This window comes from Megalops cyprinoides, chromosome 18 (genome assembly GCF_013368585.1).
Source record: "Megalops cyprinoides isolate fMegCyp1 chromosome 18, fMegCyp1.pri, whole genome shotgun sequence".
NCBI classification, from domain to species: domain Eukaryota; kingdom Metazoa; phylum Chordata; class Actinopteri; order Elopiformes; family Megalopidae; genus Megalops; species Megalops cyprinoides.
Genome location: NC_050600.1, coordinates 3195723 through 3267811, shown reverse-complemented (window position 1 = coordinate 3267811; position 72089 = coordinate 3195723). Strand labels below are relative to the sequence as shown.

The 72089-nt window shown below is 43.0% G+C and overlaps 1 protein-coding gene and 1 long non-coding RNA gene across 3 annotated transcripts in view; both read right to left on the bottom strand.

Annotated features, from left to right (window-relative positions):
* Nucleotides 1–2242, bottom strand: part of LOC118792942 — a 3695-nt gene extending 1453 nt beyond the window's left edge. Inside the window, exon 1 of the long non-coding RNA XR_005005643.1 lies at nt 2159–2242. This is a non-coding gene — a long non-coding RNA (uncharacterized LOC118792942). The remainder of the gene's footprint in view (nt 1–2158) is intronic.
* A 43415-nt stretch (nt 2243–45657) lies between these two features.
* hs3st1 (heparan sulfate (glucosamine) 3-O-sulfotransferase 1) lies at nt 45658–49120 on the bottom strand. Of its 2 annotated transcripts, none has more exons than XM_036551301.1 (2): nt 48880–49120; nt 45658–46909 (listed from the first exon to the last, which is right to left on the bottom strand). In XM_036551301.1, exon 2 carries the CDS (start codon nt 46737–46739, stop codon nt 45813–45815), a length of 927 nt encoding a protein of 308 aa, XP_036407194.1. In that variant the 5' UTR covers nt 46740–46909; nt 48880–49120; the 3' UTR covers nt 45658–45812. The 2 variants fall into 2 exon arrangements, with proteins under 2 accessions (XP_036407194.1, XP_036407195.1); XM_036551302.1 differs by lacking the exon at nt 48880–49120 and adding an exon at nt 47175–47562.
* Between the last annotated feature and the right edge of the window lie 22969 nt (nt 49121–72089).

Sequence of the window (72089 nt, the reverse complement as noted above, 5' to 3'; positions counted from 1 at the left end):
AGGCCAACTCATTGACTCCTGCTTCCTGTATTGTCTCAACCATAATGAACTCTAATCATGTCTGACATGTAATTAATTAAGTGCTGAAAAGAGGACAACACTAGCTGTTTTTTTTCTACCTTTAATCGTTAGCCTACAGGGGCCGATAAACAATCTCAAGAGAGGCGAGTCACCGGGGACTGGACATGTGATGTCCAAGTTTAAGGCCAAAAGGGACACCTCTGGATACAGTCCAAAATACTCTCACATGCTTTTATTCTGACGTTGTGCAAAAATCAAAGGTTGGTCCAAAAGTTTACTCAATCAGATAATCAAAAAATCAAATAAAAATCAAACAATTGATCAATCAAAATTCCATGTTTTCACCACGGTGCTTGTAAACCGTGGTGAATACACCAACCCTTTAATCCATGTATTCAACATAAATGTTAACAGACGAGAATATTTAGGTTCTAGTTCTTGGGTAGTTTAGCAGCAACCTCATTATCCTCTCTCCCTGTGGTTCATCTTTCACCAGGTTGGCTGCAGTATTATATTGTGCACTTTCATTGCAGGGTGCCTTTGATGTTGTAGCAACCCCACAGCATGCAGACACGGCTCATATTAATGCAGTCCACTACCAGAGCCAATCCACCTGTGGTGAACAAGGTCAATAAATACTTTGGCATAAGTATATAAGCCATGCTTTCAGGTTTGTGAAGGCAGGGTATTGCCATCTTATTCTGCAGCATCCTGCTTACTACCCAGCATAGTTCATTAACATCTAAATGCTTGGCCTTTGCACCCGTATCCATGTAACTACAGTGCAAAAATGCATGCTTTGCATCTTGGTGGAGCAAAACGCTACTCCACAGAGCAGCTAAATAAAGTCGTAGGAAGCTGTACTCGGTGCAGCTATTGAATGGCTGAATTGTGTGAAAGGTGGTGTGCCGCCGCTTCATTGTTGTGTGCGATTTTGTCTGAACACTGCTGCGTTTTCCACTTCAGCCAAAACAGCGTTTGGCGAGAGGCCTTGTCCTTCACCCCTCCGTGCAGTTACCCCCTCGCTTCCTCTGTGTCAAGGGCCTCGCGCTTTAAAAAGAGTGCACCTGGCTAAATTTAGCAGCTGGGGCCTGACTTCCTGTGGTTTTGCGAACGCCGCCTCGCCAGTGGACGACGGCTGGTGCACGCTCTCCCTGCACAGGCTGGAGATGTGAAGCCACAGCCTCCCTGGAGCGGCGTGAGCTCCGCCAACTGCGCGCCGGGTTCCCACAGTGCACACGAAGTGATTTTTGGGTGTGCGTGAGAGCACGGTTCGTTTGAAATGGGGGCGAAATGACCACTAAGCAAAAAAACACAGCAGAGCCATGGGCCGTGTGCTTTTTAAGTCCCGCGTGGTGGGTCTGGACACTGCGCTGCCTCATTAGAGGTTGATTGCATTCACCGCTCGGAGGGAAAGAAAAGTTATGTCATGAAACTGCATGACCAAACATGAAAGAAAACATTTTGTATCGTTCTTAGATTATCTGATTAACAAGGAGTTCCTGTACAGATGAGCTGGTAGTTCGAAGTTGCAAAATTTATGACCTCCACCAAAAACTAGTATGTGTAAACAAAACTATTTTTCTTAAATCTACCCAATCTTTTGCTTAGTGTTGGTATTACATGTGCGCAACAAAGAAATGATCTAAGTACGTCACCCCTTTACCCAATGGGCATTGGCCAACTGGACCACAGGTCATAGCATCTGACGCTGTAAAGCTTTGTGGCATGATGAGTTTTCTATTTAGACACTTTGTCCAACAAACAGACACAGTAATGGATTTTTGGAGTGAACAAACACATTCATGACATGAAAACGTGCAAAAAAAAAACACAATTTGAGTGGTGACATAATGGTCGAAGGTAACTTCTGTACTTGAGCTTTTCATACGCTTCAAATATCTGAAGGTTTTAGCTTATAGTACACAAGACACACACACACATACACGTATTACATAGGTGTGTTGAGAAATAGATATTTCTCAGTGGCGGAACCAAGTTGATGAATGAAGCGTTCGAAAAAAAAGCCTCCCTTAAAGTTTCCATTTCGCAAAAATGTGCTGCGCGCCCAAAAAGGCAGACAGGTCATTCATCGCCGAGGCAAAAACACAGCGTCTGGCTGCAGCGAAGGTCTTACCTTGCTGGAACACTCAGGCCATCTCGTCAGCGATATCGAGCCAGGGCTAGGTTTGGGCAGGAGCACAGAGAGGAAAGTTGGAGGTCTTTGGGCCGAGTTTCGCTATCAGCAGAATATGAAACGAACGTGGCGGAGGTCTGAGCGCGGGGCGGAGGCACAAGGTCAGACACTCCCCTGTGGTTTTCCTTGTTATGATACAGCCTCACTTCCTCTGTCAGACTGTCATCTGTCTCCTCTCAAATGAGCTCAGAGGCCCTCTGTGTCATCTGGCACCTCGTCGCCTTCCCTCCTTATCAGCCGAGCATCACCCCGCCCCTCCCAAATCTGTCCCTGAGATAAGGTCTGATTTCAAGATCTGAAGCGATCCGGTCACACTGCGCGGGGGTGGGGGGGGGGGTTGCGAGGGGGGCTGAATGGAAATGAGCGTTGAGTCCTGTGAGCGTGTTAACAAAGTGATGCTTCTGCAGCGCTCACCTTCTCACGAGCCTTTAACGCACTCCGCGCTAGCGCCCTGATGTTTAAGCCATACAGATTCATTCAGCGAACACACACACACACACACACACACACACACACACACACACACACACACACACACACATAAACAAATGAACACACAAATGTGCACACACACACAAATGCACATGTACACAAACACACACTCGTGCGTGAGTGCACACACTCATATGAGAGCTGAGGGGAGAGAGAGCTGAAGTGTTTGATGAGCCTTCATAGTGTTTCTTTCAGGCAACACACCATAAAGACAAAAGTAAGGAAAGAGGGCTGGATGATAAAATGCCTTCCTACAAACTGACCTTGGCAGGAAACAAAAACAAAACAAAACGAAAAAATCATCGTGCTATGAAAGAGAAAAGCGCCATTCTGCCAGATCAATCTCAGCTAGCTGCTGTGGACATGTAGAAAGTAGAATAGCTGGTCTTAACTGAACTCTGGAAGAGTTCAAATAAACTTAAGCAAGTTACTGTGAACTCTTTAAAGCATGAAGAATGGCAGCCATTTTGGATGTACTGTCTTTATGTAAAAGCAGACTATGAGGCAGTTGAGAAGGATGTTACATTTTACAGTGATAAAAACATCCTGTGTCATGGCGCACAATATAATAATAATAATAATAATAATAATAATAATAATAATAAAAAGATTGATAGATAAGGCCCAAACGTCCTAACTTCTGAAGGTGTTGCGTGGTTTGGGGGCAGGATGGCGACGTGAGGAAGCAGCGATAAGAGTTTGTGATTCAGCATGTGAATAATTAAAACCGACAGATAAAGATCTGTAGATGCCCGGCTCGGATTCTGCCTGGGGGTGTCCGTTACCCCCCCCCCCCCAGCAGGTCGGTTGACAGGTCAACACACAGCCAGTTATCTAGGACTGCTCATATTATTTCCTGTGAGGAAATACAAATCTAGCCAAGAAAAAACTTGCACAAATGTGCAAACACACACACATGCACAGAAACAGGCTGATACACACACGCACACACATGTACATGCATGCATCTGGATGAGCCTTTTTTGTGTACAAGTGTGCAACTTTGTTTTTCATGCGTGTGTCTGTGGGCTGTTTTTGTGTGTGAACAAGTACATGGGTGCATGCGTGCACACACACACACACACACACACACACACACACACACACACACACACACACACACACACACACACACACACGTAATTAGAATTAAAATGGCTGACCTTGATGATTGAATTGTATTGTGTCTGTTCGCTTGGCACATGAGGCTAACCGCCCAAACTAAAATAGTTCTGCCCCATGGCCTGGAGAGAAGGCCAGGATCCAGTCTAGTAAATGTTCAGAAACATGTAGGTATTGATATTCATCAGCAGTAAACCCAAACAGATGACCCAGGCAGCGACCTTGGCTTTGATTTTGTGTATAGGCTCTATGCTTATGATGTGGCATGCAGCACAGGCTATCTGATGGGAATTCAGAAGGCACCCCCTCTTTGTGGTAGCCAGAGTTGGGTGATATGTCACCACGTGATACAGTGACCTTGCTGTGGTCAAGCAAAACTGAGATCAGTAGCTAATGTAGGCCAGGCCAGGGTGAGATTGAAACTGTGGCCAGCTTGTTCAGGCATGATTGCTTTGCAAAGCAGAGCTCTCTCCAGAATATAAACTACCTTCTTCCACAGCGGCCATGGTGAAAACTCACAAACATCTTTTCAGTGACTGCTTACATATTTATCAGTCTATCAGCAAGCAGAAAAGCAGTTGTCACTAAGTTTGATAGACAGATTCTCTGAACCTGTGGACTGGTGATATGTCAAGGAGTCCACCTGTTTGATCTAAAATTAAGCCCTGCTGTACCTACAAATTTCACTGCATCGAGCCATCAGATTTACAGTAATACTGTGTATACAGTCTAAAACATTACATCGTTTCTGCTTTCATCAGTTAAGGACTAGTGATTTCTCACAGACTGGCAGTTTAGCTATCCCGTAAGGGAACTTAAAATGTGACCAGAATTTTGTAAGCTTTACATGACATTACATTACATAGGCTCAAATACAAGGCTGAGAACTTCTTCTGTACCCCTGAAACGGATGCTTAACTCAGTCGCTACAGTGAACATCAAGAGCTTCAAATGGACAACATGTCCAATATAACCTGCATAAGCTGGCCTGGGTAAACATGCCTTTCAGATGGACCATAAATAAATGGATAATTCATGTCAAAACTGTAACTTCTGTTTGGATGCCTCTTCACTACTTATCAGTTGACAAAAATAATATGACATTTGATGAATTCAAATGACATGTAAACCACACAACCAATCCAATCCAAACTACTGAACAAAATGTCAGAGAGAGAGAGAGAGAGAGAGAGAAACAGAGAGGAATGGTGCGGAATCAGTACAAAGAAAGAACACATTGAAGAACAGATCACTCAAAAGTAAGTCAAGGAATAACCACACTTTCTCAAGTAAAGCCAGACTATTTTCCCTTCCAGTCAATTGAGGTAGATCATGATATTGTCGCAATCATGACTAAATGCTTGATTTTTCACTACCAGCACATTTGTACAATGAAGACAGATCTTATTTTACCTTATCTTAAGGATGGACTGATGTGTTTGAGGAATCATTACTGCCGTACCTGTGTACCGGTCTCTCCCGGCGATGGACGATTTTGGCACAAAGTCCCTGTCTGTCCATTTTGAGCAGCCTTGGATCCATAAGACTGTAAAGGTAAGAGCTTTTTCTGTTCCTCCAGGCTAGAGAGAAGTGGAGACTAAGTGACAGTGGTTCATTGTTGCAGATATTAGTCTAGCTCCTCCTCATTCTAGTGAATGGCAGGTCATAAACAACCAGAAAGTGTTTTCTTCCTAATAAAAATAGAAATCATCAAAAAAAGCCAATCAAGCTAAGAGGGCTTGATACATTGGCCTGGGTATAAATAGACCCATGGAAACTTGTGACAATACTTATTGAGGCAAAGCTGGGTCATGCTAAGATGTTGAGGTAAAACTGATAATAGCAAAACTGACTGACCGCATGTGCACCCCCCCCCCCCCCCACCCCGGACTGCTTTTCTCGCTGAATGTCTCTCACATTTTTCGCACCCTTCTGAACCTCTCACATGACCTGTTCTCTCCCCTCTGAACCCCTCCCACACAAACTGTTGTCTTCCCCTGAACCTCGATCACACAACCTGTTCTCTCCCCCCTGAACCTCTTCCACACGACCTGTTCTCTCCCCCCTGAACCTCTTCCACATGAACTTTTCTCTCCCCCTGAACCTCTATCACACGACCTGTTCTCTCCCCCTGAACCTCCCTCACACGACCTGTTCTCTCCCCCCTGAACCTCTTCCACATGAACTTTTCTCTCCCCCTGAACCTCTATCACACGACCTGTTCTCTCCCCCTGAACCTCCCTCACACGACCTGTTCTCTCCCCCCTGAACCTCTTCCACATGAACTTTTCTCTCCCCCTGAACCTCTATCACACGACCTGTTCTCTCCCCCTGAACCTCCCTCACACGACCTGTTCTCTCCCCCCTGAACCTCTTCCACATGAACTTTTCTCTCCCCCTGAACCTCTATCACACGAACTGCTCTTTCCCCCTGAACCTCAATCAAACGACCTGTTCTCTCCCCCCTGAATGACTCTCACATAAACATTGCTGTTTGCTGTTCGCTGTTGCTAAGAACCAGTGTCACTGCATCACAATGTTTACTGCTGATACTCAAGGTCAGACTGTGGTTTGCGCACACTCTACACAGTGATGTGACTTTGCCTCACCATGGCCTTTGTGCTTCATACCTGGGGAAAATACAGGGTGCAGGGGACCACAACTACTATGTCAAGTATGTTCAACGTGTTTAATTGTGCCAAAATAAGTTTAAAGAGCACTATCTGTGATCTGTGATGTGCTCTGAGACCAGTGAGAGTCTGTCACTCTGGTATGATGCTGCTGAGCTAGGAAAGATCTGATTCGGTGCTCATGTAGCAGAGGAATATCAATGTACTGACAACTGTGTGTCTGATGCGGGATGTCACAGAATAAGCTGAATGATCTTAAATAGAGATACAGGATTCCTATCCTAAAGCAGGAGAGATAAATAACCACCCATTTTAGCCTGGATGAGTTTAGCTATGAACGACCATACTGTCAGGCAAAGAGAGAAAGCCATGGTCACTGTGTGGAACTGAGATTTTATTCTAATTGTGTGATTAAACACAGCGCAGTAGCTAAATTAATCAAACCATGGAGGCTCTCCTGCTTTGTCGTATCTTAAACAGGTAAGGTAGACTTTAAGTGAATGTTTGCTCATCGGAAGACCATACTCTGTTTTCCTTCCTGGATTGGTGAAGCAGTTCCGGAGTTTGAAGTTTTAAACAAAGTCTGAATATGAAAGTTTCTGTCTAGAATAGGAGAGGCTGACCCTTGGCTTTAGTTCACCATCTTAGCTACTTGATACAGTATCTCTGCGGCTTTGCTTCGGTTTAAATGTAAATGCCAATGACATCGGTAATTGGGGGAGGGGGGGGGCTTGAGCTTCTACCCTTTTGGTCCAATCATGTGAGACTGACCATTTCTAAGCCATATCCTTTTGTAAAATTCTGAGCCCCGGACCTCCAGAAAGTCTGCACTCAGGCGATTGCAGGCAATTGTTACAGGAAATAAACAAAAAAGCTTCTACAACATAATTCAGCTCAAATACATTTTGACGTCTGTGGTTGTGATCACTGACCTCAAAAGAACAATGCTCTTTCAGCTGCAGACCTGGCCACTTCCTCTGCACCGGTATCGTGACATATGCCGCCTTCGGCCCCTCCCAGTTCTTTTCTTCTATCTGAGGCATTGTTAGCAGGTTATAAACGCTCTCTCACGGATAATGTTTTGTAAAAGTCTGTTCTAACCTGTGCTGGTATGCATTCCCACACCTGTCTTCATCCTCTGCCTGTAACTTTAGCTTGATAAAATACAATGTTGATAATAAAGCTATATATTATAGATGATAAAACTATAACTCTTAATATTATAGTATATACCCTATACTACTGCTACTGCTACTACTAATGCTACTACTAATAATAATAACAACAACAATATATGTCACATTTTCACAAATGAATTACAGATTGTAATCTCCGATGAGTTTGAAAAAGATAAATTAGAAATCCAAGCACCAAAGGGGAGGAAACCTGTCAAATGACTCCCTGAGCCCAGGAAAATGCAGAGGGAGGGAAATGGGATAGAACTGTGAGGGCTTATAAATGACAGTGTTCAACAATTCACTCAATCCAGAGACTGTCAGGTGGGCAGGTAGGATTGCTAGTGGTGGGATCTGGCTGACTATGGGTGGAGTCTTGCCTTCCAGCAGTGACATCATGAGTTTTCCAATCCAACTGTCCACTTCAACAGCGAAAAATCGCAGACCACAGAAACACCTCTGTCTGATCATTTCCTTCTTCCACAGAAAGGCTGAAGAGCAGCTGACATGAAACCCACACATAGAAACCAAGAATATGAAGAACAGTCTAATATTAGCCAAACAGTTCACATATGACATGAAGTTGCTAAAACCTAATACCTGGAAGTGAAAAGCTGGGGGCTGCTGGCTGTTCAGTAATAGGCTGGCCCTCTGCTGCTGCAGTACAATGACATCGCCCAGCTTCCCCGGGCGACCCATGGGTGATCCGCTTGAGAGTGTGTATTCGACACAACGGGAAAACACATCTCCTGCAATGAACAACACAACATTAATGCTGGTGAGACGGTCTGAACATATCCGCACTGCAGGGAAAGGCTCAGAGATGGCCTATTGATTGTTAGTGATGTGGGGTAAGGTACAAGTTCCATCTCTCGAAAGTCTTTGAATATATGGGTGTGTGGAGGGGTTATGGCTTTGAGAAGAGTCCTGACAGTCATGTCCTCTTTTTCCATTTTACATGAGAGGAATGATTTAAATGAGTAAGGAAAAAAAAAGGATTAGGAAAAAACAAACATCCCTCTGCCTGTAACTTTAGCTTAATAAAATATAATGTTGATAATAAAGCTATATATTATAGATGATAAAACTATAACTATAATATTATAGTATATACCTTATTCTACTGCTGCTACTACTGCTGCTACTTACTACTACTACTACTACTACTACTACTACTACTACTACTACTACTACTGATAATAATAATAATAATAATAATCAAAAGAGCATGTGGAAAATACTTTAACTTTACTTTAAATGTGAGGCGACATACTTCCTACCCTTAATGCTGACTGAAATGGTCACTCAGGAAGTGGTTTCCACCACAGCACCAACTGAGTCTCAAGAAGTCCCGACGCTGTCGGAATGCACTGTTCGCAACACCCCACATTTCAACAAAACAAACTAAAAAAATAAATAAACTCCACGGTCTATGGAGAAACACATTTTAAAATTTCCCACATTATCCATTTGTACACACACACACACACACACACACGCACACTTGTATTTGTGGAAAAGAAACAACTTTAAGAGAAGACATTGGAGAGTGGTGGCACTGAACTTAGATTGCAACAATTTATTTTGCCACAAGATGGCACTAACTTACACTGCAGGGGAATGTGCAACATGTTGAACAGAAAACATACTGGAAAAAACCCAGAATATCAATGCATGAACGAGGAGACAACATTAAAAGTGATGGCACACACATAATAACACACCGCTGTAGGGCATCATTGTAAGATGCCGTTGAATGAGGAGTGTGAATAAGCAGAAAAATGTTCAGGGGTCAGCGCATCCAGTATCTGGTCAAACAGCAGGCTGTCTTTCAGAAATACTCGAGAAGTCCTTGGCGTCAGTTAAGGGACGCAGCTCCTTGTAGAGGAACACACTACAAGGCCTTCTCTGGCTCCTCCTCCCGAGAAAGACCTGCATCAGAGAGCAAACCCCGGTGGTTAAACGCTGTTTGCAGAACCTGTCACTCTCACCTGCTTGGTCAGAGTGCATAGGGAGAATGCTCAGAAAACACAGGCAGAGGATTGCTGTAATATTTGTATAGGATGATGGATTTAAAAAAAAAAAAAAAAATTCCCACACTACGGCAGTTTTTGTTCATTTCAGCTTGAAATAAACAAGCAATGCAGTGGAACCAATGGAATGAGTCATTGAGAGTTAAGTTCAGACCTCACTGTGGGAGAACTGAACGCCGTCCAAGGTTTGGTCACGCTAAAATGCTTCCAGCAGCGCGCTGAATGAGCAGCACACTGTATGTGACTATAGCTATTCTACAGCGTGTTAGCAGCACTGGCCAGGACTGTGCTAACTGACCAAGGCCCCACTCTCTGGTACCACTCTACAGTACTAGCTCTGTGGCATTATGGGTAGGTGGGGTTAATGCACATCAGTGTATGGTTGAGTAGAGCCTCCATTTTGGCTCTAAAGTCTACAGTTTCACCCATCTCTTGGCATCCTCTGCTTTTCAAGAATAAAGAGCAGTCCCAGCCAAGTAGCTAATTGATTCAATTGTGTAATTAGCATCTCAGCTGGATGGAGAAACTCCAGACATTCTTCCCTCCAGGAGAGGAGTTCTAATTTGCTCTGAGGTCTCAGCTTCTCTGGTGAATTTTTGCATGAATACCAACATAAAAATTCAGGTTGTGAAACCAACACTTGCCCCATGCTGAGACAGAGAAGTGTGGAAAATAATCTTTGAAGGCTGATAAACAAGCCTCTTCTTCCTGATACTGGCAATATTTAAATAGGCCAGTGTTTACCAATCTGTATCAAGGCCTTTTTTTGTCTATAGACATGTTGCATTCTTTGTCATTATTTGGAGGGCAGGAAGGGGTTTTTTTATTCTGGGAGAGGCTTAATACTCACAGGGGTGTCTTCCCCTCATCCTGACAGGTTTTGGAGGAGGTGCGGAGACAGCGCGTATCCAGGTCGGCTCGCAGTCGGGGATCGTTCCTGACGATCCTCTCGCTCGTCGGTGCATCCGCCCCCCCGCTGTTCGGCGGAGTCCTCGGAAGGCCGTCTCAGGAAGCGGCGCGGGAAGAGCGTGGCGCTAATGAGGCGAGAAACGGGCTAACTGGCGGGAGGACCCGCCATTCTCCGCGCCTGCTCTCCCGTGCTCAGAGCCGTCCGCTCGCCCCCCTCACCCCCCTCGCTCTCACTCATCTCCGCCTGCTTAGTGCCGCCGAAAACGCCGGGTTTATTTTTAGCTCCTGTAATCACGTCCCGACACCTGGGCTTCTCCGCCGGGCGCAGGGGGCTAAGAGAGGAGCCGAAACGCTCGCTGGCGGCACGCGACGCCTCTGTAGCGATGGGGCTCATGTGTGTTTGACAGGGCACAAGTCTATCTGTGTGGAAAGGCATCAGGGAGCCCTTTTCCGTAGTCCGCTCTCCCCCTTAAAGCTGAAACCTGTAAGCACTTGCAGAAGGGCTGTGGGGGCCGTTGGATTCAGAGGAACAGGAATCTGAATTCTGAGGGATGACAGCTGACACATACAGCATTCAGCGCAGTAATATTCATTTCAGATAGACCAGGTCTACTGCAGGAAGATGAGCCCTGCCTTCTCCTCTGCACTGAGATGAGATGTCAAATAAGAGGGAAATGTGTGTGTGTGTGTGGATGTGCATATTGTTTGCTTACATTTGTGTGTGTGTGTGTGTGTAGGGCCAGATGTCTCTGTCTGTGACAGGCATCAATGGTCAATGTGATTATAAAGTAGTTTCTAATTTACGGTCAGGAGAGAGAAACCGTAAATGCATGCACTAATATCTCTAGTCTATGCCCATACTGAAATTACATAAAAAATATGCATGATATTTGAACTAGCCATGTTAAAATATGAGATAAAGACTTTAAATATATATGGTACATATGCATACAAATGCACATTACACATTATATATGAAACACATTCAGAATATGCAGTTATAATATTGTTTTTTTACATTTTACAGTGTGTGTATTACTTTCCTGAGATGACTGTTTAATCATTTCAATTTCATACTTTAACATTTGGGTGATGTCAGTCTTACCAAGGGTAAAGGATGGCTCACTGTGACGGATTTCAAAAAAATGAAACTGAAATCAGCACTCATTGTTTCTTGTGCGTAAGCACACACATGCTGAGATGACATTTGGAGAAAGAGCCGGTGTTTAACTCAAAAGGCATAAAATGTGTGGGTGTATGTGTTACATCGACCCCCACGTCTGATTCAGTGGTTACTCCACCACTCTGAGGAGACCACTTTCGGGAGGGACATTATGCAAGTGCTCTGAGCTAAGCTAAGAACATCTTCATCAGGATAATTATTATTTATTCTGCGTTTATGTTTTAATTATTTGCCCTGCAGTTGGCCTTTGAGCTGCGAGCCCTGTTCCCTGACCAGCAAAGCACAGCACTGCTGGTTCCATATACTGTTCACTCTAGAATGGAGGTGAGACCAGATACAGTGTGATACTCATGCTATTGTAGTTATGAGACACAGGTGCTTACCTGCAATGTACTGTTGGACACACCAGGGTGTGATGGTGAGCACCCTGTCCAAACACTGTCCACAGGTTCTGTTTGATGACAGTGTTGTATGGTTCAGTAGCCTGGAAAATCGCAGGTTTTCATGCATGGGTGTTGATGACGTTTTACATCGAGCTGCAGTTTGCTGTAAATATTATTCCCCATTTTGCTTGCAATAATTAGGGAGAAGAAAACACTAATGAAGCGCTTTTCACAAGTGGCTGTGAAAGAGAGCAGCTCTGAAATGGACACGTTTGGGTGTAATATGCAAACATGTGAAGAAAATGGGGTGGGCTTTCCTTGGATACACTCCTTTAGTCACTGAGCTGGTGTACGTGTGAACAGAGGGTGTCTCAACAATGAACAAAAACAGATAGGAAGCATAACTGTGGCAAGACACTGGAATAGCTCGAAGGGAAGCAAGGACTTTCAATCCAGTGAGAGGTCTTGTAAAAGTGATTGGAGAGGATGGTATCCGTGTTTATTTATGTATTTTACATATCATTCATTCATATTACACAGCTGTATTTTACATAGAGGCTATTGAGTTGAGGCTGTTCAGGCCCCCTCCAGGGAATAAACCCAAAAACCCTCTGGTTGCTTTATTGTACAGATGCCGTCTCATGCACGCTCAAGCATTTAATGGAAGCTGGTGACATTTGTGTCTGCGGTATGACCTGAGGGCTGTCCCCGCAGGTTGTAAAGCCAGTGGCTGTCAGGTGGATAATGCAGCTGGTTTACAGATCCCAGGACATAATTATGATTTATTCTCAGCCATCATCTCACACACAACCCAGGGAAACATGAGGATGCTGGAATACTTGTAGCCAAAGGCATCATCATCACCATCGCATACACTCTTCACAGTGTCGAGTGTTTCATACCCCCCCCCCGACCTCCACTGTCAGTAGTGACAACCCACACTGCCTGTGGTTCATTAGCCCATTTACACTGCTAATGTAAAAATAAAACTGTGACATCTGCCTCTGAGATCTCTCTCTCTCTCATACTCAGGCACCCGCGCACACACATGCACACAAATATACAAAAGTAATCCACTTTCACACCCGGTAAAACTACTGTGCAATCATGGAGATTTGACTAAAATAAAGCGCACAAGTACACTCACCCACGCATTCCACCCACCCTCACACACACACACACCCTATAAACTTGCACTCACACATGCTTATACACACACTTGCACGAACATACATACACCCACACACACAAATGCACACCGTCATACACACATGCACAAACACACAGACCCTCATACACACATACACACACTCTCTCTCTCTCGCTCTCCTGCCCTCTCAGGTAAGACAGGCAGTAAAGGAATGCATTACCGAGCCTAAACGGCTGGACGAGGTGTAATGTACGAAAGCAGCCGTAGGTTAATCACGTGACCCTGCTGCTCTGTCTCTGTGGGTCGATAGACCCGTCCCGGCGGAGGTGAGCGCAGTGAGCTAACATTAGTCTCCACCGGCCATTTGAGCCGTACCGCACTGGGCCAGAGATCCCTCCCTCTACAGTCAGGGACCCTCCATTCGTCACGGGCTACTCTGCACTCTGCCTGTAGGACCTTCAGGGGTCTGTTTTTAACAGGAAAATGCAGTATTTGATTACAACAGAGGCCTGAAGAGACTCTGAAAAAAAGGAGAAAATTAATGGTGTTACATCTGTAGTCAGTACTGAATTAAAAATGTTTTGCCATATTTTGGCCTTTTCTTTTGAACGGGTGAAATCTGTACGGCCAGTCTGTACCGGTGAATGGCTGATATTGGTGAATAATTTGGCGTGTAGCCCGCTGTATCATTAAGTGCAGTCAAAACTCAAAATTCTCAATATTTTCTGTTTTAGTGCACATGACGGAGAAAGCGTTTGCTATTCAGTGCTGCACTCTGTGTCCACCATGCAGTTTCACAGTTGACTTTTGTTTATCTGAGGATTTGATTCTCTTATGATAACAATCATATGAAAAAAGGCTTCTGGTGTCTGTCCGATGTTTGGAAATCCAGACAATATTGAGAAAGTTGTTTGAAAGCAGTCTATATGAATTATGACACCCTGACACTGATGAGGCAGAAGTCTCCAAAACAGGAAATTAAGCTGTTTGTTTGTTTTCAAGAATCATGGAGTCTTATGAACTGCTATTTCTATAAAAAAAATAACACAAATAAAATAGAAATAATAATAAAAATGAGGAAGAAGAGGATGCAGAGGAAGAACAAGAGAAGAAAGAAGAAAAAAAAAAGATGACAGATACAAACAGAATTGTGGCCATAGATTGGACATGAGATATTGCTGTGTGGAATAGGTCTGTATTGGTATTCCCAAGTCTTTGATAGCAGGAACTTTCCCCTTCCTTTGCTGTGTAAACATTTCCTGCTTAATACCAAACAATTTGCCACTAATTGTGTGGACAGCCATGGTGTATTTGTGTTGCTGACAGATTACATCAAAACAATGACCCACCCACACATTAAAGAATGCATAAACGGAACACTATTAGCACTCTTGGTTTGATGGCAGAGTTGACACCTGCCTCACAAGCTGTTTTAGTGACCCAGTTAAACATTTCTGATGTACTGGTGGGTCCCCTTAACAGTTTGAAATGTTATGCTGATCTTTTTTTTTTTTTTTTTTTTTTCCTCTCCAAAGAAAAATCTTGGCAGACCAGACAGCATATTTATAGCATAACCAGGAACATACGACTCCAAACCCATCTGTTGATATTTGCTGTCACTATGAAAGCAACTTAAAATTCATCAATATGAAACGGCGATCATTTGGTAATGCGGTACTCGTAAGGATTAAAATGTTTGTTTTTACCACAAGCTTACACTGTTTAAACTAATCAGCAGACACCCTGGTATGAAGCAATTTATTCTTTTTTTTTTTTAGATAATCATGACATCGTTTACACAGATGGATGTTTACTGAAAGGCTTCAGGTTAAGTACCTGGTACAAAGGCAGCAACCCTGCTGGGAACTGAAAGAGTGATCTTTGGCTTAAGACCCCAGCTGAATGGCTTTGCAGCCTCGCAGCCCTCCTGCAGCCTCTGATGCAAGCTTTCCTCCCAGCCTTTCCCGGAACCTGCTCCTCTCCCCCTCCCCTCCACTGAGTATTATAGGCAGCTCATCCTCAGAGCGTAATTTCAGATAGATACTGCACTCCAGATGTTCTCCTTTCATGAGGGAAAAGGAGGAACGCCGAAAATGAACACGTTACATGGTGATGAAGAGTGAGTTCGTTCCTGGCAGATTGGCCACAGGCGGTCATTAAAACAGGCTCAAGCAGGGAGGAGGAAGGAAGGGTGTTCTGTCAAGGATGTGCAGCCGCTCGGCTTCGGCGGCTTGGTTTGGACCCTGCAAGAAGGAACCTGTCGTAACTAAACGCCATCGTTCCACAGACGGGTTTCCTGGTGTAGCAGTATGTAAGCATGTACGAGGATAATCCCGAACCAAGCCGCCAAATCAGCATTCAGACTGCAACCCTGATGCCATGACAGCATGTCCAACAGGAAGGCCATCTATAGTTTTGTTACTGTCACATAAATACACCACTCCGCAAGCTGGCGCCACCTGTCACTGCCGCTGTAATGATAGATGACTCACTTTGCTGTGAGGACAGAAAAAGGTATGATTATCTAGAAAAGGACTACCTTCTGAACACAACACCACACAGGTAACAGACACACACACCTTTGAATCTGTCTCAACTTGCCCCAGTCCAGGAAATGAACAGGCATGGCAAATGACCAAGAAAGAGAGGAGGGTGAGAGCTAACCTTTAAACTGATACCTGTGATGAACCTGAGTGTTTTTCATGTTTAATGAGCTGCCGACTTTGTGTAAGGATCAGCTATCAGTGAATGACTCCTTTTTACTTAATTGTGCACCTCAAATTAATTGGGTTTATAACAAAGAGATTGTTTATTCATTCATTCTGTTTATTTAATTGATTAGCTCTGTGCTCAGAACCACGAGTTGTTTTTTTATTTCAGTATTTTTTGAAATGATTTCCTGTGGAGTGTGCAGAGGTGATGCTATCACAGTAACATGCAGTCAAGTGAAGATAGATCAATGAGTGAGCCTCGTTTAAACCAGTGCCCTTGATAATGACGGAAAACAATCAAAAAGAGTTTCCAGGTAATTATCAAATAAAGGTGAGCTCCCTGGCCCCTGCTATTTTTATCTGGCTGTCCTCCACTGGCACCGGGCCCTCCCCTCCTCGGAGAGGTCATTAACTGTTCTGTGATTGCCCCCGGAGGCACGCTCCCTGACAGTCACAACTCGCGGCGCAACAAGCCGAGATGAAACCGCTCCCGGCGGAGACGGGCGCCCTGTGGTTTGGACGATTACCCGGAGAAGAGATCTGAAACTTTCACAGAGCACGCACCAAACAGCTTTGAACTTTCCTGTCCTGTCCACCTACCGAGCCGTGTCTGTCAGGCAAGGGGCTCAGAGGGACGCTAACCACAAAACTCTCAATTTTTCATTTTTTTTTCTTGTTCTTTCACCTTGATCTCACTTAGAGCCAGATGTCCTATAGCCAAACCTAAATCTTCTGTAAGAACTAGTCTCTGTAGACACTGCAGACAGGTGGCCAATGCATGGTCCCACACATCACAGTGCATCTTTTTCAGTTGTGTAGGTGTGACTTTTCTTACCTTAGGATCACCTGTGCAGCTGCTCAAGGCCCAATGGTTTTTTTTCTACCAATGTTGTGCGCTTACTACTGAGACCATCCTTTCATTTTTCTCTTGTACCAACCTCATATGTTCCCTCCTATGACTTATTGCTATTGGCAATTTTCATGGTTTTAGCTTTACACAGTAAGCATTTATACACTGGATATATTAATGAAACCTGTTCAGGCTGAGTACCTCAATGAAAAGTACAAATGTAGTGTCTCATTGTGGAAGTGAACCTGCATGCTATAAGCTGCCAGCCAACATCCTGGCTGCTACTTACACAAGAAAAAGGAAAAAAAAAAGTCACATGTTGAAATTTACACTGTAATATATTAAGAAAAAAAAAAGTGAAATGCATTTCCACTTATGAGCTCTGCTAAATTAGCTCTGTGTAATATCCAAGAGGCCTAGGCATGCCTCCAGGAACCCAGCAAAGACCGCAAGCATTGTGTTGCAGCATGTTTATGAGGGGCTGTCCCACACCCGTGTTTCAATCTCATTCTGTGTTCGCCCAACAGTGAATTGCGAAGAAAAATATTTACCCACAAACCATTTCCTTTCGTCGTATTGGTAGAGTTTCAGGATGCTGAGCTCTGTCGTTTGCAGGCCTTGCGATGCGTCGTATGAAACAGAAAAACCGCAGAAATCCCTCTAAACTCTCAATGTTCAGAGACAAGAACAACTAAACAAAAAACAAAATTGAAAAAGACAGAGAGAGCAGACCAATTTTATTCCCCTCCCATGAGGCCAAGCTGAATGAATTTGGTTTCTACCAGACAGGAGTGAGCAATGAAATTTATAAAGCCAATCGCCTGGAATTTTCCTACCAAAATATTGTCCTTTCATTCCAAATCGTTTGTACTCAGCAAAGGCCAGGAAATGTTAATAAAGCCGAAAACTTTTGAAAATACGCCCATATCTCTTTTTGTCAAACACTGATTGCATGCCGTCTTTGAACACACTGGCGCCTTTTCTCTGTGGGTCTTTGTGATATGGGTTTTAAACAACAAAAATGACAAAATGTGGCATTTCACACTTTAAAAATAAATAAATAAGGAAATAAATAAATAAAATACGTGTAATACCCTCTTTTTATTGTAAGTGGAAAAACATGAAATAGATTCACAGCCCATTACACCTCTAAAAAAGGATGCCAGCTCTCATCTCTCTGGCCATCGGGCTCAGACAGGAGGAAGAGATGGAGACTGAGGACTGTGCTTTTGGGGGTTAAGGCGGCAGCCCCGCTCTGATACAGAACTATCCATCATGCCATTCACAACCAGAATCTTATTCTCGGGCAGGAGAGAACTCATCGCGCATGCTGTCGGAAAAAAAAACAGAGGTCACCGGCAGCACTGAAAGTCTCCCTCTATTAAAACTTTCCTTCTTACTTTGATAACACCGCACGGTTATTAGAGCCAATGGATTTACAGTGGGAGCAAAAAAGAAAGATAAATAAGTGAAATACCACCAGCGCATTATCGGAAGGTTTCTGCTGTCTCCTAATCCTTAAAGACTGCCCCTCCCTCTCCTCCGCTCCAACTATCACAGGAATTAAAACCCGGAGCGCGGGTGTTTTTTATTTTATTTATTTATTTTTTTTACTGCGCTTTTCTTTCTTCCGTGTAATATCAACGGTTCGGTACAGGAAAGTGCACCTCCACCGTGCGAGCCGACCTTCATTCCGGCGCGGAGGGCAAGATCGTAAATCCATTTCTCTGCCGACGCGGTTCACTGAATTACAAATCACACGGGCAGACGCTGCGCTCCGGCGCATTAACTGACCCGAGCACGGGGATCGTGCGCCTCTGTCTCTCCGCTGGGGAGCGTAAAAGTAAACGGTGGTTTATTAGCATTATTGTGGTCTTTTTATGTTCACCTGATAACAGAACGATGGAAAAAAAATAGCCGCAGAGCTTGTAAACACTGAAAGGCAAAGGTTTTCCTTAGATTTTTTTTCATGCAAATTTTCAGTTATAATTATGTGCTTGATTGTTCATGCACATTTGCAGTTATAATTATGTTCTTGAATTAGCACCATTACCCATTTTAGGATGTCTCCTCCGCCCCATCTCTGTCCAACTGATCCATGAACAGAGACTGCATTCGTCAGATGAAGATTGTACCCTTTATCATTATTTATTTATTTAAATATTGTATGTATGGATACCTGATAAAAGCACATATAAGGCTGAGGGAAAACACAGCTTGTAAACACTCAAAAGCCCCCAGAATTCCTTTGATTTTTTCATGGACATTTTTATTTTTAATTATGCACTTCAAGCAACACCACAAATCCAAAACATATGTCCAAAAATGTTTTAGAACATTAAATAAACCTTATTGGATCAGTAATTATAACAATATATTTTGCATCCTATAGCCTGCTTCATATTAGTTTAGTCAAACACAGTATGTAGATACAAGCCAACCATCACAGGTATTGGCTAATGTTAGCTGTGACATTTTCACTGTTGAAGGAATTACACAGAAATGGACGCTATTTTTTCCTTCTTCCTATCTCCCTTTCCACACACAGAGAATAAGAAATGACCTCGCTCTTTTTCTCTGTCCCTCTCGCATTGAATAATTTCTGTATATAAACCACATGTCACAGTCTGTCAGGGCAGTTCATTTTTTAAAAACACCTTATCTTGTTTCACGGACAACATAATGTTATTTACCCCTGCCAAACAAAATGGCTAAACCATTTTCGATCTTGATAGTGCCCTCTCTTCCATGGGGACAGAGTGACAGAAAGTAGATTACTTTGCTGTGATTTAGCTTATTTATTCCGGTGACCTAGAAAGAGTGTTGTTTCAATAAAGCCCCTGTTGCCGCACACACAAGCAATCTCAGTTATTAGTTCCGCTTGTAACGCCATGCCACAACTTCCATGGGTGCTGTTCCAAGCACCCCGGTGCCCCCACAGCAGAGATTACAGGCCGACTCCTTTCATTACGGCTACGTCCAGTTTCTGCATTTGATTCGCAATGTATTTTCACTCATTCTTCTGCTTTGAATCATCATGTATTCCAAGAATTAGGGCATTTATCTGAAGTCGAATGGTAAGTTCACGGTACCATCCTGCGCAAGCTGTCTCTCTTAGCTTAATCTGTCTGAATCTTTTTTTTATCACTTTTTTTCACAACTGGAATTAAATCCAAACCTCAGTCCTCCCACAATTTGCACAAATGAGAGCCCAAACCCTGTTCTGCTGTAGGAGGTGTGCATAGCTAAAAAGCCCCCCATACTCCTGGATTCTCATATTCAATGAAGCAGCGGGCTGCTCTGGGCCCCACACCCTTATCTGTGTGCTATTGTAAATGAGAAAGACAGGATTGTTTCTTGGAATGCATCATGCCTGCCAACAAGAAGAATTATCCTACCCAACATGTTCAAAAAAAAAAAAAAAGATTCATTGTAATTCTGATCCTTAGTGCATTGGGAGCATAACAGTTTATGTCCGTGTGGGAGGGGCACAGCAGATCAGTTTCAATGAAAGGAAGAGTAAGGCCTGATACACTGGCAGAGTGGAATAGCCCTGGTACCTATTCCGTATAATTACTAGAGGAGCACCAGTACATAGACCTGCTTTGTCTGGGGCTGAAGACTGGGCGAACCACCATCTGCTCCCACAAAACTGTTCTGACCCAGCGGCGTATTCTTTCTCACAGGGAGAGGATACGGGTTTGAGAGCACAGATGACTGGGCAGCTTTACACAAAACTACTTCATAAGCGCCAGCACAGCACGTCCTTTGAGGGAAATAAAACGTCCTAAATGAAATCACCCGGCGAAATCAGCCTGGAGCTCGCTGTCAGTGTGCTTTCTGTGTTGGTGGAAACGTAAGCGTGCGTTTGAAGCCAGCTGCCAGAGGTAGTGCTGAGAGTGAGATGGTGTGAAACCTAAGACTGGGCAATACGGAGTAGAGAGGTTATAACCCCCTCACTGGTCACCAGGAAGAGCATGAACCCCCGGGAAAAAAGTACAGTTAGGAAGGCACTTATGTATATAATATGAGGGGGAGAATCAAAAGAGCATCGGTCAACAGGCTAAAACACATGCAGGACTTGAGGTATTAAGAGCTTTTTTACAGATTGTGCACTGTGGCATACATGCACACACAAACACACACACACACACACACACACACACACACACACACATTGTCTCTCTGTATCTCCCAATCTCTATCACAAACAGGCACACACATGCACAGTCTTTTGGTATCTCTCAATCTCTATTATAGTCTATTACACACACACACACACACACACACACACACTTTCTCTATCTCTGTCTCAAACTCAGACACACAAGACACACACACACACAGAGTCTCTTTTTTCTCTCTCACGCATACACACACATACCCTTTCTCTCTGTGTTTCATAAACCCAAACATGCCACATGCAGGCATACAGGCATACACTCTCCCTCTCTGCCCCCCCCTCCCCCCCCCCCCCTTACACACACACACACACACCAAGCAGGAGCAGCACTCAAGGGCAGATGGTCTATGTTTCAGGCTGTTAAATAACTGCTGGGGTGAAAGTTCCGTATGAAAGAATGGAGGTAAAATGAGACAGAGAATAGCTGCAGCCGGGCCGAACAGGAAGCACACTAGAAGCAGTCACTCACACAGGGTCTGCTCAACTGTGCGTGAAATTAGGAGGAATATCACACCCATCTCCCCTGGCTCCCTGCCCACGTCCCCACCACGTCCCAGCCCACAAACAAAACCAGCGTGCCCCCCTCCTGGAAGGCAGGGTACGCCCGTGCTCCTCCTCATTCAGACCCTGTACTTCCTGATGGAGCCGTGCCTTTTTCCCAAAAAACAAATTCAAAGGTAGGCGTGTTTGATGGAAGGGGGTTTGGGGAGGAGGGGGGTGGGGGGTCACTATTCCCAAGAACTAATACAGAGCCAGTGTTTTATGACATCATTTATGACTTCTTTTGAATGGCATCGTAAAGGTTTCCATGGAACCCAGGCTTCCATGGAAGTACCAATCAGGGTGCAGTTTGCGGGTGTTTGTACAGTCATCTTGTTTTTAATCACATGGGTGTAAGGGGACTGCATGCACACAAGTTCCACTTCCCCATTGCCCAGCCAAAAGTGATAACACACAGGCTCTTACCTTTAGGCAAAACTAATCAATCTGTAGAGTGCTTTCTGCTGACACCTGACACAGTCCACAGCAGCACAAGAGAAGCATGAACATCATCAACCGACCTCTCTCTCTCTCTCTCTCTCTCTCTCTCACAATATTATATATATATATATATATATATATATATATATATATATAGAACAAATACTAATACATATATAACCAGTGTGATATGTGATATTGCTGACTGATAATAAAGTGTGTAAAATACACATATACTGAACATGTCTGGAATTGTTATTACTGTAAAGATATGATTTCTATTTCAGATATTATATGTAAAAGCCTTAAACTCAGAAAGTGACACAGTTTTGGGGAAATGCATTATTTTTATTCCAACCTGATGGCAGATATAAAGTGCAAAAGTGCAAGGCTACTTTTCTGCACCCTCTGCTCTTGGGCACTTATCTGCCATGGCCTTAGAATAAAAATAATCCTTATTTTTCAATACCTCAGCACTTTTTGAAGTTTCTGTTTATTGAATCCCAAGTCAGAGCCTTTTACTGAATATACCTTTGGCCTTCGGTCTTACACACCTGGAGCGAGCAGCTTTTTGGACTGCTTCAAGGACCGGAGCGTTGTGTATATTATTTTAAATATTGAAATGGTCTGGCTTGTACTGCCATGGCCACATCGCTCTGGAGGATGAGAAATAATAACGCACCTGGCCAAACAAAAGCGGAGCAATATTAAAAATACAACATGAGGAAAGCAAATATTCGAAGATCTGCTTTGTGGCCTTGAATAATGAAACCGAGTAAATGTGGTCCGCTCATACTGAGTACAGCAAGGGCAAGGGACCTGCTCCAGCCCCGAGGGAGATACTACCGCCTCAATCTGACCTCCTGATCACATGACTGCCTTACTCATTGCTCCTAATCAAAGCCAATTAAAGACTAGTGTAGTTTCATGAAACACGTTATTTTATTTTCTCTGATTGAACCTTATAATATGATTGCTTGTTTTATGAATTTGTTGTAGCCTGCTGGCAGTTTGTAGTTTCTTCCAGCATCTTTGCACATGATCGGGAGGAGCCGTGTGCAAAATGGAGGGCAGACTTTTGCATGTTTCAGTCTGCATGCTTCTAACACGAGGGGGTGGGATGGGGTGGCGCTGCTTATGCATTTTGCATGGAGCACCATGAGGATAATCTCCTGCCTCGGTTTTTAATGAGTCCCGATTCATAAACACATTCATAACCACCATCGAGCTTAATTCGAAAGTTATTTTTATTCTGGTGAAGACCGTAATCAAAAAGTAAGCTTTATCAAGGGTGCGTCATATGTTGGCACCGGTATTTATTGGCTTTCGCAAAGGGTGCAATAAAGGGTCCAGATAAAAGCTGATTTGATTGAGTGACACAATGAGAGAAATGCTTTTCCTTCATATTAGACCACAGGGTAGGAAGCGAACAGAGAGCTTCCTATACTCGCTGGAACTTTGTTCCAGAGTCCAAACACTGTCTGCCACAAAACAGATTTATAACCTTGGTCTCTGACTGTACTTCCTCAGGAACTCATTGTAGTTACAACTGTATTACAGGACATAGTCAGGCTTTGCATATGCACAAAAATGACCTAAAATGCACAAGTAATTGTAAAATGTAAAGGGTATTTTTTTTGTGTGTATGTAATTACAGAAAATTGCATCACTTAATTTCAGTGTTGATCAGTTCAGATTTGGATGAAGTACAGAATAGCTGAGATTTACTCAATCATTTACCATACTGCAGCATTAAACCATGTGGTTATCTGCTCACAGTGATAAGGCAGTGCTGATGAGACATGCTAGGAAAAAGAATTTGAATTAAAGCATCATACATGACGATCCCTCATGGCCACATACCCATGGTTATGGGTCAATGGGAGTTCCCTTTTTGAGATAGATAGATACAGTAGATAGAGATAGAGAGATAGAGAGAGAGAGGATGAAATGTAGGTGATGCTTTTCTTCCAATCCCAGTTAAAGGTGATGATTCATGAGGCACAATCTCACCCAGCAGCAGTGACACTTGGGGTCCAACTTTGTGTAAAGGTTTTGTTTAATGCCGCTCCAACATGGTGCACAGTCCCCCTCTGTGTGTGTGTTAAGGCCATATCCTTCTTGCTATAAAGAACATGTTCACACATGTGCAGAGAGACATATAGACTTAGAAAATAATCTCTCTCTCTCTCTCATCCCTGCTTTCTCTCTCTGCATTGCAGTATTCATTTGTTTGTTCCCTTGTTTCATTTTTTAAAAGTAAAAAAAAAAAAAAAAAAAAAAGAGACAAAAGTGAAGGATCTCCTGCACAGACAGTAAAAGGAAATATCAAGATTGATGGTTCTCTGTGTAGAGGAAGATAAAGGCTGTTCGGTCCCTGTGGTTAACAGTTCCCAGATCAGCTGTATCTCAGCAGAACAACCACAGACCCCGCTGTGCTGTCAGTCAGGAGCCTCTGGAGCCAGAGCTCAAGGTGCTCTCTCTCTCTTTTCCTTTCTTTCTCTCTCCCCCTCTCTCTCCCTCTCTCTCTCTCTCTCTCTCTCTCTCTCTCTCTCTCTGCCAAAGCCCATCTCAGCACCCTAGAGGCAGTCTGTCTGCTGCCTCCTGCCTGCAACCGAAATGCCAGTTTGTGTGGATTAGCTGTGTGCGAGTGTGTGTGTGTGTGTTTTTGAGAGAGACCCATGCTCTCCTCTCACCTTTGACCTCTGACCCCTCCCTAATACCTAATATCACATGCAATTAATTTTAACGTCTCTACATTGGAGTGCTAGCTATTCAGTGCTAACCTTGAGAACTGCTAACTTTGAATTTAACCACCTCTACTGGGGACAAGACCATGCTCATTCATAAATGCTCAAAAGGCTGTTTTTTTAGCCAACTTTCCAGAAAGGATGGGAATCCTAAAGGGGCATATTAAGGCAGATTGTCTGCCTGGTTTTAGGTCTGAATGAAGGAGTGGTCGCCCTATTCAGCTGTGCCAACCCGACCATGAGTCCATACAAAGTGCCTCTCCCCCACAGAGCTGCACATGGACACTGTATAGGACAAGCACAGCATCAAACAGCAAAGCTCTTACTGCCCTCCCCGAGCTCCTGACAGAGAGGAGACTCATTTACATGAGAAATGGCTGAGACAAGGAAACTTCTAATAAACAGACGTCCAAGTGATGAGAAAGAGGCGGTTCCCATGGAAACGAGCAGCCGCTTTCTGTCTTGTAAAGTTATGTGGCACAAATAAAATGCAAAGAGCAAAGCAAAAACAAAAAGCAAAACTAAAACAAAAAGCCTCTGTAAAAAAAAAAAACGTTAGCTGAAATAGAAAAATAATTAACACAAATGTTTGACTGAAATGAGACTGAAAGTGACAAATTTTATGGGACAATCATTCTAAACTGGGCAGTGGAGAGGCAAAGGGCACTGATGGTGATTGCAGAGGGTCAGAAAGTACTGATGTGCACGTTGAGGGTGTTGATGGGTCAGAAGGCCAGCTGAAATTAACTGGCGATGAGGGGTGGATGGTGTTGAAGAATAAGAGGGCGTTTGGGCGTGGATGAGAGAGAGGGGGAGAGGGTATGGGTGGGAAGTGTGAATCAATAGGAGAGAGGGGCACAGAGCTTAAATGCCCTCTAACAATAACCCCAAAGTGTCTTCATAAGAGAGCTCTGGTCACAGCCTGTGGCCGCATCAGTAGTGCAGGCAACACAGGTCATATCACTGTATGTCAGGTTACTCTCTTCCTACCAGCCTGCTTTTTCACTGGCCTATTAGACTCTGTTACTGCCATTGTTTTTTATCATGCTGCTTTTAAGAATTGCACCATTCTGCTATTTTATTGGCTTATGTGATGGTTTTCTTCTTTTGGGCATGCTTATCTTTTTCACCGTTTTGATTTTATTGTGTTTTTTTTTTCCCCTCCATTGATTCTCTCTGAACAGCGTAAGTAATTACATGCGGCAATACTGTGACTATGGCCGGTAAGCTGAATAGAATCTAATGGATCGTCTGATTGACTGAGAGAAATTGGTCTCGCAGGATGACTGACAGCAGTGATGTGGAACATACAAGCGGCAGGAGAGATATCTGAGGCAGGCAATGTTAAAAAAAAAAAAAAATGAACAAAGCTAACGATTTCCTGGCCAGGAACGGCGGCTAAAGCAAAATTATATCCAATCTTCTGATTATTTATAGAAAAACTTGTCAAATCCAATTTCAATCTTCGGAAGAATGATGGAGCAGACACAGCTCATCACAGATGGCTTTTAAAAACAGGAAGACTATGAAACATTTCTATTCTAACTTTGAAATCCACTCTGGCCTCTCAATGTCACTAGTTTAGCCAGCAGTTTTATGAGTGCTAGACTGACCTCTGACCTGTGTCAAGCCTGCAGGTTGATTGGAGACAGTCCTCCATTGGCTCCCCACCAAAGACTTCAGTCAGCATAGTAATTCTGAGATGGACGGATATTGACTGGGGAGAAAACTAATGCAATTTCATTGACCTGCGGTGAACTGTATAATGTTACAAAATCAGATCGATATCCTCTCTTTTTCTGTCCACTGTCTCCGCTGGGAACTTGAATTACAAAGTGCTTGTTGAGATGTGAGCGCCAGACCGGCATAAGACGTTAACTAAACAGTGTGACGAACAGATAGAGAATGGGCTCAGCTGAGCCCCAGACCCACCTGTGATTCAGGCATAAAAATCCGCCGGAGTGGAGCCGGGCAGAAGAGCAGAAGTTTTAGAGACATACATGAATGGAGCAGACAGGACATAGAAACGTAAAAGAATATTCAGAACAAGTTTTATCGGTGTTTTTTATTTTTTGTTCAAGCCGATACTGCTTAAAAAACAAATCCTTCTCCTCTTTTCTGTGCTTTCTGCTTCAGACACCTTGAAATCAATCCATGGCCTTGAGAAAAAAAAAACGGTTTCCATGAAAGCACCCGGGCTGCAACCTTCCAGAACCAATGCTTCAAATCTCTTCTTAGAATTTCTCTCACAGTGACCAGTAATAGCGAACATCCGGCTTGTCTCATTTCTCATTAGAACATATACATTTTAATGATAAGAATAGCCTGCTGAGCTCAGCTAGGCTAGTTATCCTGCCTGTAGTCTAGGAGTGTGTGTAGGACCTCTATCAAATCTGGTTCTGAGCACTCTGCTTGCACTAGAAATCCTGGATAAGTATTCCACTCATTAATAACTTCCTGGTGTTTAGACAAGTCAACTTGCAACAAGAAGCCTGTACATTCAAACAGAAGGCCAATTAATGCTGTTGTGCCCATGTTACCTAGCTTGCTTCAGAATTGCACATACCCAGGTGTGTAAGTGGATATCAGGTAAAAAATATACACCCTATTGGGTAAAAATATATGCTACCAAAAGAATGAAGGATGACAGAACTTCTCATCCTCTTGAAGGGTACTTAAGGGTAAACGTGTATTTATTTTTCTCAGCATTTGACTGGAATTAATAAACCATGAAAGAACAGAGTTGCGCAAGGCAAAAGAAGCAGAAAAAAGGGCCAAAATCCAATGCGTGCAAAACAGCTTTTAAATTCAGAAAAAACCACAATATTGTACAGCACAAATGTATAGTACAAAACATTTAGAAGTACACACAGTTCCATAGTCATAAACTAATCAGCTGCTTTTATACATGGAAAATAGAGCTTATGGTTTAAGACTTGTGTGAAATGTTTTGGAATGTGTGCAAATAGTTTCAAAATACGCCATTAGCAAATGTACTAGACTGTAGGCAGTGGCCAAAAAACATAAACGCCAATGCTGGAGTGATATGTCAGTGTTCTGGATGTTTGTGCTGAGCACAAATTCAAATGGGGTGCCCCTTTTGGCACTGTGACATGCAGTATGTTGAAAGTAAAATTTCAGCATTAACTGTGGAACCAGGAACACAAACCATATGCACGTTCTTCCCGATTTTGCTCAAACCACATCACTTTAGCAAAATCTTTCTCGCAATATTGTTACAGTCTAAGATGTACCTCGTGAAAAACAAGGTTAGCACTTACTTTACAGTTTACAGTTTTTTGCATTATTTACCAGGTATTGACCAATTATTCATAATTGTCTGATAATTGTCTGAGTGTATTAGCACCATTTTATTGGTATTATCACCTGGTACTTTGTGGACGTAGTACATAATTACTGGTAAAAGAAGTAGCGTTATCACTTTGGTACTATAGTTGTTAGTTTCATTACATGTTCATGCTGTGTTGTAGGTAATTACTTGGTAAGAATGCAAGAGAAACCCAAAATTTCTTGGTGGATTTTGCAGATAGTAAGCACCATTAGCAATGATGTTGTTACTACATAGTACTCATTAATTTCATAGAAATTGCCTGGGAAGAAGAGCTGATCGTTTCCAAGTAGTTTTCCACTAAATGTCATAGTAACTGACATTGAAGTTACTCATCAGTTGTATTAAGTTCTTGTTCTTGTTTATAAGTTATTGACATACTGCTCTGGTAAATACATAAATAATGTACTGTAGAATGAAGTGCTACTGAAATAAGGTCCCCCAGTTTACCATTTAGCAGAAAGTCACGCATACACTTTAAAATGTTAATCTGATACCTGACATGCTTAATTATTCCTCACCGTTTGACACATTGGCGTGACATCAAGAGACAAAAGGTACTAATTACTAGAGAAAATGCTGTCTTATGCTTGACAGCAGTACTTAAGAAGACAAAAAGAGAGAGAAAGAGGGAGATGAGAGAGGGGTGGGTAGGAGAAAATAAAGAAAGCAAGCCGAAAAGAAATAGGACTGTTAAGATAAAGTTTCCCCATTTCTCAAAACTGTAAATGTGGGTACATTTTCCCCACACACACCTGGAAACAATCAGTGCCTACACACGCTGTGAGTAACACAGCGAGCACTGTTACAAGCTCTCAGCATACGGCTTCAATCACAGCAGCCTGGCGGAACGAGAAGGGAAAAGCTGGAAACACAACTACTCCTCGGGCCTCCGTGCAAGTCGACTAACATTTGTGTGTTAAATGCATGATTATCTGGTAACCTTGGTGGTGGTGTATTGTGGGATTGATGCATAGATCATGAACATTAAATATGACTCTTGCTAAGCCCATCTCCTGAAGTTTCATTTAAACATTAAAATGGAAAATGAGTAACGATGTGCTTTTCTTGGACTTTTTCCATTCAAAGATGGAAAGATGGATTTTTATATATTTTTTATTTATTTGTTTTCAGGAGCAGACTTGATACTATCTGTATACTATCTTGATACTGACTGCTGTGGTGCATTTGTTGGAAATTTCCCTCACTGCTGGATCTGTAATATTAGCACTGTGACAACCAAACGTATTACACATCTTTTATTTTTCAAATTTAAGCAATATTTGTTGCAAAACTTCGCCATGATACCCCTGCCACAAACAACATTTCGGATGAAGCAGTAAATACAAATGACAGGTTTCGGGGCCTTTTCCGGCCGGATCGTAATCAGCATCTGCTTTTTATGAGGTTCACAAACAGGGGGAATTTCAGCACAAGCTGTAATGGAGAGATAAAGGCCGGGCTGGCGTCTCTATTCAGTCTCAGCACGCACGCGCTTTGCTCTAATCATTGAGTGACAAATCCAAGCAAGTGCTGTGTTTTTTATTCGTTGGTTGTTTGTTTGTGTGGCTCAGTAGGCGAGATGCTCGTCTCAAGTACAGGCCCCAACACCTGGGTTCGACTCCAGCGGGGTCATCTGTCAGCAATGACCAGGAGCCAAAGAACAACAGAACAAATCAGAGGCTTTGTTCCTCTGGGCAGCTGGTGAGGGGCTTATTGACCAGGCCTTCCTAGTCTGACTGCTCTTAGACACCCATCGATTCGCCGGGCACCTGTGAGCTGGATGGATGATGTCAGTCTAGCTGCACCAATTCCCCATTTGCCGCCCGCTTCACTGTGCTGCACTGTGGGACTTCCAGGGAAGAGTGGGGGTAGCTGTTGGCTTGAGGTCTTAGCTTGGTAATTTGACCATCTGAGCATGTTGGAGTTGGAAAGCAGCACAGCACCTGGAAAAGGAAGGAAAGGCCACCAATGAGTTTGTTCTGATGTTTTATTTGAGGGGTTCTGTCTTTCCAATAGAATTAGGTAACTGTTATGTCTAATGACGACACCAAAGCTGTTTTGGGAATATAAGTGTGATCACAGAAAGTAAGCAATTTAGTTTTGGTATTCCATTCATTCTCAAAACAGCAAGAGATCCTCAGAGTGACAGCTGTATCCTTCTCCATCTATTGAGCTCCTCTATGATTGAGCTCAAAAGCGGTATGAAATACAGCTTAAATAAGTCATCAAAACAGGAGTCTTTCAAACCCCAAGAAGTTTGTTTGCTGATTTATTCCACTGGAAAGTGAAATCCCGAGACACAGCATCCCAATTAGATCTATTTAAAGTCAATATTTCTGCCTTGCTTCAATTCATTTCATAACCAGATATTTGCATGAAGCAGTAAATCAAGTAGAGAGCATGACAAAGAGTCTTGTGTGGTTGTTACAATAAAAGTAAAATAAAATGTAATGTAAATACATTTACGTGAATGTAAAATGCAATGCAAAACGTAATGTAAACAGCGTATGGGCTTATTTTATGAAGTGCAGACTTAGTTTTGACACTGTTGATTGGATTCCTTTTCCTTTTAGAGCACACAGCTGGCTCAATGAATATGGAGAACAGTTGGGGGTGGGGGTGGGGGTGGGGGGGGGGGGTGGTGGGGTTAGACGGGTAGTCTTGCCTTGTACCTCTGACCAAGGGGAACATGGAGAAACAACACCATAAGTAATTACTGATGCTGAGGGAGGGGGAATTTTAGTCCCAGTTGATGAGGCTGGGTCTGAATCGATGGCGTTGAAGTACTGTGAGAAGAAAGGGCCTGCTGACTCCATCCAGGGCCTCCTTCTGACTCAAATTAAAATACCGTGAGATGTTTACCTCATTGATCCTGTGCCATGTTTACCCCATGTCAACATCAATGAGTTCCCTGTAGGCCAACTCCCCGTGAATGTCTAAATTCAGGGCAAACCCGGAATATATTTAGCTGATCTTACCACCTGTTCCTCCCTCCAGCCGTGCCTCACTTCTTGGAGCGAGTCCGACTTTGGCAGTTACATGTGGGGCTCCAAAAAAAAAAAATTGTAATCTCAGGTTTGAACGTTTCGTTCCGTGTGTCTTCTGGAGCAAATTTCACTCCGTTTTTCATGGCTAATAACCTCCTGCAATTCTCTGTCTCCTGTTGCTTTTTTGATATACTGTGAATCATTGGCATCCTCTCAGAATAGATTTTGATGCATATGGAAGATTTTACTGATATTTTGAACCTTGATCCAAAGAACTTACATTAATGTTAGCCTTTTTGTTAGCATTTCTGTAGAAAACATCTCATTTCCCTATAAAGAGGGGAAAAAAAGGTAGGAATGGAATTTGTCCTTCCAAGAACTAAGTTGTGAAATTAATTTAAGTGGTTGGTTAGAAAAAAAAAAACCTGGTGAATGAAATTTAAAATTATAACTTGCCTGTATTTTAAAACTTCCACCCAGCAAGGATGACACAACATAAATAATTTTATGTCTAATTGGACTCAACCAAGAGATTGATACAAATATCTGTAATTTTTTTTTTTTTTTTAACTTCTGTACAAAATGATTTCCTGTGAAGTGCACAAAGACAGAGATGTGAAATCCTCACTGAAACTGGCAATCTTTTTAATCTTGAAAAACAAGCTCAGGGCCATTATCGGTTTAAAAGATAAGCTCTCTGCCTCCCCGACAGCACCACTCACACCATGTTCTCAGCCTGGACTCCGCTCTCCTAAAATCATCTATATAAGTGCTATAGCTTGAGGTGGTTTGCAGGATATGGAACACAAACCGCCTAAATACTGAAATGGAGGATTATGGACTGTGTAATTACTCTTCCCCTCCTACCGGGCAGCTACTCTCAGCCACAAAACTTCCTGCAGGTATCAGCACAAGGAAAGAGAGACAGCAGCTGAGCGTGTAACGCCTCCCCTCACATACCTGTGAGCTATTTTAACACCCTCGTGACAGTTTTTGGCTACAGAGTCTGCAGTGTTGAACAATCACTCTGTTTAAGTGGATCTAAATATGCGCTTCCTGGATGCAGACACACAAAGTTCCGTGGATTATTAAATACTGAAGATATTTTCAATGCTTAAGTATTATTAAGACTGCCAGGGTGGCAGTGTAGCACAGTGGTTAAGGAGCAGGACTCATAACGGAGAGGTTGCGGGTTTTATTCCCCGCTGGGGCACTGCTGCTGTACCCTTGGGCAAGGTACAATTGCCTCAGTAAATATCCAGCTGTATAAATGGATAACTGTAAAAAAAAAAATGTAACGCTAAATGGAGACAATAAAACGATAATGATCATTTGAAAAAATAGAAAACATTTTATCACTTTATGTACACAGTCCTTTAGTTAATTGTTCTTTCGCTTTTTGACTTGTTGAATATGACAGTGTAGTATATCCTTGTTATGTTTGTGGGAATGACATGGATAAAGAATTATCTTTATCTAAACAGCCTCTAACTGATAGCTGGTGCCAGTGTGAGAGTCAGAAAGCCACAGATAGGGTTGCCAGGTGGATTGCACCCTGGTGTAAGATACCTTACCTGTCATCACTTTGGGCAGGAAGGGAGTCAGAGTTTCAGGGAAGTCAGAGAATAATAAGCAATGTTCTGATGAACTCAGATATCTCCCATTTAATCATATTACATTCCATCCTTAAGTAAAGAAAATATGTTGAGAAATGTTGCTTGCATTTGAGAAAAAAAAGACATTCTAACCCTCCTTTTCACCAGACTGAGGCTAGCCTTTGACTCAGCTGCTAATCAATAAAGTGAGAGGGAAAAAAAATCTCATTAGAAAAAGTTGTTTGCGATCCGGTTTTGTGTCAGCACTCCTGCTTTCTCAGTTGTACACAAACAGCTAATTGCTCCAGGGGTTCTCCCTCATTTGGGTCTGCAGGTCAGTCAGACAGATTAATTCTTCTGTGCCTTGAGCCCTGCTGGCTTTCTCTTTGTCATCATAGCACCAGGCACGTGGCAGACGTTGGGAGTTTGACAAACAGTGGTTTCCCCAGTCGAAAGAGCTGAGTTATCTCTGTGCCCAGTCGTGTTTTACAGAGCGAAATGTCTGGTAGCAGCAGGGATTAGCTGCGGCCAAGAGGGCCTGTCCCCACACCAGGAAGACCCTGGCACAAAGCCACTGATACTACTATGGTGGATGACTGGGTCTGTCTGTGTGTGTGTGTGTGTGTGTGTGTGTGTGTGTGTCAGTATGTGTGCGTGTATACTTACAGCAGGTGCAAAGCAAGTGTCTCATTCACAGTTTTTACTGGTATGTGTATTTTATCACAAACACATACTTAGAATATCTCAGTTGATTTAAATGTGAGCAGGGTCTAAAATTATTGCAACATTTGCCAATCCAGCTACAGAAAAACTCAAAAATGATACACAAGCAAAGCTTAATGAAAATATCTCTGCACTGAAAGGGCAAACCCCATCTGGCCAAAGGTTATTTCTGGTGAAATAAGTGATGGCATTTCCAATTCTGAACTGAGTCAGTGCTGGGAGATATGCCCAACATGCAAACACTGATAGCAGGATTTTGGCCAGATGTTGAATTACAAACCCTAAGCACACTTTCTGTAAACCACGCAATGACATTTTTCCTGGATTAAGAATTTCAGTGAATCCAAGGGAAAATTACAGAGAAGAAGAAATGTAATTCAGATCATAACTGCCTGAACTGAAATTTAAATGCAGCTGGAACTTTTTTATTTGTTTCAGTTTTTATTTGTGTCCCTTATTTGGTATGTTGTTTTGGTGCTATTCATTATTGATAAATGTAGTTATTTGCATCTTAAAAGATTCATGGAAATTCCAATGTTCCTAACAAAGTAAAAACTAATGAATGACAAACACCATGACATCACGACAGTAGCACTTCAGATTTAGTTACACTAAGTAAATGAAACTAACATTAGACCGTTTCGTTTCAATAAAAAAGTCATTCATTTTGGTGATGACTGAAATTGCTGAAGTGTGTTTCTGTGGTATACTAGTGACAACTGCGTTGGATGGTGTGTGAGAGTAAAACAACAAATGTTGACTAAATCCCATAGTATTGGCAAAGTATTTACGCAGAAACATGTATACCTACAAGCAGGTAAGGGAAATATGTATAAAAGAGTGCTCACTGGCTCACTAGAGTCTTAAGCAAAGCAATCAAGTACAAGGTGAACGCTTGTGACCTTTTGGCGTTGACTGGAAAAGACTGACCCGCTAGTGTCTCTCTTGTCATCGCCATGTTTTAAATGTTAGTCAGAACAGGTTCCAACAGATTCTTCAGATTCCATACCCCCCCCCCCCAAAGCACATGACCCGCGGGTTCCCCACGGCCTGCTGAGATTCCGCTTCAGATAACATCACTGCAATGTTGTAGGAATGTTTTTGGTAGTGTTCTGTGGAACAAGAGAGAGGACCGTAGACTGCCAGAATGAAGCAGGTCTGTTTGTCCGCAGAGATATGTCCCCCCTCCCCCACCCCCCTTTTTAAGAAACTCAATCTTGGTTTGGTAAATGTCAATACTGAATACACTGCATAGGGCAAATGTTTGTTTTTGGGAGTTCATTTTTCACAATATTCCCTTCGAAGTACATGATTCCCCCCCCCCTTCCTACTGTGGTTGTGTCTGTACTCAAGCTATTTCGCTCAGTCCAATACAGTCAAACGTTTTTATCGATTTGCCTTTGTTTGTTGCTGTATCCATGCACTTATAAGACACAGAGGCATTAGTTTTTCAGAACTTGAAGTGTCCCCAGAGCGTGGAACGCTCTCTGTTGAGCAATAACATTTTCTAGATGCGCCGCGGGTCTTTTGAGGTAGCTGAACTGCTGAATGTTACAAAACAGAGAGGGGATGGTATGTGGCGTACACTCGCTTTATAAAAAGACTGAAAACGCTGGGAATTTAATGGAGACATGAAAACCCTGCATCGAAGTGATTTCCATGTACGCTCTTTGGATTTCCCAGAAACGGACTGTACTGCAAACACCTGAATGTAATTGTGGCAGTATGAACACAATCAATTCCGTGTGCCGCTCTGTCACCTCGACACAAAAAGAAAATAAAGAAAGAACATTGAAAAAAATATATCAGGAAAGAGGCGCTTTGTGCTGAGTTTGCAAAAGGTAAGAGTCTTGTTCACCGGAACTGTAAGAGCCTCTAACAGACAGCAGAAGCCGTGGGTATGTGGTAATGGTGTCATTATGAACACAGCCAGGGCTGGCAACCATCTACACCAGACTCTGCTAAATTAGTTAATCTGCACCTTCAATCCTTTCAGCCTCGAAACTCTTAAAGTCTTTAACGCTGGAATGGAGGGTTGGTTGAGGTCTGTTACCTTGATCGAGCGAACCCTCAGGAATTGAAAGGCTGGTGCAGTTTGAGGAGGTGTTTCAGGCCTGGTCACGTCTGAAAGCGCATTTCTTTTCTCTGCTCCACTTCATGTGACGGCATCAATGGGCAGAAGGATCTGTTCTAATTAACAGACCTGCAGCCGGTGTGAGGAGAGTGGAGCCGCAATTTGAGTCACATCACCCTTACAGAGTCCTGATTCCAGTTAATCAGATCCCACTATTTAAATGCAGTACAATTCCACCCACTGTTTTCAGAATGCTGCTGTTCTACCGTGCTGGAAATTACCTTCACCATCATCATGACTGGATTCTAATCAAAACTCCTGACATGCCCTCTTTCAGTTAAACATAGATGAAACTGTAACCTATAGAAGCTATGGATATAAGCATCTGCTATGGAATTATGTACATTATGTGATTGAGTGGCATCATATGTGATTTATGGTAATGTATGCGTTTGTATGAATGTAGGTGTTGTGCACGCACTTGCTGGGAGTGTTGTTAGCCAGGACTGACACTCTTGCTCACGTAACTGGGATGGAAGCACTTCTGTTCTCTTGCTCTCAATATTGCTGTGTATTACACGCAATGTTATATAATGTAAACCACAGTTCTAACCGCAATTAAAGTCCTGACAACCAGGTTTCCTCTCTTTAATAAGAGCAATAAGAACAACAATAATAGAATTAACCCTGTTTTGGCAATCGGTTTTCCCTTAAAAGGGTTTTCCTCTTGAGCACAATGCCATCTTTGTGCTAACTCCTCTCGCTGCTGCTCGTAAAATCACTGAGCCTTAATTTAACGAGCTTCTGGCTGATGGGTGACCTTAGAGACCAAGGCTTTTCTTAAATCAGATTGGGTTTCAGAGAGGATCAATACCTAGAGAGGAAAAGGTCAGACAAATAAGGGCAAAATATGGATCGGGAAATATTTCCCGCAGTTAAAACTGTCACTGAATTAAGATGGAAGTTTGTCATTAAATTCATTTTCATCATTCTTTATATATTGAATGCGTTGGTGCCATTTGGTTCATTGGCTCACTTACAAGGTGTTAACTATTCATTTCAGTATGTCTGATGAGATTACATTCAGCTGAGTGCAGTTGTGGTAGCCATTCTGAAAAAACAGTGCCAATGTGTGGAAAACAAATCTCAAACAGGGGAAAAACAACACATACATTCATACATATTTCCGTACATTTTGATCTCTACTTTTTTTGCGCTACTGTTTCATAAAGATCCATTATTATTATTAAATATTAATATTAAAACATATTTTATAATTTAATGTTTTTGATGTTTATTATAGCTCCTGATTTGAGGTGATATCACAGTACACCAGCCAGAACTAAAAGCTGTCTAAAGCAAAAGTGAAATTAAAACACATAGTTAATGGAATGCTGTGGTATTTCTCCTAATACAGATACACTGTGCCAATATTGGTGATGCTGAATACCTGTGTTGTCCCTCTTGTTTTTACTCCTGTGATGAGCATTTAATATATAATGTCCTAATGGCCTTTACTACACATAAGCAGATCTGCCAAAGAATGCAATAATAATAATAATAATAAATATAACAATAAAACATAATACATTTCTACCACTACTACTAATAATGTGAGCAAATAGTAGGATTTAAAAGAGTGAAGGTGATTTCTGCAAATTGTATATCTGAATGGGTGACCCGGCAGGAATGCACGCAAGATGGCAATTTTCCCAGCATTCTCTTGTGCCAGTTTCACTCCCTGTGACTCGTCGAAATATTTGAAAAGCAGTTGTACAACATGAGCCTGCCCACTTATGGTTTGCCTTGCGTTCACATCTACCAGACACGTCCTTCAGAAAACACAGTGGAGGACTTTAGATGTGTGATGCTTTTGACACCTTTCAGAGATGACTCAAGTGAAAGCCCTCTGGCCCCGAGGACGGTTCTGTCACTTCTGTGGGAAATGCCTGTTTATCCTGCGCTCAGGGGCCCTCGTTGACCGAGACCCTCTCAAGCGCTCTCCTCATTGGCCCTCGATGATGTTGTCCTTTGAAATATGCCCACAGAGGAGTGGGATGTTTACAGGATGTGGCGGTGTTCTTTGACCTGGAAAGGCCTCTGTGGAAAGGTCAAAGGTCCTCTGAGGAGCTGTTTTCACTCTGCGGCTCAGTCCATACCTCTGCGTGACGGAGACGTTTTGCATGTGATTTTCCGCAGATTACACGCGTGTGCATGATCCTGCTTGCTCCTTTGCCCTGAACATACTCCTACTCTAGTGCACTGCCTGTTGATCTCATATGCTGTCAACTGCACAAGATTTATTGATGTTCATTTAAAATTCTGCAAATAATATGGTCCATATTTTGAATCACCACAGTACTTATATTTTCTTTGATACTGAAAGTTAGTTTGAATAGCTTAACATGTATTACATTCTTACAGATCACTGAAGTGCAGATATTTAAATACATTAAGTATACATAGAACTGGTAGAAGATTTTAATAATGGACTCAGCTCTGCTGAGTGGGACCAAACAGCCAGGAGGAAGCATGTAGGTTACTTTTTACTGAATGTATCAGAAACAAAAACAGGACTAGACATAAAACTACAGACCTATAAAGGTAAAGAAATACGTGAGCACTGTGAGAAATGAGGAATGAGAAATGTGAGTTCTCTGTGTTCTGAGAAATGCTCTTGAATCATCTTTGGGTTGCTGTCTAATTACTGCCTCCTCTCTGCCTCTCTAACAGCAGATGCAAACGCTTACTGCAGCCAGTCTATTTCATGAAGTGGCTTATGGGAATTTTCCTCACCCTCGGTGCCATGATTTCTTTCATGGCCATGTCTCTTCCATAAAGCACCAGTCACAAAAATACCCATATGATACATTTTGTTATTGCAAAACTGACTTATCTGGATACATCTGACATCATCAGGACTCGCCCACCAACCACTCATGTGTGCATCTGCCCCCGTACACAGCTACAGGTACGGTAACCGAGGTGACAGCCTGGGATGGAAGAAGTGAACTGAACGGTGGAAGAGAGACCGCACAACTGTCTGATCTCAGCTGCTGCTGAATCTGTTTAAATGAATGCAAAGCAGGTTGAGAAACTCCCACAGCACGCCAAGCATGAGACCGTCTCTCCTCCCTAGGTCTCTCTGTAAAATAATTCAGGTGCACTTATACGCATTTATAGTATATTTTCTTGCACCTGTTGTGTTTCAGCAACCTTCTCAAATTAGCTATGTGTATTAACAAAGATACTATTATTATACTGTATAATATCTGTCGATATCCCTTAAGCCTGCATGACTGAACCCTGCTTAGAAAGATTCCCACTAAGCAGAGGCCCACAGGAGAAGCAGAGGCCGTCTTGATCACCAGGACCAAGCTGACAGGCCTTTGTGAGGGTTAACATACTGCGTGCAACACAGCATGGGCAAGGCCAGCAAGCTGGGTGGATTTACATGCTTTTCGCCATATGGTCCCTAATTTCCCACTCTGGGGTAAAGTCAAAAGACAGTTATGCAAAAGGAAACAACCACTACAAAATAAAATAAACACCCTCTCCCCAAGGTCATCCCAGCCCTGCTTAGAGTCAGTTTGCCTAATGAACTTCCTATCACACCACTCCCCCCAACACAGAAACAACACCGAGGCTCCTACTCCATAGGCCCTGCAGGTAGCGCCTTTATAGGAGGCCTAACAAAGGCAACGGGAAACACCTGGGCTGATTAGCAATTAGTCTCTGCTGGGTTGGTGCCTGTCTCCAAGGCCACTACTGCCCCAGGTCCTAAAGCCCCCAACACTGTAGGAGACAATAAAAGGGTCATAGACACTAAAACTGCAAAACTACAGCCTCAGCCTTCTGTGCTCTGCCTTGTGTGTACGATGCAATCTTTTTGCTGATGAAACACAAGAGAGTGATTCACAGTGTGGCATGAAAAACGGTTTAATAAAATGATAATAATCTCTGAATTCAACATGACACATCTGAAAAGTTGATCTGATAAAAGGGATTCTGCCTGAAATTTGACACGCCATAGAAAACCATGAGCAGAGTTTGCACCACTTACAAACACTTCCACCCAAATACATTTATTCCTGCAAAGTGCTCAATCGCACTTCTTTAGCCTCAGACCTCTGGTGCGATCATTTATAGGAGTAAATATGAAACAACAAAAGCCTCTGTTTTCCTCTGAAGTCATTAAGATGTTTTAAAAAAAAAGAAAATGGCATGACACAGTGACCTGCAGCTTCTCCTGGCAGCTGCACAGAGAGATGTTTTCACACAGGTCTCTGGCCAATGGTAACGATGCATCACGGCCACCATCAGAGCAGCTGAGCTGGAGTGGCAGGTCTGCCACATCTTCATTGGAGGATCTCTTCCAACTGCCAGTGATGACATCACAAGGTCATAGGTCAAGTCACGCTGTATGTATTCACACACCGAGAAGAGCAGAACAATCTCAACAATGGATCTGCGTTTATTTAGAAGGCAGACAGCTCTTCTGTTATGAGAGATGACCCTTCACAGAGATGTCTGAGGTAACACCTGTAGTATTGTATTTCAGTCAGACATGAAGTGGTTGTGTCATAGCATATTGCTCTGGCAGAACAGGGCTGTGTGCTAGTATCTGGCAAATACGGGTCCAGTCTTAGTGTTAGAGGGCAAAGCGCAGAAGCCACACTGCTACACAAAAAAGCAAACATCATGTTCTGACCTGCATGATTACACTGCTCAGGTACTTTTAATAGAGCGGGACTGACGAGTGCTCTGGGAAGGCCAAACTGCCATTATGAAGCATAGCTGTTGGAAATTGTTGCCATGACTTGTAATTCTTGGTGGATCCTGGTGAATATTTAGATGGATCCAGCCAACCCAGGCCGCCAGCAAAGCCAAGCCTGTGGAGACTTTGACTCGTTTTGCATGGGGACAGCGGTCATGCTGATAAATATCTGCATTTACATTAAAACAGAAAGAAACCTGTCTATAAAACCAGCTTCGTCTTTCAAGATATCAGATGACCAAGATGGAGGTGGCTACAGGAGTTTTCAAATGCTGGTTAAAAATAGCTGTAGAACTTCACTCCAAATACCTCACAACAGGAAATGTTTCCAGACAAGTAGCGTTTGATGGCATGTGCCTGATGAGCAGAAGCCAAATTGACACAGTTATATTTATCAGCATAACACCAGAGTTAATCTACAATTAAAATGAGAACATTTGTGAAAAAGTGAGAATTTTTTTTAAAGCTCTCCAAAGAGACACCACATGAGTAAACCCAACGGATCTCTGTCACAAATGTCTTGATTATTTATCTTCAACTCTGAAGCAGGGTGGTGCAGTAGGCATGCAACTTTCTGTTAACATGTTATAGGCAGTTGTTTGTTGTCTGGTAGCCTGTTATAGGCAATGGTAAGTGGTTGTAGACAGATCTTTTCACTCTTCGCTTGAAACATATGGGGTTTGGTTCTCTACCCTCACACCAGTGATGTTCCCATCTCTGTAAACAGGTCACAGGGTGTAAACTGACAACCATGGTGGGTCACCCAGCAGAAATGAGTCCTTGTTAAGCCAGTGAATAACATTTACATTTACATTTATTTATTTAGCAGGCGCTTTTATCCAAAGCGACTTACAAAAGTGCATGCAGTAAGTATAGCGACAGTGCGGGGACAGGATGTGTACAGTGTACAGTGTACAATAACAAATTATCTTTAGCCATGGAGTATGAGTATGGTTTTAATCATGGAAAATTCCATCTCTGACTGTACTAGCTCTACATGTCCGAGTGTAAGTTCTCCAAAAGCCTGCCCAGAAACATTGATCAAAAATGATGGTTTCAGGTCACTCCACAGGACTCCAGGATGTCTCCTGTGAGGGTGCGGTGACAGAGAGGGCGAGCGTTTTGTTAAATCTGATTTATTGCCGTCAGAGATCGATGATCAGCCCACCCCTCCTCTCTGGCACCTGTTCAGCCTGCAGTGTGTTCACAGTTCACGCCCTGAGTTCCTGGGAAAGAGAGTCACATTGCTCGTGTTTAACACTCACATGCTTCACGACACCCTTCGGCGTGACCACGCGGTGTATATCCTGCAGGACCTGCATCTGCTTCCTCTGATTCACCAATAAGGACCAGAACAAGATATCTGCTCTGTGTGTCTCAACCTTCCTCCATGCCCCTGTCAAGAATATATTTGTTGTTGTTTTTTTTCCACCTGCTGTATGCAATAAATTTTGTTGAAAAACAGCACAAATCAAATCGTGATCTTCAGCACAGCTACTGGTTTAGAATACCAATTCTCAGGTTCTTCAGAGTCTGCCTGGCACCTCCACCTCAGTCCCCACCCACTAACACCTGCTACTTGTATTAATTATTATCACTTGCTGTTTATTTTACGTGTAGTGTTGCCATGTGTTTTGGAGTCTGTGATGTAGTGACTGTGATGTATGGTACTGTCTGCACATGGCTTCCCTTAGTTTCTAAGCTGTCTAGTCAGGTTGCACAAGTTAACTTGTGGTAGGGCTTGAGTAGCATTATATTCATGCTCAGTTCTCTGGGAGTGTTGTTAGCCTGGTTCTTTTGTGCTGGAAGTTGCTCTGGGTAAGAGCATCTGCTAAATGAATGTAGTGCAATGTTATGTAATGTAATGTAACGTAATGGCACAAGAACATGACGAAAGTAAAAGGGTATGTTGCGATATACAGATGTCCGTGTCAGTGAGGCCTCCCTGGGCCAAAGACCATGGCCCTCCCTTTGCAGAGGAGACACGGGCATTAATGGCAAATATGTGGAACAGGTGTCTGGCAAAGGGTATAAGGAGATGCGCATACCCTGGAACAGTGTGTGGTTCATAAAGCCAGCCAACCAGCAGCATTCAGAACACAAGGGCAAAACATGTTGACTATATATATATACATGTCCTCATATAAATATAAACATATTTATATTTATGTATTTATTGGTTCAAAGAGGAGAACAAAAAGTGCCAGTATGGAAAAATTCTTGCAACACATGCTCTCACTCTGTGCCAGGGGTGTGTGTGTACTATTTTTAACACCTCTCACACAGCTCCTTCCCTTACCAGCAGACACCTTCAGAGTGATAACAAACTAAGCATTAGACTGATCGCCTGCAGCCACCTCTTAAATGCTGCTGGTATTAAATGTGGATAGACACAAGAAGTAGGTATGCTGTGAATTCAACATTTCATTGACGCTGTACCTTATGACTTTCAGCGGGTGCAGTTGCTGGAGGAACTGCTCGCACAACAGTGCAAAACACAGTGAAAAACAATTATATTCGAATGAGTAGATCATCCATACCCAGGGTTGTGAGCCAAGAAATGAAATCTGCATTAAAATTTTTCCTTTGAAATTAGTCAACGGAAGAACCGGTGAGGCCAGTAGCTTCGCTCTGTGCATTAACTGGCATTCACACAGGAGCAGCGCGAGTCGTCTGCGGCGTCATTCACATGCAAATCACCTTCTTCCTGGGGCTGCTAGCAACCCCTAGGAAAATTAAGGGGATTCCCTCGCTGTAACCGCTGATCTGGCGTGCAGACAAATGAGTTTTGTGGTCCCTGCTCTCTCACGTTTCATGCACAAAGCCTTGAGAAAATCGGAGGGAAAAAGCCCTCACTCCCTCAGTTGCTGCGCGGATTGTATCGAGTGGTGTGCTTATTAGTATTCCTGAAGACAGCATGTCAGAGACAGCGTAAGTACTGCACTCTTGTGATGCCTTTCTGTCAAGGTGTTTAGAATGTTCGATTATGGAGGAACATGCATGTCCGTGTAACAAATTAATTACATGCAGTTTTTAAACCACAAGGTTGGAGGGTTGAATTCCAGGGAGGGGAGCGTCATTGTATTATACCGAGGCACTTCAACAGAGGGACAGAATAACTGATACAAAATGCGCTAGGGTAAGTCATGCTGGCTAACAGCGTCTGCTAATGAACACTCACGGGAGTAAAATTATTCCTGTGATAAAAATAAATGTCCTGTGTACGCAACAGGTTTTTAGTTTACACAAATGAGGAAGAGGTTGCGGATTCCCTGTGGTTGAGCTGGGCTGATGACAGGGGCCTTAGTCAGCTTTCCTGTGGATTCAATCAACACTTTATGCTTTACTTTGAGTCAAGATTAAACGGATGTGTTTCTTTCTCCCACAAACACAGGGTGATGATTTCAGCGATAAACAATTTTAATGACAAAAAATTGTCCTCGAATTGAGTTTCCTGTGGATTCAATCAACACTTGTCCTTAATGTTACTTCAAAATTAAATGCATGTGCTTTCTTTCTATTTTTTTCAATGACCAAAGTTCTACAAGTTCCTGATGAAATTAAAAAAAAAGAAATAAGAAAACAAAACTGTGTTAGTATTGGAAAAAAAACCACACATGTCATTTGGACCCAGGGGTCTGTCTTTTGATGTCTGAGCTAGATCTTCTCCATTCTCCATGCTTAAGAGAGGAAGGAGAGTGTTTCTCTGGGTCTCCACCTCCTGGAGATCTATCACCCACTTTGTTTTTCCATACCACTCAGAATCACCTGTTTCTGGAGGAATGGGGGAACTAGCAAGGCTGACCTATCAATGGTATTCAGGTATCGTGAATAATAAACTCTTATTGTAGAGTGCTGTAATAAAATTGCAAAATAATCTGTCCCCAGCTTAATAGTGAAAACGTTTTTTTTTTTCCAATAAGCACATAACATCATTATATGTTATGTTTCTCTTCCAAGCCGAAACACTTATGGGTCGCATGAAAACATACAGACAGCAGGGTAAAAGTTCATGACAAAGTGAGTAACACAAAGTGAGTAACCGAATCAAACTGATTTTGTGTGTACTGCACACTTGCAGGCTTAGTGGTACAAACTCAGCAGGATGCTTGGACACACACCATACCAAGTACACATGCTGTACCGAGAGGTTCAGTAGAACCCAACACCAGTGCTGGAGAGAGCAGGTGTAATCCAACGCATTGCACCACATCCTGCCGATTCACCACTGATGAATCAGTCACATCCTACAACAAACTGGCCACGTTGTTCACATCCTTTACATGGGCAGAGCACATCGGCGGGCCCTGATGTCAGGATAAAGCATGCCTTTACAGCTTCCACAAAAACCAGCAGAAAGCACCCTTTGTAATATCCATATAACAGTAAAGGAGAGTGACTCACAGAGCTTAGGCATGAGATTGAATTTAAAGGCCACTTCAAATGACTACGCTAAGTCTCATTCTTTCCCAATTACACACAAAAGACAAAATACCACCAAGAACAGGGGCTAGATCTATGATGAGCCACTTAAGCTTTGTGACACCATTTACAGCCTAGTAAATCAATGTAAAACACAAGAGAATAATAAAAATACATATTTATTAATGTGTTAATCCTTCACTTAAAAAAGTAATTTAATCATATTTACAGTGTATATTATAAACATATTAATGCATGGAATGTCAACATAGGATGACTCTCATATTTTATATCAAGACATTTTTTTATGCAGAATGTCATATATTAAAAACAAAAAAAACGTGTACATGACAATAAAAATGCACCAGCCGTAGCACAGAAAAAAAAAAAAAAACACATAGCAGCACATTTATACTCTCAAAGCCAGAGTGTACTATTTGTATGTCTTCCATGTTGCGACCACATGAAACAAAAAGTTTTCAGTCCAAAGACAAAAGTCAGAACACAGTTTCTTCATTTTCAGTTCTGCAATGCCATACCTATATTTTTAATAATGATCAGGAAACTCTCCTCCTGAACCGATATTTCAATGTTTTACATTCGAGTACTGAGCAAAACGCCACACTGACTGAACTTGCCAGTCGGGTCTCCAGCTTATTGACCGTAAGCTTTGACTGTGTGTCACAAAGCAACTGCAGACACATTGGTGACAGAGACGGAGGATCAGAATGCCCGTTAAACACATCACGCCGCCAACTCAAAGCCAAAAATCATCCCGCCAACACTGGAACACAGAGAACAGACTCTTACCATTTCAACTGCGGTACAAACACATTCATTTTCACCATGCAAACTATAAAAATAGTAACCTAAAAAAGAAGAAATGTTTGTCTTTTTTTCTGACTGCATTACTTCGAAAACATAAAAAAATATATTTAGCTTATGCATTATATTTATACTGTACAACGGTTATAATTTTTTTTACAATATACATGTAAAATCTAAGCTGTCTACTAATACTTGTGGTTTGCACTGCAGGGGCTCAGTTTTGATGCACGCTGAAAAAGTCAAACAATAACAGCAATTTAAAAAAATGAACGAAAGAAACGGAATCAATTCCAGTCAAAGTTTCTCCCGATGAGTTCAAAGAACTTCCTGTTGGGTTCGTGGAAGAAGCGGTAGAGCTTGTGGAGGATAGCGGGCTCCACCTGGGGGTGGGGCCGGCCTTTGGAGTCATGCAGGCACCGCTCCCTGCCGTGGTCGCACAGGCAGTAAAAGCCCTTGGTCTTGTTGAAGTAGAAGTTGGAGGCGTTGATCTGCGGCGAGAGGTTGAGGAACCTCTCCACTTGCTTCATCTCGGGGAAGGGGTCCCGGATCAGCCGGTCCCCGTCCACCACGTGGATGTTCTCCAGCGGGAAGAACCGCAGCCAGTTCTGCATGTGCAGGTAGTACAGACTCCGCGTCAGGGCCTTGTACTCCAGATTGATCTCCCCGTTCTTCACCAGCACCGCCTCGATGGGCTGGTACTGCTTGTGCTTCTGTACGCGGTTGTAGAAGACCTGGGTGTAGTCCGACAGGACCCGCTCCGTGGGGTCGCGGAGGATGACCAGGAGCTTGATGTCCGGGTTCATGCGGTAGATCCGCTCAGGGACCTTGCTGGAGGTGAAGTAGGCAGGCGTTTTCTCCACAGTCAACTGCTCTGGCCGGGAGAAGGGCATCTGCCTGACATACCACTCCAGGCCCTTCTCGAAGTGGCTCTCCCAGTCGAAGAAGTGCACCTCGTTCTCGGCCGCCGCCACGTCGCTGTGCAGGCTCAGCATCTCGATCAGGGCCCGGGTGCCGCCCTTCCTCACCCCGATGATGATGACGCCCGGAAGCCGCTGGCTGGTGCCGTTCGGCCCCGCCGTGGGCGCCACAGCAACGTCGAGCGCCAGCGGGGGCAGAGACCCGGTGGGGGGGACGCCATTGCCGGCGGGCCGGGACGGGATGGTGGGGGACTGCGCGGCGAAGAGGAGCAGCCCGAAAAGCAAGGCCGCCATCAGGGACGTCCTGGTCCTGCTCGATATCAGCCTGGCCAAAGAAACAGATCTGTACCCCACATCGAAAGAGGAGCCGCCCGCGAGGCTACCGTCCACCTGGGAGAAAAAACACGGCTCCGCAGCAGATGTGGTCTCCTCTGCGCTCACGCTCACCTCAACAAAGGAAATCACTGGGAAGGAAAAAAACACACACACAAACATGGAGGCAAGTTAAACTCGAGCAGAGCACTGCAACGGGGAGCTCAGACACTTCATAAGAGGCGCAACAACAAAAAACTATCTGTGCAGTATAGCAACTGTCAGCTGTGTCTGACAATTGTCAATTGTGTCAAGGTGTGAAACAACAATACAAACACCAATATATAGCCTAAAAACGTAAAACATACAAAATTACACGTCTTAATCATTAAGTGTAAAGGCATATATGTATCCCACCACGACGCCCGTCTCAATGTTAATCAAACACAGTAAGGCATTTTAGCGGTGTAGCGTTGGTAGTGCTGAAGTAATATGTAGACTAATAATAATAATCACTAGGACTAAAAACGAAAGTCAAAACATTTTAATCACCTCCCTCGTTGTTCTGCAAGTGACACGCTCATCAAGAGAGCTAAAGCGCCTTATTATACGTTCAGTTCCGCCTCCACAATGCGTCCCTATGACTCCACCTAACAAGTAGCGCATTAACCAAGCCGTTATTTACTGTGAAAAGAAAAATACTGCCTTCATTTATCTGTCATTAAAGCCGCGCTGCAGTTGACCTCTGACAGAAATATAGGGCTTCAGGAAGACCTCTGTAGTGTACGTCTTCTTGCTTTTATCTCAACTCCACTCATTCCGAGCACTGCAGACGGAACCGACAGCAATATATCATTAAATGTTTCGACGCAGCTGGTAAACATTTGATTATTTACAGATTAATGATGTTCCTTGACACACTCGATGTGTACGCTCTACGTTTAAAACAAAAACGACAAATTAACGTCAGGTAGGAAAATGATCGTCAGAAAACACGCTTCCACCGTTATGAGAACTGTGCATTACGAAATTAAAACATCGCAGGAGACAAGCAGAAACCGCCTATGTACTTGTTTGCTTGCAACCGAAAATATGAAATCTAAAATGATAACGCATGAGTCACATCACGGTTCGCGCAGCACGTGTAGGTGCGTAAATCTGTGAGAAATCCATGCAGACAGCGATAACACGCGAAAGTGACCCACCTCCAAGAGGGTAATCATAATATCAGGGGCTAGAACATTTCCCTGCCTGGCCGTACACTATAGGGATTATAATTTTGAACGGAAACAGATGTCACCAGTATGTTTCGAATGTACAAAAGTGAGACCATGTACAGAAATGCGTTATAAACTACTCTTTTCAAATGACACTGCGTAAGAATGTAATGGAAATAGGCAACGTATGCACATTCGAAAAAAGCTAAATATATTACATAGAACATGTGTTTCTTTATGTTGCTTACAGAAATGTCGTTGGCATGTTGCCCATATGTAATGTAGCCTAAAGTTGTCCACAACTTTTTCTAATTATGTTGAGATACTCAAGTTAGATGTCTTCACATATTGCAGGTTATGAAATACAGTTGGTAAATGAAACATATTAATGTCATTATTTGTGGGAATGGGGAATACATATTTTGCTTCATCATTTACCCACAAACGCAGCATGCATCGCCATTTAGCCCGGTGACATACTTTCACGAGTCAGCGCTATCTAAGCGAACTTATCAGGCTTCGCTCTATAGATAAACCTCTCGCGTTCTTGCCAGGACTGGCAAGCAAAAGCAAAACCTACAGCCTTAAAACAATATACGAACAGCACCAGAGCTGAATTCCCCAAAGACGCATTTAACTTTATTTTAGGGACAAATTTGTCCAGGTTACACAGTTTAAACAATAGCCTAACAAATTTTGGTTGGTTTTAATGCGCGCCTCTTCCTTTTATTTTTTAAAAGTTATTTTATTTTCTTCCAGCTCCAAACCAAATGTAAAAATAAAGGTGTAACTACAGACAGAAAAATTATTCAACGATGCATTCGACTCAAAATATATAATACACATATGCATAGCAAGACACCTAATGGTTAAAAATCTAGCTCGCAAAATAATTGCATTTTTACCTTCCAGCGATATATCCGAGTCGTCAGAACGAAAGACATTGTAGACTGCCGTTTTCCATGTGTGCTTGGGAGTTTTGATGGAAAAAAAAACGCAAACAAAATATTAACAAATTACTTCAGATAAAAGATTATCTGACGGGATCACCTGTCCGTCAGATGTAGCTGCACTGTCGCTCGGTTCTCCTTGAGCTTCCTTGCGCCGCTCCGGTTTTACGTGCCTACGGCTGCGAAAGTTGCTAACGCTTCTGCCTCCTCTGTGAGCTTTTCGGGTGTTTAATGTGGCACATCTATACACGCCCACCGCGTACACACCGCTCCTCCTACCCGCTCCAATGAGTCAGTCCGGCGTAATATCTTACGGTAATACAAGACGAATGACAGAAGGGAGAGCGGCGTACCGATCAGGTGAATTTCAGTTTTGCCATATATAAAAGGTCAGGCTAGCATGTTGTGTCAGCGCCAGATTGCGTGTTTAACATATTTGTGAGTCAGCTGGAAGAAGCATTAAAACGGACGCAGGGGACATATGGGGGTAAGCGCGCGGGGCTTTTCCCTTTATTGTGCAGACACGTGGTCTAAGAAAGTAATTGTCTTCTTATTTGCCTTCAGGGTGAACCCCAGATCTTCCAATCTGAAATAACTAAAATAAAAGAACGATTTAAGAAAGCAGGATGTATACGCATACTTTTGTGCTAGCATGAATGCAGAGAAGCACTTGGTATTAATGGGAAGCGCATGTCCACTTCTGCGCCAATAGTTTACGCACGATGGTACCCGTTTCTTTGGTTCAGTAAATTGTAGAATGTCTGAAACAGGCCGGGTGGCACAGAGAGTGATTTCATTGATTAGAATTAATATGTAATATGTTAACATTAATACACAATTGTATTAATTTAAAAATGACAGCGTAGATGCGGCGACGTTATCGTTATCGTGTTGCTTGTGTTTTGTTTTCTTTTGACCATTTCAGTGTAGCTTATTGCTCATTACGCGTTATCACGTTTCACTCTCAGATCTTGGTTTCCTTGATGACTATAGACAATGGACTGAATGGAAATGGAAAGGTGATAAGAGTGAAACACTTCCTCTTTGTCCCAAATCTACAACTTTGGGTAAACACTCAGAAATTTCAAAGGCTCTCTTCTCTCTGTTGAACGGTCCTGTCAGTTCAAGGCCTGGTGGCTGCAGGTTACTGTACAAAGACGTCAAGCCGCCAATCCTCTGATACGCCCTCTGACACCATCTTTTGTGGTGAAAACCAGAATTCACACAAAAAACCCTATAACTTCCGTCCCCGTTCTGAAAATGAGATTGTCAGAGTTATGACAGTCAGATGCAGAAAGCCCCTTTGGAGCACTGAGCATTGTCAGGTCTTTTAGCTCAAAGTATCCTACTGTAGTCAGCTGTAGTTTTCCTTACTTTTTCTGATTGTCTCTCAGAAACATGGTTATAGTTTCTCCATTCTACGTAATTTGTATAGTTATAACTTTTAACTATACACTTTATTTTGCTAATCAGTCAAATCATATTTTTCTTCTCTTTGGATTTACCCATTTATGCACTACATATGTGTGATTAACTCCACTAATGACTGTTCCCTCAGCACACCCATGTGACAGAGGTCTCCCATGGAAATGTCATGTGTCAGAGGGAGAAATTTGTCAGAAAATACAGCAAAAAGAAAAAAAAAAAAAAAAACAGAATCAAAAAATAACTTGGGGAAAATACATACTGAATACTGCCGTGCGTAAGGGGTGAAATGGATTGGAATTTCAAAGAGAGGTGTTTAACAGAGTCACTTTACAAAAGTAATGAAGCAAACGTGCAAATGTAATGATACTCAGTAAGTCGGATTTTATCTTAATTTGCATTACGTTTTTTGGCCTACTTGTGCGGGACAGGCACAGCTTCAAGTGGTGAATTACAAATAAGTGCAAGAATTTATATGCTAATCATGCGCAGACTATAGCACACTTTTCATAAAAAAAAAAACCTTGATAATTGTTTTGCGAAGCATATTACCTTAATGCATTTACCACCTTATTCAAGGTGAAAAGAGTGTGTCAGGAAGAATACATTTAGTGTTTAAGGAGCGTTTTTTTTTTTTTACCAAAAGACAGCAGGCTTGAAGTCCTTGTGCAAGGTGCTCAGCCTGAATTTAGCAGGCCTAAATGGGTAGTAGCAAAAGCAGGGGAAGTTAAATACCGTCGGTAACGAACAAGCAGAGAAATGCAGTGACGTAAAGGGTTTGTTTTCATTCGAAGGAGTGACACTCGAACAGTACCTCATACCATAAATATCAGTAAGTATCAGTTTTACTCAGTACAATATATATGTGTATATATATATATATATATATATATATATATATATATATATATATATATACACACACACACACACACACACACATTTGCACATTTATATACAAACAAACATAAGTCATTGTGCCATTATCTGAACAACACAAGCCACACTAATGACGCATTGGTCCTGATTACCCTGGTTCACCGGTGAACAAAAAAAAACAAAAAAATGTATGGGCTCCCGTCTGCCGCACGTCCGGCTCACGCAAACATGGCCCTGACGGACAAGCCAGACATTTCTTCCAAGGAATGGAGAGCGGGAGACGAAGGAGGAAGGACTTCCATGGGTCGGCGGCTGCGCCTTTGTTTTAATGTGTCCTAAATGCTGATGCTGCTAATGGCGCTGCTCGTTGGTTTTATGTGCAGGCCGCTAACTTTTAGCTTTTTGTCTTTTCTCGCCGTGCCCCCCAAAGTGTGGCGTCAGCAAAGTGAGGGAGGGCAGTGTAATCTTACGGCGCAGGCTAATTTAAAAACCGCCCCGTGCACATTACCGAGTAACTGCCAGCGCCCCCGTCTGATTGCTGGCCGTGAAACTACCCTCTCTCGCGGCACCTGCGTGTTTTATGCGGATGGGGCTGCACCAGCCGTTTCGTCCTCCGCTGAGTTTCACAGCGTGGGGGACACTCTCACAGGGGACGGAGGGGCGTGAACTGCTTTAGGGCATGTGAGTGTCCTGGTGTCTGCTGCAGAGGGTTGGAAGGCATGAAACCCAGCACATTACATCTGGTTATTGTGTGTTTTTTTTTTTTTTTTTAGTTTCACCTGGATTCATGAGGAGTCTGTTCTTCGGGATCACAACACACAGATGAACATGTATGCACGCACACAGGCTGTTACAGCCCGGTCACCCTACTGAGTGTGATACCCGGGGAGGCACGGTAATTGAAGTGGTGTATCTCAGGAATAAAGAACACTAGCCTGTCGCAGGCCATCAGGCCCAAAATAAAGTAATCTCAGCTGTTCCGCAGCGATGTCCCCCTGCAAGCACAGTGTGGTGTTCATGCTGAATCAGAGAACAGAGGGGAAAGACAGCTCATCCAGAAGCCACCTGGTGTCTGTACCCTCTCTCTGCTAACTGCAGCAGTGCAGAAGGAGGAAGAGCATAGAAACACACACACACACACATGCACACACACAGTCACACAGTCACACACGCACACACACACACAGTCACACACACGCACACACACACACACGCACACACACAGTCACACACACACACACAGTCACACACACACGCACACAGTCACACACACACACACACAGTCACACACACACGCACACACACAGTCACACACACACACACACACACACACAGTCACACACACACGCACACAGTCACACACACGCACACACACACACACAGTCACACACACACACACACACGCACACACACAGTCACACACACACACACAGTCACACACAGTCACACACACACGCACACAGTCACACACACGCACACACACACACACAGTCACACACACATACAGTCACACACACACACACAGTCACACACACACACACACACACAAATTCATGTACACATATACTTATACATATAGCCTAAAGATTGAATGCTTTCAGCTTTAACTGCAAACTCCTTTCATGAGCCTGTGTCACAGAAGTATAGTTACCCAGCATGAAGGCAAACACAGAACCATACATAGACCGGCATGCATTTGGTTGTTATGGTGTGTTAACATGCAGGGGAACAGAGGCTCCGAACGGCTTCTTCTCCTCTGTGGCTCAGCTGTGTGGCTGAAAGCTGCATACCAGCGCAGTTTCCATGGCGCGAGACAGGGGCCCACCCCTGCCCTCCCAGATGAACCAGGCCAGTGATGTAAACTTTCCAGGCCTTTACTTCGCCAGTCACACCCTCTGCAGCGTGCAGGCCGAGGGAATGAATACAGGACGGGCTTTACCTTTTCTTCAGCTTCTTTTATTTGAAAAGAAAAAAAAAAAATCAAGGAGAAAAGAAAAAAACAGAGAAAGATGAAGGCCTGTAAATCTTGCTTGATTAAAGGCTTATTGTCACAGCTGATCCCACACTGTCAGCATTAATGTGACACACTACTAGTGACATAGCGAAATGTATGTCTGTCAGAGTTTTTGAGTGTGTGTTTGTGTGTGTGTACTTCTTCACGTGATTAAGGGGAAAAGAGAAGAATTTCATATTCATGTTTTGCATTTCCCCTTTTTCTATGGAAAGAAAGACATTGGTATGATTCAGTTTGTCACCTAAATCCATGAGTGGAAAGATAAGGAGGGCAGCTCATTCAACACCACACACCCATGGTGTTCTACCATTTATAACATAAAGGTGCACTCCATGGGACACTTTTTCTGCCTACACCAATTTCATTTGTTTATTTCATCTGGCCTTGAGTGGCTGGGAGGCCTTTTTCTGGGCAGGAGTCTCAGTATGGTTTCTGTCACTTGCTGTGCAAGGCCTTCCTATTGGTTGTGGTCACATTTGCTGTTTAAGGTTTCAGTTTTCCTTTGCTCTTATTTCCATTGCAGTATTCTGTGCATCCATTAACACTATGTACAGGGTAAGAATGCAGGTTTGCACCTGAGGCAAACTTCTGGGGCTTCTCTTGCCTCTTTAACGGCATAGACTTCCCTCACGCATGCACAATGTGTCTCAACGGATGCTCGGCTGTCCACACGCACCGGCCGGAGCGGAGCACCCACGCTGACCGCGCAGACAGGGGGAAGACCTCCTTTCCGCATTCTGGAGCGCACGGTCAACCGTAGTGATGTGAGATTCTGCGAGGAGCAGGACTCTGCCTTTCCAGCACAACCCGACAGCTCACTGTCAACAAGTAGGCAGTGTCAGAAAGTTTGCTGTTCTCCGCCGACAAGGGTAAAATTTTGTCTCAGACAACATCTGTTAATTTCACGGAGCGACTGAAGACGCCGCTTAATGTATTTCGTTGCTAAACCGGTTGCTGCTGTAACAAGCCACGGTAGCGCTGTCTGATTTTCCTAGCAGGATGGAAATGATTATTTGCGCAGTTGTTCACCGCACAAGTACAACCAGTTGCCTCCCGTTGAAGTTCCCACATCTACCCTCATGCTCAGCTGCATACTAAGTGGAGTTATCAACGGCCCTTGCTGCCTGTTTTTAAAAGAGCTATCTAGTGCAGTCGTAGCTTTCTTGCACTGGGCGTGAAGCTGACAGGACTAAGTGCAGAAAGGGGCCTTGTAGCTATACTTATCTTCATTGTGAATGAGGCCGCTGTTACTGTAGCGGGTAATGTTAAGATCCCAGACGTGAGAGAATGTTTAGACTAGAAATAACTGGTGCTTTTTTTCCGTTGCTCTTTTAAATTAATGTTCTCAGCGATTCAGAAACGGCAATAATTATTTCCTCATATAATGGCTATTGTCGCTATCTCTTAATTTGTCAGTGTAATTGTACGGCAGATAAATGACTCATTTTTGCACCTTGGAAGATTGCAGCAATTTATTTTAGGTCATTGCTGTGCACCACCATTACAAGTTTTATATAACGGAACAATAATGAGTGAACACACTTTAGTACAATAGTTCAGGATTAGGGATAGATAACTGGAAAATTGAGCCAGTTCCGCATTGTTGGAACTAATTGAAGCAGTTAACCTATCGCCATTCATTATGTCATCAGCATTCTGGGTATTCAATTAATAATCCGTTGAAATGAATAATAATTTTTTTTTTTTTTTGGCTAACCTGTGGAACACTGCCTCTTTCATACACAGTAGCTCAAGGTAAAATCCTCATTAAAAAAGTCGTTTTCAGTTGGAAAAAAGTCAGTATTTGAAAGTGAGCCAAAAGGCACAAAACAGACTGCTTATCATGGATGTGTGAACGGTCTGAACGAGTTGTGGACCTAACTCATGAAAAACGCTGATGAGCAGTTGAAATGACACAGGTTGCATCTTGGCCATGCCAGTAGAGGTGTTGTACACTTCTGAAGTGTTGGCTATGGCGGGCCTCTCTCTGGGACTGCTCAGAAGAGCTTTAATTCATTGTAACAAACAAATTCCTGTCAAAGCGTCAAAGTGCTTCAAGCTAAACTGTTAAATTGGTCTTGAGATAGAGATGTGTGCGTATTTAACTAAATGCTTAAATGCTTTGGTAACACAAGATGTTTACTGTTGTGTTAACAAAGCTCCATTTTAATAGCATTACAGTTTGAGGGCAAAAGACTAATTATGTGAGAAATAGCATGAGGTGTCCTCTGTGCTAAATTAATGGCAATGCCTGTGTGCGTGCGTGCATGTGCAATATGTCATCATATGTAATTCTTCCATTGAAATAGGGTATGAAGATATGCAAATTATGAATAGCTGCTATTGTTCAACAGGACACCAGACACGCAACGATACAATAAATACATATGTAATGTGTGTCTTACAGATACTGCTAAGGTGGTGCTTTGGTCTCTATCTGTTCGTCAGGGATAGGGAATTTAGTGCACTGTTGAGGTGCTGTCAGTATTAACAGTTTCTCAGATATACTGATATACCGCTGAGCTGTCAGTATTAACATTGTGAATATGTATGCATTGTTAACAGGTTCTCAGATATACTGATATACTGACATGCTACTGGCATCACTGTCTGCTCAAAGGTCATCATCGTCTGAATGAAACTGAATTTTCTGAAGCGATAAAGACGTGATACTTTTTAATATATATTTGAGGAACAATTCCTCTGTAGAACTCAGAATACACAGTAACTGTCAATCTATCTGTAGCCGCTAAGGCATTGAGGGGGTGTCCCTGAAACTTGCAAATTAAAAATTTTGATTGTAATTCAAATGCAAATGAAGGGAAACAAGCACATTTTTCTGAGTAATCTGTAAAACAAGAAACTTAATTAATATGACCTTTTGTGCAGTACATGCAATTAAACTGGTGTGTGCAATTTTAAATACTACATAATAATGAACATTTTTTTTCCAAGTGCAGATTAACCTTGTAGAAGCTGTGGATGTCTGCTTTTACCATGTGTTAACATACAGCGCTGTGGCAAAAACAGACCAACAGAGAGATAAAAATAACACACCAAGGACTTTTAATTCAGAAACTGATCATCAGTTTAATTTCTGTGGGTATATAACAGATATTCCTTAATATCAAATGCTTTTTGGTTCAGTTCCTAATAAAAGCCCACCTGAGATTTAAAAAAAAAACCTTTATCACTGTTTCTTTGACTGGTGCACATCAGTCATGTGATTCTGTGCCATATGAATAGTAACATGTGAGTATGTTTGTGTGTGTGTGAGTGTGTATGTGTGTGTGTGTGTGTGTGTGTGTGTGTGTGTGTGAGTGTATGTTTGTGTGTGTCCATGCTTGTGTGTGTGTGTGTGTGAGTATGTTTGTGTGTGTCTGTGTTTGTGTGTGTGTGTGTGTCCATGTTTGTGTGTGTGTGAATGTGTGTCTGTGTGTGTGTGAGTGTGTGCATGTGTGTGTCTGTGTGTGTGTGTCTGTGTGTGTGTGTGTGTGTGTGTGTGTGTGTGTGTGTGCGAGTGTGTGCGTGTGTGTGTCTGTGCGTGGGAACAGCGTGTGAGCATTGCTGGTTAAACCGGTGGCGGTGCTCTGCTGGCTCATGCCGGAGTTCTGTAATGCAGATGGAGAGCAGGCTGCCTTTGAGGGCCAGGAAGGCCTTGTGAGAGGGAATGACAGAGACCCCGCTATGTGGGAGGATCCTCTCTTCCCTTTGTCTCTAATGACAGCTCGCTGCGGCACAGCGATGAGTAGCACGGCTTCCTTCCAGTTATAATTACCTCTATGTAATGACAGGCAGCACAATGCCCAGTTTGAAATGAGGGCCAGTGCGCTCCCATTCTGATTACAGTGAATGCATACTTGTTAGTGCTGTAATTACAGTATCCCCACCAAAGCTCCATGCACCGAGGGACGGGGGGATATCAGTGCGGAATTGGCCATTAAAATGGTGCCGTTGACAAAGTAGTGATTGACACTTTCACATGAAAAGTCAATATTGTTGATTGGTCGTTAGCGTTCTTTCATATATGATGCACTCTGTATTTAAATGAACCAAAAAGACAAAGGGACAATAAATAATGTAAAAAAAATGAGTCCGCCGTAATTATACATGGCTGTTAATTCCTTTTTGGAATTGAATGCTTGGGGTGGTACAGTTTCCTGCGCGGCTTTGGTGAAGGGGGTGTGGAGGAGGGTAAAGGATTGCTTTTGAACTCTCTCAGTGAAAGCTGTCAGTGTGGGAGAGCTGCACTTTACAGGCAATTAGGATCGATCGTAAGCAGGTGAGGTGTAAATCTCCAGCGCCAAGCCTCGTTATAAACCCTCACACTTCTTGCCATAGTGGTGGGTGTGTGTGTGTGTGTGTGTGTGTGTGTGTGTGTGTGTGTGTGTGTGTGTGTGTGAGCGTGTGCGTGTGTGCGTGCGCATGTTCACGGGGTGGGGGGGGGGGGCGGAGGGGCCGATGTTTGAAGAGGCGCTGCTTCCAGACAATATCAGCGGCAGCAGTCTTTTGATCATTGCTGATGGCATGCTGTGTGACAGTTCCCAGACACATATATACTTCATTCTCTAAGAGTCAGAGTGAATACTGCAAAACTCTGTTTTGACACTTAGTCCAAGATTGAAGAATTTCTCAAACTACCCCCCCGCCCTCCAGTTTTCCTTTCCCCATACTTCATGTTTTTTTTTTCTGTGCTTTGTCCTTCAAGCCGAAACATTTTTGTTTCTCATTTGTTTTGACTCAAGTCGTGACTTGTTTTCATGAAGCTTGAGTCTACGCCAGAAATAATGTTAAATTAATTTTGTGTGCTATTGTTCTGTGTGTGTGTCTTACTTTTTAGGAGCTCCTTGTCTTCCGGGGAGGTTGAGGAGCAAGACAGTCAAATGAAAATGAAACACGAAGCAGAGCTGTAAGTGGGATGATGCAATGTATTGACTTGTAAAAAAGATGATGAAAATATTCAGGTGAACTCACAATGCGTTTTTACTCAGAAGGAAAAATACCACAAATACTCAGATTTTTCACCCCTCAACTCACTTTTTGCTTGGCTTTTTTTCCCCTGAATGCTGCAGATACAGCATCAAAATAAAGGCAGAAAATCACCCCAGAAATATGTCCATATTCACACTATGCAAGAGGGACTCTTTGGTCGGCAGGGAGGTCATGGCATAATGTTTCTCTGGGTGGATTTTTCCATTAAAAAGCATGAAATGAGCATGTCACACAATGCATTTGGAAGAACTGAAAAAACAGCTGGTCCTCAGACAAAAAAAGCTCCAGCAAGTTAACAATTACATGTTTGCATTTGTTTCCAGGATTGTTATGTGCTGTATGAAAGAGAAAATTGCAGATGGAATTTTGGAACAGGCGAGCGGAGGCCTAGCAGTTTTTGCCAAAAAAAGAAATTAAAGAAAAGCAGAAACAAAAAGCTGGAAAGCACACAGACACGCACACATAAAGCACGAGTGTCCAATTCACTCTAGAAAAAAAAAAAACTTGCTCGGCAGAATTTTTCATGAAAAATAGAATGAGTATTTCCAAAATTCACTTTGGTTGTGAGAGTTCCCTCAACTGGCCGGTGTGGTGGCGGAGATCCACTCATAGGGCTGATGGGAAGCCTTTCAGAGCTACTGTACCTCCAACTCTTTGGCTGAAGCCTGCTTTTCATTCTCTTTCAGCTGCCGTGAGAGTTCTTGGGCGCGGCTGTTGCTGTAGAATTCATCCAAGAGGGAGTCTGGATGTGAGGCCAGAGCAGGAAGACTCGGAGAGTATAAACCAGGACCAGCGTGCTTACGGTAACCCTCCCCACACCGAATAAAACCTCCTTTTGTTTAATGTCAGGTGGGATTTTATGTTAGCCATTTTTTATGTAGGGTTTATAGTGGGGACGGTGTTTGGCAGGCGACAGTTTCTTACAGATTTGGAGGAAGCAGAGAAATACTGCAAGCCACAGAAAGAGAGGGACGACCGTTTTAATTCTTACTGAGCGACCGCTGAATGGTCATTGTGATACTTGAACTCTTACCTCTTCACATTCGATAAAAGCCACGCTGACTCCATGTATGACTCGATGTATGCAAGCCTTTTCTATTGTTTACACTCACTCAATGTGCAATTTTGTAACCTCTCGCGCAAGCCAAACACAACATTCAAACGGTCTGAAAATATAAACACATACACATTGTTTGTCTCGCTAGTCACAGCTTTGGCCCGTGAACATCATACCTGTGGGTCTCTGTGGCTGTGGTGGAGATTTACAGACTGGAGGAATACACCATTGATCATTCTGTGTTAATAATATTACCTCTGCAGGGAGTACCAGCCGTTACATTTAGCATCAGTCATGCAGTCCTCTCTGTCTTTACTTCTAAAGCTAAGCTCATTAAATATGTAACACGTCAATGCATTTTCAGTTAGGCTGACACATACATGTGAAAGGTATCGAACCTCAAACGCAGACACAATAGATATGATTGAGAGAGAGAGAGAGAGAGAGAGAGGGGGGGGGGGGGGGGGACCAGGAGTTTGTGTTTAGATCTAATTTCAGCTCTAGAGGAATGTAAAGAATATGGCTGGACCACTTCCTGACATGTAATTTTGACAGTGGTTATGGCTTTCCTTGGTTTCTGATGGCTGTAAACAACAAAAAAACTAAAAGGAATCAAAACAAGGAAATCTATGCTGCTTAGCACACTGGCAAAAGCCAGTGAGTGAGGATATCATGGCTTCTTTTGATATCACACATTATGAAATCGTACTTTTATCTAAACAAAATTCCTAGCATGGCAGCTTACTTTGTGATACTGCAGTGGTCTGGCCAGGTCTTATGGTAAACTAAATTGTTTTCATAGGGATTATGGTAAAGCTTCATGAACCCGCCACATGGACTGTTCTTTAATACAAGACCTCTGACACAGGAGGAAGTCCCTGCTCTGATAACAGCACTACAGACATGCAACCTGTTACTAAGGCCTGCATTCAATCAACATATGGCGTTAGCTTTGGTTCACAACTAAATGCAAACATGGACTCACAAACACAGTTTGCTGAGTGTAGCAATCATCAATATCAATGAAAAAATGTTCTGCAAAATGGTAAAATTTGCATTTAATTTGTCTTTGAGATTTGTCTTAAGTTTTTTTAAAAGTAGAAACTGTCCGAGCAGCGCTAATGCTTTTGGATAAACCATTTCAGAGTATGGACATTCTGGAATGCAGGGGCTAAAAAGTTCTGCAGTGTCATCAGGTGAAACATCAAGTAAGCAGTAAAATATTAAAATCAATTCTGCAAGCAACAGGTAGTCAGTGCAAAGATGTTAAAATAGGGGTGATAGGACCTCTTCTTTTTGGTCTTGCTAGAAGCCTAACTGCACTGAGTTTTGCACAGGGTTTTTCTGTCAGAGGGAAGGGAGGAATAAAAGCAATTACCAGCTGTGAAAAACTGAAGGCATGGATTACATTCTCAGACTCCTTAAAAGATAGAAGTGGCCTTATTTTAGCTGTTTTTGTTATGCTGCTAAGCTGATAGCAGCAACGGCTGGGCTAGACTCTGCAATTGAGTGTGCAATTCAAAAATCAGAGCTGAATCAAACGTAACACCAGGGTCCTCAGTAGCATGTCCCACATGTACAGGGAGCCAGATTTAGACTGAATTAGTTCTGATTCATGCTTATGACCATTAGTCAAAAGTTCTGTCTCATCAGTGTTCAGTTGGAGAAAGTTCTAGACATTAATTTGCATAAATAATGCATACATATGACTTGAGTTAATTGATATGTAAAGTGGTGTATCATCTGCATAGCAGTGAATTGAGGTGTTATGGTTCAGTATAATGTGGCCCAAAGGTAACATAATACACAGAGAATGGTATCGGCCATAAAACTGACCCCTGTGGGATGCCACAGGAAATCTGTGCAGAGGAGGGCACAGCATAACCAACTGATTCTGCAAACTGCCTGTCTATGAGGTAGGAAATAAGCCAGCTAAGCGGATTGGTCTATCCAATACCGAAGGCGATATATTAATAGCTTATGATCAATTGTGTCAAACACTGCAGTAAGATCTAAAATAACCCAAATGTAGCATTAATCAGAATCTGCACTCATCATTTGTTAATAAATGAGGGCAGTTGCAGTATAATGTTTCAAGTGAAATCCAGAAAGAAATCTTTGAAGAAAAGGCACTTCTGAAAAGGACAGCACCTGTTTCACAACCACTTTTTGTAAAACTCTGTAAGACAGTCCTGTGGATATTTCATCAAGTGTGTCATCAGATGTGTGCCGGTATGTTCCCATGCATTATTGCACTGATGTTCCTGATAGCATTGTTTCAGGATAGCGACAGTGCTCTGCCTACTGCAAAGTTAGAGTGATGTCGCAACAGAATTATGTTTTTCTTTTTTTCTTTTTTTTAGAGGGGTATGGAACTGCCCTCAGTCCCAGCAATAGCCGCTGAACTTTACTTCTGTCATGATTGACAGGTAAAAGGACCAATGAGGTGTGAGGCAGCTGGCACAAAGGCGTTGAAACCCTGAGTTAAGTTAAAAGACTAAAGAGATGTATAACTCCTAAATGCATCAGTGTAATGATGGTGAGTTATTATTTTGTGGTTGGTACACCCGCAGCCTCCTGCATTTACAAAACTAAGGAATGTGGCAGGAGAATGATTTTCATAACATTTGCACATTTGATTGGCAGTGACAGAAGATAAACTAACTATCTGCAACAGAATTCTTGGCACTGTTGCTGGACACTTTCCAAAAAGACAAAGACAGATGCAGTGACCAAAAAAAGTAACACTCTTTTCTCCTTGTTTTTGGAGGGGGGTGTTGAATGGGGGGGGGGGGGGGGGGGGGTGGAAGTTAGGTCCCCACTTTATTTTGTCGCAGCACTTTGTATTAATTTGTCCCAACAGTCAGTGCTACCAATCATTCTGATTGGGTTTGTCTCCAACCGGAGTGGTTTCCTAGCAACGGGGGATGGCAGCGTGGCGGAATCCGTCCGCTTTGTTTGCGCTGTCACGCGCGGAGCCGCCGCACGCGGGCCTCGCCGCTGTGCCCCCCCCGCCCCAGAGTGTGTTTAACCGCAAATCAGGCGCTCCGAAACGACACACAACTTTCAGATTTATTGCCACTTACAAAGTTGTTTACAGCCCACAGCTGTGTCCTGCGCCTAACGCCAATTCTCCCAGGCACCGCCGGTCAGATTACGGGCCCCGTCCCCTGTGGGGAAGTGTGCGCTTTCCTTTTGAAACTTTTAAGCGGGACATAATCGTGTTTAGGACATTTTATTGCTGCTGCTGTTGCACAGCAAACAGGCTCTTCCCTTTGCTTGTGTGGATTGCCACCTTGTCGTTACAAACGGCCAAGTTTATTTCGGTGTTAAACGGTGACTGATACAGAGTGACACAGAGCGAATGACCTTCCACATTTCAGTCACCTTTTGAATCATGAATCAAGTGGTGAATTCACCCATGAAATCAGACTCCAATAATGTGAGGTCTTCAATCACAGGCTTTATTTTTTGCAGAATGAGACAGAAATGATGGAGGCTGTAATGACATTTTTTCAATGACAGTTGAATGAAGAAGCTGTGAAAATGTATTGATTGGACTTGGGCCTACGGACTGCACACAGTTTTCACGGCGATGCTTATACCCTTTTAGGGATCCTGTCTGTCAGAACTCATATTGTACCTGCTAACTAGCAGTATCGTCCATGAAACAGCCTATGCAAGACTCCCTATTGGACCCTGAAGCAGAAGGGGGTGGAGCATGCCAAAGCAACCAAATCCAGTGATCAGGGAGTGGTTTAATGGTCAAGCACATTCATACATACCCGAAAGGGCTGCTGGGTGAAATCTGCACCAGGGCACCGCTGCTGTACCCTTGGGGAAGGTAGTTAATAAAAATAATTGCCTCAAAAATAAAAAAAATTGCCTCAGTAAAATATCTAGCTGTATAAGTGGACAATGTAAAATTTGTAAACTATGTAAGGAACTCTGTACTTCAGTGTCTGCTAAGCAGCTAAATGTGCAAATGTGCTGCCAGTCATTGAATAATATGCTAGCAGGTTGGCAAATTCCCAATTGTGTCATCACAGCACAGAGCTCCTGGTAGAGTTTTCGCTCTGTTCTCGTTCTGATCTGTGCGATAGGGAGAATGGAGCGCCCTGCCGACAGGGTGGCATGCACACTGCTCCAAGGTTTAGTTCAAAGACTGAGGACGATAGCAGAAAAAAAAAAGAGTCTTGCGTGAGGTAGGCAGCGTGCAACTCGGCAGACTTCAGATCAGGATCAGATAGGTATCGTTTCTCACTTGGTGCCACGGAGCTGTTGCTTACTCCCCCTCCTCTGCCTCTGTGTTGACTGTAGATTGGTGGCCAAGCAGCTGTAACTGATTTCTCTTTCACTAATGCATCTCACACGGGCCCACATCAACAGGTAATTTCCACAGGGTTTAAAAAATACAGTTGCATTCCAGTATTGTCAGTGGTGCTTCCCCTTCTGAGCCACGGCTCAGCTGGGTGTTATTTCTGCAGTGTTTCTTGTTGATTTCTACCCTACCATCATGGGAATTCATTCATTCATTCAGTGACCTTGCAGGCTTTCTTATGACGAATAAATATTCCGCTTTTGTATATGAAAGCAATGTGGTTGTGCTTTTTATATGCTGATGGCATTTTTTATGGAAACATCATCATTTCATAAGAGTTCTGGCTGGCCCAGGTTAATGCAAAGATAAGCCATGCCAAATGGTTTAGGAGTCACAGATAAAAAAACAGATAAAAAAAAATTGTTCAATGGCTGTACCTGTGAGTGAGTGAGAAACATGGGTATTTTGTAGGGCTATTTTTTATTGTTGAAGCCACAAAGGACAGGAACATTCTTATGCTACACTCATGCAGTTTCCTTAAACCTTTTTTTTTCTTCAGGCTGACACACTAAAGAATTTTTGAACATGAAACCGACCGTACCACCTTGAAGCTGTCAAGCATACAGGTCCCACTGTGAACTTGGAGGCCTGATAAAGAACAGATATGTAATATGCTTGTAGAGCAAATTCACAAAGTGCACTCAGGCCATTAGGCATGCTGTCCCAGGCACAGTTAACAGGCCTCTTTCACTCCCCAATTCCCCAATTCTTTATGTAATGCACTTTTGATGATTGCCTGTACAGGAGTGTGCTGTTAACAGCAACTGTTAAATCCTGCTGGATTTTAAGGAGCTGTGCCAGTAAAAAAAAAAAAAAAAAAAAAAATGGGGTTGCAGGTTCAATTCCTGCGCAAGGCCATGGCCACAGTGCACTAGTGCACTTGGGCAAGGCAGTTAAACTGAACTGTACCATTAAAGATCTACCTGCATAAATGAATACAGTGAATGTCACTGATACACAAGATTGCTGCACCCAGCCTGGGGTTCATGAAGCCTCAATGTGCCTTCACTGCCCCATCACTATCCAAGCCCACCCAGACCTAGCTAAGATGGGCTTTTCTATTGAAACAGATGAGTGGAGACTGGGAATGTTTGTGTGTGTGTGTGTGTGTGTGTGTGTGTGTGTGTGTGTGTGCGTGTGTGTGTGTGTGTATGTGTGTGTGTTTGAATATTATGGATAAAAAGGCAATTGCAGGAAACGGCCACACCACACCCCGTAAACCCTGAGAATGAGTGATTTAGGGGGCATGGTTCACACTCTCTGTGTAGGGCCGCCACTGGCTCAGCACCTTTGCTCTTCCTGGAGGCAGAACACTGCGTTTCCCATTTCCTCTAATTTTCTCACGATTCAGGCCGGTTCAAGGGCTATTTACAGGCCGAGCGGTGAAATAATAAAAGGAAGTGGCCAAAAAATGAAGTCTGCATATGAAAAAAGGAACCATGGGGTTACAGAACCCCTCAGAGAGACCTATTCAGAGTCTCCAAAGCCAGGCGTCCTGACACGACAGGCGGCTTCAGCTCATCCAGAGGACTCCCGTTAAACAGAAAGGAATACTGTGAAACGATTATTGAGGGACAAAAAGACACCCCAAAATTTGTCATGAAAAATCTTCCAACGGGTCACCAAATAGTTATTTGCACTCAAGACAGCTAACGTTTCACAGTCAGCACAGCCTTTGCAAGCAAATTTAAAATGCAGCCAATCCCTCTAAGTCATTCTCTTTAGTCCCACCTCCTACTGAAGGTTTACGTCATGCAGAATGCCAGACACAAAGAAAAAGCAGTGTGTCTGAGAGTATGTTTGTGAGGATGAATGCATGTTACTGCACTTTTGCACAAATGAACTCAAATTTAATTTGTGTAAAACACTGTTTTGCAAAAGTGCTGTTCATAGGCTGTGTATTGTTTGCTAACAAGAGTGACTGCATGACAGTTCTGATCAGGAATGTCTTGAAAAGCACCTCAGCTCTACTCAAACCAGACACCGTGATGTAAGGGGTGCGTCTGGTAAGACTGCAGCCCCATGAAACTGAGTTTTGAAACAGGATGGCAAATGCAATGAACATAAAAAGTTTTGTAACAAAAAGAAAAGTGGACAAGAAAACAGGGACACACCTAAAGTTGATTTATAAAGCAATGAAATAACAGAACAACCAGTTTGCAGGCTTAATGAAAGAAATGTGTTATATGAGCAAATTATGTCTAAATACATGCCATTTCCATGGAAACAACGTAATATAATTGCCTGTCTTCTTTCAAGAGACTTATTCCCAGATGGACAAAATTTCCCTGAAGATCTTTACCTGAAGATACTTCTGGCATTATTAAAAAGTACATTCAAATAACAACTACATATTTTAAAAAAAATTGTTTATGGATGATTTATAAAGATGTTACATCATGTTAATGAAGGCCTTCTAACCACCTCATTTAGACTTTAGGCCTGCATATCTGTGGTCAAAGACAGAAATAATAAATTCTTTGCAGAGAATATGATATCAAGTCTTGTGGCAGAGGTTTGTGTGATCAACTTTTGCATTGAAGTCATCCAGTGTTTGTAATGAATATTAGTGACTTCCCAAATTGTGAGACCACATTTCAGTAACACTGTCTGCAAGGAAAGTATTTATTGGGTTATCAAAACATGTAATCCTGTTAATCCATGCACTAGACCCACTAACTTCCCTTGAAATGCAAAAGAAGTTATAACAAACCTGGTAAATTTATCATAGTTGTAGCAGAGTGCGATTTGAGTCAAGGCAAAAAAAAAATTAAAAAACAAATTGTGTGTATTTGTGAGATTATACATGAGCATTTGTGATCAGGTGGTTTGATGAACATATATCTTTCACGAACAGAGAAAACTCTCATAGACGTTACAATGCTAAGCCAAGTAACTTTCCCCTTTTCTCCTTCTCTTTTTGTCCGAATAATTGAAAGAAACCGAAAAAAAGAATGATGAGGGATTTGATTGCTGATAAAGTTAATCTTCCTTGTGATTAAGCGGCCCATAATCCCGCATGTAGACGGGATCTCATGTTTGATGCGGGAGATAATGGCCTGCCCTGTCTGTGGAGGGAAGAAGAAGGAGAAGATGCATTTAAAATGGAGCCCTGTTCTCCAGCAGATTGGTAACATCTGTTCTTGTTAAATTGCAAAGGGGTTTTATTGATCTTGTGTGGGGTTGCATTCCTTGACAATTTATCGTGAGGAGAGAAGGCACGGGGGGGTGGGGGGTGGGGGGGGACCGCAGTTAGGTTGCAGTAGTTCAGGTGGTTAAGACCTACTTTTTTTATTCTCAGAATCCTCCAGCGGTACGTGTGTGGGGAATTCAAATGAAACCAGACACCGTGCTCCCATCCACATGTTCTGTCACCCTGGTACGGGGCTTCACTTTGATTTAGGGAGGGTTAGGCGCAGGCCAAATTGGCTGCAGATGGATGCAGTGCATGGCAAACACTGTTTGACCTCTGCGGTGATTTAGTTCCAGACTCGTAGCCCAGGCGAATGAATCATTGGAGTTAAAGGTAAACTGCGCCTTTCAGAATCCCGCTGCAGCCGAGTTGTATTGATCTCATACAGCAGCGTGTAGTTCCGCTGTGATCCATTGTCCGTGAAATGGTGGTGGTTTCATGTTTGTAAAGATAATATTCCATTTAGATTCCCTGCTCGGTTTCTGTGCCGTGGAAGCGTTTGGGAAAATGATAAAATGTTGTGCTCCGATATTAATTTCGTGTGTGCGTGTCAGCGTTGTTTGGGTTGGTGAGGTTGTCCTGCCTTGATGATAATATTTATGCTGTTTCTTTACCCTGGAGATGACAGAACACAGCACCGGATTGTGCATTGTGATCGGTGAGGTGCACACACTTGGAGAAACACAATTCCCCTTCAACTCCTCTCTCAGTTCAGGCCCAAACAATGGAAAGCAGGAATATTAAACTAGAAGAGCAAACAAATTATTCTCCTTGTATGATATGTTGTCCTGCTTTGAGGTTCTCTGAGACATTCTTAACAATATCCAGAGGGTGATGTAAGACGTTTCAAGTGTGTGTGTGCCTCTTTCCCTACAGACTCTGCAGACTGTATTAGTTTGGTTTTTTTTTTCTTTTCATATTCGATAATCTGTATATTTTATATTCATCTGGGGAATTTTAAAAAACTTGCAGCCGCGACTACAACCAGGTGGAAAGTCTGTAACAAAACAGATGTTTCTATAGGCATGTTTCTCTCCCTCCCTTCCTCTCTCTCTCTCTCCCCTTTTTCTGTCCTTCCTTCTCAATCTCTCCTTCTCTGTTTCCTTCCCCTTGCTCTGGCCCTGTCTCTCTTTCACACACACACACCCTCTACTAAAGGAAGGGAGGATCACAAGAAGAGATAAAAACTGTAATAAATAATGTCTATCAATCACGGTGGCAGTGCCAGTCCTATAATCTCCACAGGCCTGTTTTCTTTCCACAGACCCATGGAAACCTTTGCCCACTCGTTGGAAAAGCAGCCCCCTTTCTGCCAGGAAGCACTTGTTTCCTCTCTTTCTCTGCATTAAACTATAGAGGTCAGCTTCCTTCAAAACCATCACCTACCCTCCATCAACCCTGCCAGTGTCAACATACAGCTGAGGCCTCGTGAAATCAAATTGTATGTTATTCTAAGATGATAACACTGAAATGACTTCTCATCTGGAAAGTCAAATAGATATGTGTGGTGGAGCCAGACCAAACGGGTTTAGGAGTTTTGAGAATTCAAACTCTTGATTACGTCAGTTGAGAATGTTGCCAAACTAACTGCTAATTGATACAGGGGGCAGGCGGTTGGGTCATCGCTCCACTAAAGCAATATTTTTGTGCAGTGTCTTTTCGCAGTAGCTTTCCCAGAGAATAACAACGCATTCCAGTGAACTCATACATAAGAGCCATGCAAAGACAGATGAACTGTGGATCTTGACTGTTGTACATGCACACTATGTAATTAATTATGTGGACCCATAAATTTGTACACACGGTGATGACATAGCCTGGCTAACCCTTGCCCCCTTGTAACAAAGGGAGTGGGTTCAGAATATGCAAGCATGTTTTCCAGTATTAGTCTTTTATGAATACTGGAACTGCATATTGGACTCATTGTGTACATTAGCAAAGTTGATTGTGAGATAATTAAAGTGGGTGACAGGAGTGAGTGGAGAAGCTTGCTTTGAGTGTGGGAATCCTGCATTTCCCTCTCTGAACTAATGTAGCACCAGGAGACTGTATCATTTCTAAAGGTATTCATTTGTAAATTGAACAGCCCTATTGCAAATAATGGTGGTAGATGTGGTGTTATGTGTTCCCTGAAGGAGCACTGGCTTCTCAGTCCCTAGGATGTACCACAAAATGTTAAACATTCCAAAAGAGAGAAAAAAAAATGGTGGCGTAGGGTTTCCCTGACAAACGCTGTCAACTCTTAGCCACCTTGAAAACCCATAGACCCGTGAGTGGTTCGCGTGCCAGTTAATTAAGGGTAAAGCGATTAGCGTTTGCCTCAGAGCGGGCTGTTGTGATGAGTGACTGAGCAGAGGTGCTGGGATCGTGTGCCGCTCTGGCTAATCCGAACTGTCCAGGGGCACCCTGACCCCGCGAGAAGACAGGGGTGGTATGTTTGTAGCTGTCTGAGTTTAATAATAAGAAAAATATATGTTTTCTGTTCTGTCAGTCCAGCTGCCGGGAGTATCCACCCTGTTTTCAGTGCTTTGTGAAGAAAGTTTTCCTGTTGACAGCATTCTGCGTTTTTAGATTTGTTCATTTCGCCGTTTGCGGGTCCAGCCCATTGGCATGTGGGAACTCCCGGGAGATGATGGCACAGACCCGAGACACAGGCCAGAGAGGCTCCGGGAGGGTAGCCGAATTTAGGCCGAGGCAAACAGAGGGACAGATGAGAGAGGCCGGGCGTGGTGTCGCTAACGTGGTGAATTTGTGGTCGGATTTGGAGACTCTCTAGTTCCTTTTAAAAATCTAAAAATGAAATGCAATGTTAAAAAAAAAAAAAAAACAGTTCCAAAGCTGAGCCAGTTAAAGTGTGTGTTCTATGCAGGCTGTCCTACAGGTCAGACCGCAGTCTGAGTCTCGGGCCTGTCATTTGCCGACAGTAACTGGGAGTTTGTAGTGGCTTTGTTCTGTCATTGGGTGGGTTTCATCTGCCAGGGGTCACTCGCCTCACAGCTGGCTCACTGTCTAACAGCTTGTGAGGTACGAGTCACTTGGATGACCTCACTGGAGACGTGTCTATCATCCAATCAGCATTTGCTTTGTTGTGGAGTACTCTGGGACTTGTAGTCTGGAAAAATAGCCATCGGCTGTGTGTGAGATCAGAGGATTGTCCTCATCAGTCATTCCTGTCCAGCAAGCGCAGCTGTAATGTGGGCAGATGAACCTCAATACAGCACAACAGGCAATTCCAAAGTAAGGAGAAATAATGAATTTTAAATTTTTGTGTTTCTTAAATTTCCAAGGCCTAAAATGAAGAAAACAGATGAGCACCGTTTTGCTCTGGCTGAACTCCCAGACCTCCCCTGGAAACCTCTCTCCAGAAGAAGCAACTTTCTGGAATGTAGTCCGGTGACTTTTTGCCATGAAGAGGCTGCAGCACTAAAAGAGTGAGCGGACCAACCGGGCGAGCCCCGGCACTGTACGGCTGGCACGGGGCCAGGCCACAGCTGGTGTGGTTTCCGGTGAGAAGTGGCCGAGGTGTGCTTTCATTGACCGACTTACCTGCTTCGATGACGAACCTGGATGTTGTGAAATTCTAGGTGGCATGTTTCCCCTGGGAATTTATTGTGACGGCCCCCGATTGCAGCTCATGATTAAGTGGAAGGGAAATTGATTCACTGGCACACCCAGAGTCCTTACCCAGCCCTGACAAGTCAATCAGATAACACTTTCACTGGCGCCTTAAACACGAAAGCTGATTAGAAATCTATACTGTTAAAACAACATACAAATTTAACTTTCGTCGGAGAGACATTTCCTTGGAACACATCCCTTTTCTAGGAGATATATTATATATAGATATATACAAATAGCAATCAAAAGTTTGGACACTTTTTTCCAAACATCATGAAATAACACAGATGGAATAACACCAATGGAATTATATCAATAATATCATATCATTATAAACAAATCTAAACTACCCTTGTAATTTAGATTCTTCAAAATTTATTTTTCGTAAATAAAAAATGTTTGTAAAGAAATTCATACACAGGCATCAACATTATATAAAACAACATATATATCAAAAGTCAGCTTCAGCTTTTGTAATGATTGTACTGTACTGACACATCTTTTTCCTTTTTTTTTTTTTACTAACATTTTATTGATTTTGAAATAAAGATGAGATGCAAACCAGGTGTTGTGTCACATTACGTAAATCGAGTCATACGTTAATAATTATGCCACGGCACCTCCCCCTCTTTCCCATCATCAGAACGTGCTTTCGGCAGACTTGCAGCAGTTCCGTTTTTGCTTTGTTGCCCGGTGGTGGGACTCATTCAGATGGTGATAGAGAGGCGGGGGAGGCTGCAGGCTGCAGGTGACCGTCACAGAGCGAAAGGGGTGTGGCGTAGAGGCTCCAGGTGACTGTCACAGAGGGAAAGGGGTGTGGCGTAGAGGCTCCAGGTGACTGTCACAGAGGGAAAGGGGTGTGGCGTAGAGGCTCCAGGTGACTGTCACAGAGGGAAAGGGGTGTGGCGTAGAGGCTCCAGGTGACTGTCACAGAGGGAAAGGGGTGTGGCGTAGAGGAGGAACATGCAGCTCAGGTCATAGCAGAGACCGGAGTGGAGCTGTGGCACCTGACTGTGGTTTGGGGCTGAGTCATGCCGGGGGTTTTGGTGTGAATCACTAGGCAATAATCACTGCCTGTTACTACCAGTCTTTCTGTGTTAGAGCACAATATGCATGCTGGCACTTCTGTAAGGGTAAAGATCTTAAAAAATTGCAACTAAATTGCACCTAAGCCCTTTTCCCTGCAGCTATCAGTATATATTTCTATTGCTGTCAATGCGGTATAGAGGTTGTGTAAGGGGGAAAAGTGGTTGAAGTTATTCTGCATCTCCTCCACAGGAATCTCTCATGAGCTCTGATGCTGATCAGAGGAATACACCCTAAACCACAAACCAACATCACATGACCCGAATCTTGAACGTTGTCTTTGTTCATAAGATCAAGTCAGCTATCATGAGGAATTCACATTTATATCCAAGGAATTAATGCATTCATTCATGAGGAATTTTAATGAAGGGTTTGCCCGTTAGATATCCCATCTTGAGCGGCAACTCGGTGGGGTTGTGTTCAGAGCAAAAGTGTGGGGTTTTGTGTGGAAAGTGTGGTGTTGTGTGTGGAGCAGCAGTGTGGGGTTGTATAGAGGAGCAGTGTGGGGTTGTGTGTGGAG

Coding starts and splice junctions, on each gene's coding strand:
- hs3st1 (XM_036551301.1), bottom strand. CDS start 46,739: ATGGCGGCCTTGCTTTTCGGGCTGCTCCTCTTCGCCGCGCAGTCCCCC.